At 40.5% G+C, this 60948-nt stretch overlaps 6 protein-coding genes across 13 annotated transcripts; 2 read left to right on the top strand and 4 right to left on the bottom strand.

Annotated features, from left to right (window-relative positions):
* Positions 1-9605: 9605 nt before the first annotated feature.
* Positions 9606-13513, bottom strand: socs9 (suppressor of cytokine signaling 9). The gene is made up of 2 exons (XM_029517491.1): positions 13397-13513; positions 9606-12745 (listed from the first exon to the last, which is right to left on the bottom strand). Exon 2 carries the CDS (start codon positions 12585-12587, stop codon positions 10950-10952), a length of 1638 nt encoding a protein of 545 aa, XP_029373351.1. The 5' UTR covers positions 12588-12745; positions 13397-13513; the 3' UTR covers positions 9606-10949.
* A 150-nt stretch (positions 13514-13663) lies between these two features.
* samd4b (sterile alpha motif domain containing 4B) lies at positions 13664-27090 on the bottom strand. 2 transcript variants are annotated; one of them, XM_029517804.1, is made up of 13 exons: positions 26765-27090; positions 25025-25561; positions 24400-24870; positions 23953-24195; positions 23718-23827; positions 23330-23416; positions 22717-22984; positions 22217-22302; positions 21802-21917; positions 21384-21582; positions 20896-21022; positions 18229-18312; positions 13664-16583 (listed from the first exon to the last, which is right to left on the bottom strand). In XM_029517804.1, the coding sequence occupies exons 2-13, from the start codon at positions 25218-25220 to the stop codon at positions 16555-16557; spliced, it is 2016 nt and encodes a 671-aa protein (XP_029373664.1). In that variant the 5' UTR covers positions 25221-25561; positions 26765-27090; the 3' UTR covers positions 13664-16554. The 2 variants fall into 2 exon arrangements, with proteins under 2 accessions (XP_029373664.1, XP_029373665.1); XM_029517805.1 differs by having other exon boundaries at positions 24436-24870.
* Positions 27091-27857: 767 nt separating this feature from the next.
* gmfg (glia maturation factor, gamma) lies at positions 27858-29983 on the top strand. The gene is made up of 7 exons (XM_029517808.1): positions 27858-28168; positions 28569-28665; positions 28788-28837; positions 28914-28963; positions 29080-29162; positions 29319-29392; positions 29635-29983. Exons 1-7 carry the CDS (start codon positions 28166-28168, stop codon positions 29704-29706), a joined length of 429 nt encoding a protein of 142 aa, XP_029373668.1. The 5' UTR covers positions 27858-28165; the 3' UTR covers positions 29707-29983.
* paf1 (PAF1 homolog, Paf1/RNA polymerase II complex component) lies at positions 29905-37560 on the bottom strand. 2 transcript variants are annotated; one of them, XM_029517806.1, is made up of 18 exons: positions 37432-37560; positions 36616-36734; positions 36293-36331; positions 35011-36186; positions 34843-34931; positions 33881-33910; positions 33687-33779; positions 33465-33586; positions 33306-33372; positions 33124-33225; positions 32927-33032; positions 32620-32688; positions 32298-32401; positions 32094-32210; positions 31839-31967; positions 31574-31679; positions 31046-31130; positions 29905-30906 (listed from the first exon to the last, which is right to left on the bottom strand). In XM_029517806.1, the coding sequence occupies exons 4-18, from the start codon at positions 35161-35163 to the stop codon at positions 30476-30478; spliced, it is 1803 nt and encodes a 600-aa protein (XP_029373666.1). In that variant the 5' UTR covers positions 35164-36186; positions 36293-36331; positions 36616-36734; positions 37432-37560; the 3' UTR covers positions 29905-30475. The 2 variants fall into 2 exon arrangements, with proteins under 2 accessions (XP_029373666.1, XP_029373667.1); XM_029517807.1 differs by having other exon boundaries at positions 30476-30906; positions 36271-36331.
* A 1094-nt stretch (positions 37561-38654) lies between these two features.
* taok1a (TAO kinase 1a) lies at positions 38655-50793 on the bottom strand. 3 transcript variants are annotated; one of them, XM_029517802.1, is made up of 20 exons: positions 50385-50793; positions 47464-47710; positions 46667-46738; positions 46457-46558; positions 46320-46365; positions 46104-46200; positions 45886-45999; positions 45699-45790; positions 45509-45602; positions 45340-45421; positions 45066-45233; positions 44737-44937; positions 44487-44612; positions 43986-44222; positions 43769-43897; positions 43431-43634; positions 43055-43294; positions 42532-42744; positions 42187-42369; positions 38655-41754 (listed from the first exon to the last, which is right to left on the bottom strand). In XM_029517802.1, the coding sequence occupies exons 2-20, from the start codon at positions 47593-47595 to the stop codon at positions 41215-41217; spliced, it is 3072 nt and encodes a 1023-aa protein (XP_029373662.1). In that variant the 5' UTR covers positions 47596-47710; positions 50385-50793; the 3' UTR covers positions 38655-41214. The 3 variants fall into 3 exon arrangements, with proteins under 3 accessions (XP_029373662.1, XP_029373663.1, XP_029373661.1); XM_029517803.1 differs by having other exon boundaries at positions 44487-44615; positions 44737-44934; XM_029517801.1 differs by having other exon boundaries at positions 44487-44615; positions 50385-50792.
* Positions 50794-52120: 1327 nt separating this feature from the next.
* On the top strand, positions 52121-59922 carry tsr1 (TSR1 ribosome maturation factor). Of its 4 annotated transcripts, none has more exons than XM_029517842.1 (15): positions 52121-52261; positions 53308-53411; positions 53501-53729; positions 54139-54273; positions 54413-54864; positions 55880-56021; positions 56237-56421; positions 57851-58065; positions 58184-58343; positions 58427-58537; positions 58649-58781; positions 58983-59099; positions 59265-59405; positions 59505-59579; positions 59668-59922. In XM_029517842.1, the coding sequence occupies exons 1-15, from the start codon at positions 52144-52146 to the stop codon at positions 59844-59846; spliced, it is 2496 nt and encodes an 831-aa protein (XP_029373702.1). In that variant the 5' UTR covers positions 52121-52143; the 3' UTR covers positions 59847-59922. The 4 variants fall into 4 exon arrangements, 3 of the variants coding, with proteins under 3 accessions (XP_029373702.1, XP_029373703.1, XP_029373701.1); XM_029517843.1 differs by having other exon boundaries at positions 55877-56021; positions 57881-58065; XM_029517841.1 differs by having other exon boundaries at positions 55877-56021.
* The last annotated feature ends 1026 nt before the right edge of the window (positions 59923-60948 follow it).

Here is a 60948-nt window from a genome sequence, read left to right as displayed (position 1 = left end):
GCAGTACCCCAGTAAACCAGCATGTACTCTAAGGTCCCACATTCATGATCCATTTAATCTGAAATTGTTTTCTGTCTACTCCTCAGAGTCTGTGTTGAATATTATACTGCAGGCATCATGTTACCAGTTTGCCCACACACACTTAAAACAATGTGATGCTGCAGGCAGCAATTCAGAGGGGCGTTTTAAGTTACAAGTTTAATAATGCAGTATACAAGATACACCACTGTAAATGCTTTAATTGTCAAGCAGAGCACAAATAACTGAGAAACATACAGGTCCATCACACTCGGGTTCGGGCAATGCCCATCTGATTCTCAATGTGTTTAGAAGAGGGAGAGGAAGCAGTTGCAGGATAGAGGGAGGTGAACATCACTTCCTAATTTGGCAGTGGTTGTGTAAAAGTTTATGTATTAGTAACCTGCACTTTTTACAATAATTTAACCAATATAACGCCAAGCTTTGCTTTACCCAGATATAATAATATAATATGCACAGAACTTGTAAATCTGGTTCTGCTTCTGGTTTACTGTGGAAGCACAAGGTCTCCAAAACAATTTCACCTCTATCTGCACAAAGTTCGTCTTTTGCTGATGTTACTCGTGACCCCTCCTCGCTCTGGTATCCTAAAAGGGTTTATACAGGGTTGTATAAATGGCATCAATGATTTTTAACAAACTTGGAGCATCTAGCTTTTCCCGCACCCAGTAAAACTTGATCCCCCTGTACTCTCACCACATACATACATACACTGATTATTCTGATAGGATTCTCCCCGCTTCTGCTCATACATACCCACCATCAACACATTTCCATTGATATTGAATGATTATGAATGATTTTACATGACATAATTCTCAAAATACCTTCTGAGTGAGAGGTTTATTCAGTCACAGTTACTGAAAAACACCTCTGTGGGCTTTTGCACAACAAGCTTCTCACTTTTACATGACAGCAATGGCTAAGACCCCTTCTTCTTACCCCTCCTCTGCAACAGACTTTTTCACAGCAGAAATTTTGACTTGTCGTATAAGGAAAGTAACAAATATCAGCTTTTCAATACAATCCAATGCAAAAGTCAGCAGGGTCTCAAGTTGGGCTGGGTGATACAGCCAAAATGTATATTGCAATATATTTCTTAATGTCTGTAGATACACTATAAGCAAGAATTGAAATAGTGTCATTTTACAGACAGACTAGCTTTAACTCTTATGATGACTCATCTTCAGACTTTCAGATTATTCACTAAAAAGATGAGCTGCTTCAGATGGTGGACAGATTAGATTTTTTTTCAGTTGCTACACCAAATTACAAATTATTATGATAATTGGATCTAAATGTCATAAACATAAAATTTTTTGTTTTTCAATTAAACTTGTGGATGATATTGTGTCACAGGGCTCTTTGGATTACAGAAATAAACCTCAGACAGCTGTGATTATTAGTTTGCCAGGTCAGCCCAATTAAAGGAGAACTATAAGAAGTACTTTCCACATTATTAAGCAGGTGGCGGCTTTCAAGCAATATGAGAAAGAAAAAGGATCTCTCTGCTGCCGAAAACTGCCAAAAAAAAAAAAAAAAAGTGTCACTAATTTTCAAACAGTCTTGTTTACTGATGAGTGCCGTTTAATCCCTGAAGGGGTGAAAGTGACCTCGGCAAAGTATACAGTTTCTGACTGACCACTTTCTGCCATGGTACAAACTGAAAAGAAGTGTGCCTTCCTTAATACCTGTGTGTGACTGGCTGCTGTGGGCATAAAAGGGGAGACACTCATGCTGTGGCCCCCATCCTGTCCTGACCTCAACCCTATGAAAAACCTTTTGCGCATCCTCAAGCAAAAGATGTATTGGGGGGGGGGGAGTACTGAACACATCAGAACAGCAGCTCTGGGATATTCTATTCTGCAAAGAAATTCAAGCAGAAACTCTGCAAAAACTCACAAGTTCAATAGATGCAAGAATTGTGATGGCGATATCAAAGGAGGAGTCCTATTTTCACAATGAAACATGGTCTGTTAAGATGTTTTTGATTGGAATAGCTTTTGATTCAAGTAAATATGACCTTCTAATGCTACAAATTCAACAAATGACCACTTTCATTTCTTCATAACCTATAAAATGTTTGGAAACTCTGTTGTGCATAGTAATTTGGAATTGCCCATTTCTAGTTTTTTCTTTTTGAATAAAAATACAGTTATCATCATGAGGTTTGTTTGATAAAATCCAAATCATACTCTAAACGGTTGATGACCTGAATGTTATACTGACTGTTATTTGCATCAACTATTTAGGAAAATCAGAGAAATATGTAATTTGGATAACAAATTAGAGCGCGATGTAGTCAGCTCCTTTCCATCACATTGAAACCTGATCTTTGACACTGAAAACTCCTCCACACCGCTAAATTAATCTATTCTCTCCAGTTAACTACGACATCTGCTTCATTGTGACTTGTGGAAACTCATTCAGTCAGAGGTTCACATTTAGGAGCTAAAGCTGAGCCAAGCTTACTACAGCCTGTGGTGACGACATTACGCACCAGCGTGGCAGCTGAATACAATGAGGTGATGGCAGTGCCTTCTAATGAACGTCAGTCAGTGACAGATCCTGTAAATTATGTCAATCAAAACACTGGAAATGTGTTTAAAAACCATATCACCATTATTCAAACATTTTCTATGACAATACATACTGATATTTAATTCTTTTCCAGCCCTAGTCTCAACTGTGTATGCCTTCTTAATAAGCTCACTGTAACATCTAGGAGGCCTTTCTATGTTTACTTTGCATAATTTAATGTGACAATTCACATTTTCTTCATGACATTTATGCACTACTTGACCTCAACAAAAAGTCCAGCAATGGAAAAAAATAAGTAGTATTCAATGCATGTACACTACATTTTGCTAAAATACAAAAGCAGGGCTAAAGCTTCACATTTGATGGATGTGAAAACTCAGTCAGGCAGACTGGTCAGTGATGAATCAAAATAATGATTAATTAGTGACTGAAATCTGCAATTACTGCCCACTAAAGGACTATTCAGTATTGAATATGAAGGCAGCAGTGAATGAGTGATTTCAGACAAAATGCCAAATTCCCACTGGTTTTCACTGTAGACATAATTAGTCACTATTTCACACCTGCTATGCCCAGAGTATGGAATTAATTAGACATGCTCTGATCTACATATTCATGTCATCAAAGAGTACAAAAGAAATCTGTTTGGGGTGACTAACCCTGTGTTGCTGTAGTTAGTAAACATCGTTGAGACAAACAAAACTATGAAGACGATGCCGTGCCATTATTATAATCGTGCTGTCATTCATCCTAAGCCAAACTGGGCCTATGTATGGAGTAGTAGTATGGAAGATAAGACTGACCACATTTACGTTAAATTTTGTCCAAGATCATTTATTAATTATTTCACCATCTCAAAAAAAGAAAATTACGTATTCTGTTGGTAGTTGATGAGTTTATCTCTAGCTTGAGAAAACAAAAAAGTCTCTAGATTATTTATTACAATTTCTTAGCAAATTACAGAGTACTTGAAAATGGGTGTCTTGATCATTCGATCACCTGATTATAGCCTTCAAGATCACTATGACTGACTGTTAGGGAAGAGTCTACAGTCAACAGCAAGTCAATGCATAAATGTGTGGGGTTGGTTGCTGCAGCTATGAGTACTCCTTTGGCTGACCTTTTCATCTAAAATCAGCTACACTTGTCAAGTCGCCAAGACATGTATGTGTGGTGGCATGGCAGTCCTTATCGCTCATATATGATCATTAACAAGAGGAAACTGATTATCTTGTTGTGTCAAAATTAGAAAACTCACTTTAAGATTATGAAATAAATTAACACAATAAAACCAATTCTCTTATTATCTTAAAAATGAGGTGATAATTAACTCTCAATGATCTCGAGATGACAACCTAAATAATATTAAAAAGCTGAAGTTTGGTAGTTAAAAAATATATATATATATATATATAAAGAATAGCAGTTCTCTGAGCCATACAGCTGAGTTAAATGAGTCTTTTCCATTGTTTGATCGGTGTGCTGGGATGTGGCACAGTTTTCTCTTGGGCTGATTTAGTGAACCTCAGAAATATATTAACTGGACCACAGGGGTGTAAAATACTCTCTCTGGTACCAAGTGACATGTGTGATACGTAAATACATCAATCACTGAAGAGGGGGAAAAAAACAGCTTGACATGCAAGGCACATCAGTCATTAGGCTGTAGTGTGCTTGAGGCCAGTATGAGCACTTTATGCTTTGAAAGGGGGAAGTGTATATTTAGATCCTCCCTTCCAACCGTCCTTCTAGCTCATTTCACAACATGCGTTGCCCATGTTGATGAAGTGTCTAATAGAATAAAACCAATTTTGCCTCAAGCTTTGCAGAACTATGTCAAACACCACCACAGCCACTGAAGAAGCAGATAAGATATACTTATCCATAAGGAAACTTCTTCTGGACTCTGTCTGCAGATACATCAGGAAGATAGGCATATAGGTAAACCAAATCTGGTGGATGTCACTGCAGCTTCCTCTGACATGTGTAGTCTTCACAGATGGTCTTGTGTGGACAGTGCTGATTTTCCTTATTTAGTTAGTGCAGCTTAATTTACATTATACCAGTCAACCTCACAAAAGCTAATCATACAAATACTGCAGTCAGATCAACTTACTGGCAGGCACACATGGCTCGGGAATAATGCAGTTTTATCAAGATCTAATTCCAAACAACAACCCACAGCCCAGACAAAGTGAGCGCAATCCAAAATGCAGCTGAACTTCAACAATCAATCATTAACTAGAGTCATAATGCTGATCAACAAATCAAACCACGCAGCTGCAAATCCCACATTCTGTACAGTTCTTAAAGAACGAGAGCATAAAGACGGCACGATCCATCCATCCATCCATCCACCCATCCATCCATCCATCCATCCATCCATCCACCCATCCATCCACCCATCCACCCATCCATCCACCCATCCATCCATCCATCCATCCATCCATCCATCCACCCATCCACCCACCCATCCACCCATCCATCCACCCATCCACCCATCCATCCACCCATCCATCCATCCACCCATCCATCCATCCATCCATCCCCAGCATGGGGAATTTCACAACAAACCACCTTTAAAGCTGGCGCCTGCAGGAAAGTTAAGAGTCCTACCACCATTTTGTGTTTCAACTGTGAGAGTCAACCCGCACAAAAGGAGGTCAAGGTCTGGGGTTCGAACCCAGAACCCTCTTAATGTGAGACTGGGCTGTTGTTGATCTCCTCACATCTTCAGAGTCCCAACAATTCAGCTATTACTTCTGTGCGCTAAATGGCAGGAACGGTGTGTGTTTACCTGAAGATGGAGTCTGTGACGTGTCAGCGCCGTTAGCGCCGTTAGCGCCGTTAGCACCGTTAGCACAGGTGAAGCCGGTCGGCCGTTTGTGTCCCTTCGTCACGTGTCTGATAATGATTGACAGAAAATGAACCACAAAACTAAATTACAGGCAAATCTGAACAGCCCAGCAGGGTGTCTCACAGCACCCACCGCTTTGAGAAGGCTTCTCCACACGGCACAGACCGGCCCCGTCACCCCGGGGTGCACAGCACCTTCATCAGGCTCCTTCCACCTGCCACCCCCAAAAAAGGCCAACCGGAAGTTACATCCTAACTTTGGGAATTTCTTCCTCTTGTGTAGCTAATGCGACATTTTGCTTTTTCAGTTATTTTAGGATATAATTAAAATACTTTATCTGGATCTTTTTGATGTGCACATTTTTGTGAGTCATTTGTTGTATGTATAGTAATCCCAAAAGAGTGTTTTGTAAGTACATAGTAAGAGTTTTTTACAGAATGAAAAGAGGAATGATGGAACTGCGAGGAATTCTTACTCAAATGTATCAAATTCATGTGATTTTTTTTATTCTATTTTATAATATATATTAGGTTATCAAGACAAAGCACCATCCATTCAGGATGGATGCATTTCACCCATGTATCCCTTTTAAAACAACAAATAAATGATATCCTTCATTCACATTTACCAGTTATGGAAAAATTATGAGGAATATAATAGGTTTAATTACCATGTGCATTCTGGTTCACAGGCTTACGTATAAACGACATATTGTTAATATTAATATTAACATCTGTGTATTTCCTACTGACAGGTCAAATTTGTCTGCTATGTAAAAAATAGTTTCCTCAAATAGTATTGTTTCTGAAAACACAGTGTGTAATTAAAGCTTTGTGTAAATTGTCCATCAACTCAATGACGGTGTTATCCTGATAATAAATTGTCACCATATGGTCAACAAAATGTACCTATCGAATACATAGAAAATGAAAAATATTGCGATAATGTCACTCAAAAAATATATATATATATATATATATATATATATATATATAACTCTCAGCAAGATGCATTTAATGTAATGAAGAAAAAAGTGTGTTAGTGTGTGTTATAAAAGCTGTTTTTATATGCCATGTCATTGGTAATTCTTTCACAGAGAATGTGTGCATGCTGGCAAAAGAGTGAATATGTTTTGCTTTGTGTGGCTTGCTTAGTGTCCAGATAATGCCATGCTCCATAAACATATTTCCCCACAAATTTAACTTGTCAACTGTGTGACAAAATGTTGAAAGGATGGATAATGTTTACATTGAAACACCAATGGGTCTAAAAGGTGCCTTTTTTAAGTAATGGCTCACACAAGGGTTAGCTGGCATGGTCTGCACATTTCTTTTTTTTCACTGAAACACATTGGTGCATGCACAGTACGTTTATTCACAGAGAACAAGAGTTCCACAGTCTAATTTGTCATTTGTGCAATTATAATTTTTTCCTTTCCATGTACCAACGATTCCGGGGTTCTTTAAGCAGTCACTGTGAAGGCTTTTAATAATTAACCATTCTTCTCAAAGCAAACACTGCTTATCTATAATTATATCTGTTATCTGTAGCACCATTACAGTTTATTTGTACAAACAAATCATGATACATATCATAACTACATGTGTCAAATTACAGGATATGTTAATTTACAAAGCTTCATATGTAATCAAGCATTATTATCCATCCACTCTATATTCCTTTCTATTTTCCACGCTCCTGGTTAATGAATGTGGAGACCTGCGATCTTTTCTGCTGTGTGTCACACATCATGCAATCCCATCAATCTGTGTCATGTCACTGGTTTAGCAGTAGCATGCCCAACACCTCCATTATTCCATCAACAACCTGTCAGTGCAGAGGGGCGGGGAAAACAGAGGCAGCAAGCTATTGCACACAAAGAAGACAAGCAGCTTCAAATTACAATGTTGAGGTTTTTCTGTAGAAAAAGGTTTCATGTGAGGTATTACATATCTGAGAGAAGTGGAGTTTGTTTAGATTTTAAATAGGAGGGAGAAGAAATACTGTGTTGTCAAAGTCTTGCTTCCAGGGAAGCAAACATCAAACGTGAGCATGACACTAGATGACAATGTACTTCCTGGAGGGGGAATTCCAAGACTTTTAAGAACTGAAACTTTAATCACTCAGGAATGGTTTATTTAGTTTCAACAAGAAGTGCTCTGTTTGAAAAAGTGTGGGTTGATATCGGCAAGAATGTTACCATTCATGTTCAAGTTTGAAATTCAGCTGGATTCATTTACTGACCAAAAATAACTCTCTCCCAGCTGCAGTGTTTCTTCTGTCAAAGAAATGTATTTCTCCTCTCTGGGTGGAGAAGACTCATGTCTCACTGCATGCATCTTGCAAGAACTTTAAATCCATTCAATAGGCTCTACCCGGAATTAATGGCCTAGATTCACACTACATCGCATGGTAGTCAACAAACCATAGGTCTACATGCCAAAGCCAAAAGCAAAGCCCAATTAAAAAAAAAACAAAAAAAAAAAACAAACTAAAAACTAAGTGCTAACATTTTCATTTTCAGAAGTAAGCCAAGTCAGTGCCGAGTCAAGCCCTTTTGAGGTATTTGTTAATATCATGACTGGCAGATTATTTGAGAATGTAATAGTCCCCAGGTGTTGTGAGCATCCCAAGCTCGTTCTCCACCTCCATGATGCTCAAGAGTGGAGATTAGGCTCAAAAGAAAATCTCTACCCTCGGTGGTAAAGCGGGAAAAAGGAGGTCCAAAGAGGCACAAACACACTAAGCACGTATAGCCAATCAGCTTTCTGCTTTGCCCGAGCATGCTGTCCCTCTGGGCCCGTTGATCCAGACAAAGAAAAATCCCTTTTTCCCCCCAGGACCTGTAATACCTGCATGAAGAACGCTACGGCACTGCCAGCTGCAGCAGCCGCATTCAACCCCACCATTACAAGGTACCACACACAGAGGGCAAACACGCCTGAGAGCAGCCAGTGTAAAAAAAAAATAAAAATACTGAAGCTCTTTACAGCCACCTGCTGTGCTTATGTAAAACAGCATTTTACATTCACTCTATTCAATGAACAGCTATTAATCTCTGTATGCGGTTTTGCTAAATAAATAGCTAAAGTGTGAATAATTAATTATCTATTAAACTCCAAATTTTCCTACTTTGAGACTAATAAGACACATTCTTATCTTAATTCCATATTGCATTAGTAATGCTTAATTTTAGTAATTTCCTCATAATGTTGTATGTCATAGAGCAGAAAGGTAGGGGTGTTGAGTTTATTTCATTTCCGAAGGAAATTTTAAATTATTAATCATTTTGTGCTCTATATTTGTTTGCTGAAAATAGGCTTTACATGTCATGATCAACTGATTGAGCACTGACACCCTGTATTACACTGACATTTTATTATAAATCATTGCCTTATAAGACAAGTACCAGTTAGGAAAGGTGGAATTTGTAAAAATGTAAATGAGACGCTGATCCTAAAACACTTTTTTTTTATTCTGACTTTCCAGGAACACTAGATTGCAGAGCATGACACTGTACTCGGTTACACAAGACAAAGGCCTTGAGCTGTCAAGAGACTGGAATTGCATGTGTAGAGTTCATAGTGTGGGCTACCCTTGTAGATGGATGACAGGTCAAATGCCTTCCAACACAGTAAATCTTATGTCACAGTTCAGTTTTTATGGTGGCTTAATTAGGTATACAAATGTCAAAGGTCTTGACTTTGCATTTTAAATGCAGATTTCAATGCTGGCTTGGATCTACTATTTAAATTAGAGCAGCTTCATTAGTTGGTGAGGACCTGTCAGAAAGGATTTGCATGCAGCATGTCAAATGGCCCATCTCAAGGAGAAAGTAGCGTCAGAGCGTTTCAGAAGATGAACTGGGATCCATTCTCCATGCTTTCCCATTAACATCGGGGTGGTTGTCTTTCATGATTATTACTTACTGCATACAACAATCAGCTGTGTCGTTTCTCGTGCAGCTTCATTAATAAAAAATGCTGCTCCCTCGCAGCAGGGAAATGATTTTACAGCATAGGTAGCCTAGGTTTTGTACTTCTTCTTTGGATAGGTCCTAGATAATACAGTAAATGGAAAAACATGTTTTGTTTTGTTTTTTTTTTACTTAATTTATACACTGAAACTTCCTTCTTGCCCTTTACAGTCCTACTAATTAAATATTTATCCTCATATTTATTCAGAAATCAGTGTGAAATTTGACTTCATATATAAGTTTTCGACATAGAGCAAGACGTACATCATATGCATTGTATTCTACCTTCCATTTGCTGACATTTGCCCTTTGATTTAGGTCCATACATTGCATTTTGATCCTTACCTCTTCGCTGTGCCTTTAGGTTTTCAGGTTGATTTATTTTCAACAATCATTAGCTTGTAGGTTTTCATCTATGTATGTGCAACCTAAAAATACATTAATTCTCCCATCATTTTTCCTGTTAAAAGGTGCTAATTCACCACTGTCATTTTTTCACTTCATTGCTGGAGTGAAAGACTAGTGTGTAGACGCCACACCTCAATACACATGCTCAGCAGATGGAAGAGAATGAAGATGTTTCACCACTATTATATGCTTCGAGTGAAGAAGGAATAAATTTTGATGTATGCATCAGTCAGTTCTTCAGCAAAACGTGGCCCATTAACATCTGGGCTTCATCAGTTCTATTCTGGCAATACACCCTCTTCCCCTGCAACCTCCACATGTTTTTGAAGGTCACATTTAATCCTATTCTTCAAAACTAATGAAGACTGTTGGCAAGAGCTGCGTGCAGTTTAACCGCATTGAGGAAACCTAGAATGATGATGATTAGGGGTGAAAATAAAGCAGCTGAATGATGTATGATCTGACAATATGGTGCTAATTTACTACTGCGTATTTTTACTCTTGGCATGTTTCCCTTCAATGAGACTACAATGCTGAAAAGTAATGTGAGAATGTAATTAGGTCCTCAGTGTGTGGCATATCTACTCTAGTCAGACCAGGTAGCACATACAGCTACCTCTCGACCCTTATATTCATCAACTCATTCAGTGTGGGAACCAGAGATTAATGCTGTAGATGTTCTACACTTTCATACCTAAGTAACAAAATGGAAACATTGTCTGTGTTTGTTCCACCTTCTCAGCACGTGGCTGATGAACAACTGCATTATTATAATTATCTTGATTCACACAAAGACACTCCCACCCTCAGATAATTAAGCTTAGTCACAGTTGAAAACACAGATGGATGGGGGCAGGTCTCCGAACACCACATATCTAAATAAGTTTGTTTAATTTTCGCATAAAGAACTTGGAGTGTGCAAGATCAGTCAGATTACATATTGTCTCATCAGTGTAGTTCAGTACAACAGTTAAGACATGTACAGCAGGCATAAAATAAATAAGTACAGTGTAGTGTAAGTTAATACAGCCTGATAAGAGTGAAGGGCAAGTCTCATTGTTCAGTTCAGTTAGGAGACATGGGCTAAAAATATGTTAGTAGTTTCTTTAAGTCAGTCTTTTCAATTCTTCATTCCCACCAGGTGTCCATTCGTCGTACACGTACTCTTTGCTTATAGTGGTATTCTTTTAGGTGCTTTTTCAAAGCATTTGGAATGGGGAGCATGTTAATGCCATCATAGGTGGTGCAGCTGCTTATGACTGCTCGGCATATGTGTTGAAGGCTGAAGGGCTGTGTGCGGTGGATGGGATTGGACAGCAGGGGCTCGAAGAACATGCAGGAATTCGGGTCTTTGTAGTGCTCCAGCAGTCCTGTAACTGTGGAAGCGTGGAAGACACTGGGGTCGTGCACATCAAAGCTGAAATTGTGGTTCCACTGTTCGATGCGTGCATGTAGTGAGCGGCCGTAGCGGCGGAAGCTAACAGAGAAGAGGTAGTCCTCCTGTGCAGAGTCACGCAGAAGAAAGGTGCCTTCGGGCTTTCCCTCCAGCAGAGTCTCTGCCTCGTAACGGTCCATGACTCCCCAGTAACATGGAAGGTTGGTAATCTGCAGTAGGTCTGGAACTAAACAGTGAATGTAATCTATCTGAGTGTGAATGCGGTAGCCATCATGAGATTTGTGACTCTCAGCCTGAGGAAGTATGGCTCTGGAAGGCATACTGGTCGCTGTAACCTCTGGGTCAACCAGAGGGTCGGAGATACTATCACATGTGTGGACAGTGGCTGATGCAGAGGCTGATGCTGAGGCCACCACTTCATCCAGAGTGTCCAAACAGCTCTGTAGTAGCAGCTGGTGCTGCTGCTGTCTTTGGAGAAGAAGCTGCTGTTGCTGATGAGCAGAGGCTCTGTCAGCTCCACTTAACTCATTCATACCATGAGCCAGCTTCGGGCCATGCTTGTAGAGAGGATTAATTTGAGCTGTCACCTCAAATGTGTGGATTTCTGCATTGGGTGGTGGCTCAACACCTTGTTCAATGCTAATACGCCGTCGCTCTCGCAACCTGTCATCCACATCTTCCACCACAGTAGCCATGGCTGATGTTGGGGCACTGCACACAACTGCAGAATCCAGTGTCGGAGGCTGGGTAATAGGGGCTGTGTGTTGCTTTATAAGATACCACTTCTGCGCAAGCTCTGATCCTACAGGGAAAGGGCAGTCATCCAACATCAGCTCACTGAGATGGATCTTGCGCCTTGAGGAGGCACAGGCGTTTGATGCGGAAAGAGCCTGTGGAGGTTGTGTTGCTGCACTGTGTGTCTTTATTGGGAAACACTGCCCCATTGCATCTTGGATTTTTTGCCGGAGAGTGCGACTGCTGCTTGACCCTCTGCTGTCACCTTCACTTGGTGGAGGTAACTCGCTAACAGAGTTGACTGCTCCCAGTCCTGGCCTGGGTGTTACCGGTTCTTGTCCCAGGAAAGACGCAGAAACTTCCAACCCCTGCCATCTCCAGCTCTCCTTCAGAGGAGAGGAGGAAGAGTGGTCCCGTGTCTCGAAGTCACTTAACAACTCACCATACTCAAAGCCATCACTGACTGGTCGCTCAGCTGCTGGTTCATGGCAGGCAAGGCCTTTTTTCTTCCCCTTTCCTCCTTTCCGTCCCATTCCGGCCTCTCGTCTTTCCTCTGAGCGACTTTGTCTCACCTTGGGACGAGCCCCCCTCTCTCGATCTTTCCCTCGGTTCCCTGATTCCTTTTGTAGAGACATGGTGGATTATGTGGTGAACAGTTGCTCTGCTCCAGGGAGTTGCCAAGAAAAGAACTTATAATTGCAGTTAGTTATTTTCAGGAAGTCCTGCATCCACATCCCTTCTTTGTGATGTTATTATACCTGCCCAAGCGTTGTAGCCATTGACTGTAAAGAACCTGAAAAACAAAACGAAAGTTTTCTTAAAACCTGGAGTGAATATTTAGAAATGATGGTGAATCAAATAGTGCCATAGTGTGATGCGCTCGGTTTACTGGAAACCATTATGACCATCCTGTCACGTAAAGTCAGGTTCGTCCCATCATTTCGACAAGACCAACTCTGTCACCAGAAAATAGTTAGCTCTTTGTAAAGCCGATGTAGGTCGGGGGGGTGTACTGTGTTTTAAATTAATAGAAGTTGACAGAAGTACAACTGTTTACAAGCTGAGCCAACACAGCCTACTTTTGACTTGAAAAAATCCTGACAAATCCTAACCTCTGTATCGGGAAAAAGTAGCTGGCCTGTTAAAACAGACATCTGAACCTCTTTTCTCGACAAGTGCTGCTAAATAACGTTTAACGCGATATATGTCAAATTATTCGGGTAAACCGGCCATCTTTACAGTAAGACACACCAAACGACAATATGAGCGTTAGCTTTCGAGCTAATGGTGCAAGCAGACAAGCTGTTTACGGCCGGCAGGCTGTTAGCTTGTCAACTAGCTAACTGCTAACTTGGGTACTTTTCCGTGTAGGAAGAACGGTTAAGTTGTACTTGTGGCTACTTATATCGAGCTTTCTCAGTATAGAAACAAACTGTGAACATACCTTAGCACTTGGAGTCAAGTTTCCCTCCGAAAGTGTCTGTGTTTCCTCTTATATGGAACTAATGTCGGAAACAACAAGGCGGCTAGCTCATATTAGCTTGATAAATGAACAGCTGAGCTCGAACAACCCGGATGTAGAAATTAATTGGGGGTAATTTTTTCAGTAACGTCGGAGCAGACGGAGGCGGCATCGTCTCAAATGAGAGGCATAGATATGACATCTGCTGAACAGTAACGAAGAAAACAAGACACAAACACAAATCACATGTGAAGTTGCAAAAGAACTGAACCTCTTTATTTGGACTGTCTGATCCGACGGATGCTGCACTTCAGACCATTCACACATGAGTGACAGTAAAAAAAGAGTATAAGCACGGGATGCAAAAGGTTCATAAAATATTAGAAAATGTCTGGAGAGCCATCGGAATTAAATAGAAGTTGTACAAGACACGTATACGCAATGTAGCCTACGGCTGGCTCCATGAATTATTCAATAATTAAGCCTGGCAGGGACATTGACATAATCTCAGGACCACTTGGTGGAAGTCTCAATATCACACAGGCTCTGTACCTCCTAGTGGATGCCTGGTATGTAAAAAATACACCGGGCTAAAAACTATGAAGTGCATTTCCCAACTCATTTCATGCATCACTGGAATGTAAACATGGAGTAAACATATTCCTTGGCCTGTTATTAGTGTTCAGTTTACTCATAATCACATCATTTGTGGCTCAGACAAGCATTGTCATCCCCTGCTGCATCTTCATTACACACAGACACTTGCAGAAATCTGCTGCATTGTACCTCTGTGTCTATTTGCAATGTGTAGGCTGTCTGAAGCTGCAGAGGATAAGAAAAAGATCATCTGAGCCATTTGTAACATAACACAATTGATATACAGTATAGTGAATAGCTAAAAATAAGATCTTTTAATTGCCAGCATTGCAAACTCACTAAAGTCCTTTGTGGCATGAGTGTGATGCTTTTAGTAAGTCAGATCTATCCAAGAGCCTGCTCTGAAGAAATCCACGACTAGAATACTACTCAAAACCATTAAATCAACTTATTGAGGAGCTGTGCATTTCAGGCGCCACTTGAACAGTTTATCAGGACATGACAGCTAATAGTTCAATCACAATATCAGGAAAGCTATTCTCTCTCATCACTGCATTATCAGAAAAGCAGGCGTTAGAGGCCTCATATAGTTATCACTTGAAAAATCTACCAAGACTCATATGGAGTCCATGGATTAAGGGGTAGAAGGCAACTGTTTTCAGGCTCTACCCAGCCAGCTCATGTGCGAGAAGGCTTCAGTTCTTTAATGTATTAGATAGTGAGACAATGGAGTATTCATGACATCACATAACATGAATTGGGCATTATCCCAGAGAGATGTAAACAGTGACATTAGGGCGATATAAACATACATTAGTTGCAAGATTTCTGCTCTCTAGCTGTTGGTGACACTGGCCACCGTCAACCACCATGTCCTCTATCTACAACAGTGCTGTATTAGTGTGGCAAAACATGCAATTATAGAAAATAAGCATAAGTTATCAATATCAAGGGAGAGTAAAAAATACAATTGGAAAAGATATCTGTAAATTACCATCTTTACTAGACAGACCTCCTATGGCTCTGCTTAAATAAAATGTGAATGGTTATCCCTGCCTTATGATGCAACCAAAAGTGATCCAAAAGTTAAGACCATATTACACATACATGCACCTCCGCTCTGCCACATTCAAAGACAGAGGCTGTATAAGACTGTTTTTGATTCAACACTGATACCACATGATAATGTTAGGGTTCTGAGACTGAAACACATTGAGACACAAACAGAAAACATGGACATAGTCAAGCACCTTGAAAAGTATGATTCATCAAATCATCATATTGGCCATTTGAGGAAGAGGGCACTGTGAAGGTGCCGTGCTCCAGAGCATTTATTACAAGATCAAGTTTCATTTTCCAGAGCCAATCATTAGGGGGCCAGAGGGATGAAATAGGTTTCATTTAGTTTTCTCACCCAGCATTAGTGTAAATTGAAAACACTCTACCCTCCTTACTTTTGTCATTGCAATATCAAATCAGCTCGTGTACAGTACCAACCACACCAGCCCTTATTCACCCCTCAGGGGATTCCTCGGCACAAAATGAGATTCATCATCATTTGTAGTCGGGCATAAAATAACAGAAACAAATTGCAGCTGGCATAAACTCTTCAAACTGCTGTTATTTTTACAAAAGTATACCATTCTGTTGCATGTCACTACAAATATCCTTCTCAAATTAACAATCCTATAACCCTTCTCTTTGGCTTTGTAGAAGTTCAGAGGAGGACAGCCATCACTTCTACTTTAACTATGTGTTCAGGGAGACCAACCAAGACAACAGGTATGCCTGCAGTTGAATCACAAACACAAACTTTTTTCACTGTTTTGGTCCTCTCTTTTGTGCCTCTGCCACAAAAACATCCCGAGAGAGGATTAAAAGAACCAAGGAAAGGAGTCTAAGTTTCAACCAACACAAGCCGTCACTAGCGCTGGTTACTAAACAATTCAGGTTGCTAGGAAATTTTTTGTGTCAGTATATCAACATCTGTCTGTGAGTGGAACCTTTCACTGAATGTGTCTTTGGGGAAATTACAGTTTAGTGCCCAATATTAGACATCACTTAATAGAAGTGCCTCACTATAGGCTGGATTTTTTTGGGAGGGGGTGGGGTCTACAGATTATGTGGTGCAGGGGTTGTGGCTGGCATTGTGTTCTGGATAGAAAGCTTTGCTCCATGGCAGGAGGAAAAGAAGAGTAACTCATAGGGCAGAACCAATTTAAGACAGCACCATTCTACCATTTTCTCTCAGACCACAGCAAACTAAGCCCCTGCATGTCACAGTCCTGCAGGTGACATGGAGCAGTTTGCACAGTTAACCTTTTTTTCCTCTGTCCTGCAATATAATAATCATCTGTATTCCATTTTTAATAAACTTAGTTGTATATAATAAAGTACAAAAATATTAGAGAACATATACACAGTTTTTTTGTCATTTTGTAGTGACTGCTTTGCCTGGTTTTCTTAAGCGTACGTATATCTTTGTGCTGGGTGAAGAGGAACTGAACAGGCCTCAATTGAAGTGTACTTTTCCTTTCTTCTGCTCATATTGTTGATGTCCGATCTGTTCCATCTGTGGAGGAGGGGGGAGAGAAGGGCATTTTAAATCATAAAATATATAGCACCATGAACATTGCATCCTTAAAAGGATAGCTCACTCCTCCAGGGTGCTACTACTTTCCCTTCTTTCCCATGGGCAGAAAAGTCATTTGAAGCATTCCTCTGTCTCCATTAATTTTTTCATTGAAAACCTCTCATGCATTGTATGCTATATTTTGCCAGTGAACTGAACACATCCTATATTTATTAGATGCATTTCTGTATAAGTAGCAGCTCCTTCCAGGAGCATGAAAAATACACTTTGCAAGTCTTTATAATTTGGCATTTGTCCATATGCCTTGACTATGTACAAAAACAAAGCCAATGATCCCTGCTATCATGTAATTTTAACAGTGAGGTGAATTGTGTAAATACTGTTAACATTTTATAGGGAGTTTAATGGTAGTTTATACTTTCTTCCACGTCCAGAAAGTCAGACAAACTGTAAACACATAACACTAGATCAGGGTTTTAGAGCATCTCAATTCTTACACCTGTTGTTTAAATGTAAAGAAATTAAAGAAATAGAGCAAATATATAACTGGAGATTTTAAAAACAAGAAATCATTGAATTTTCCTAGTGAACTGGCGACATTCGTTCACCAATCAAATATTGTCAGAAAGTTCATCCCAAATCAGCTTTATGCCTTTGAAATTGGGAGACTGCTGCTCGTCCATGATTTGAAACCAGTTTTGTTTTGTTTTTTTTACTTTGAAGCCCAACTGGTGTATCATTCATTCCAACCTGTCTATCTTCCATTGTCACTGGCAGTAACATAAGGCACTTCCAACAGTACTCTGCTGTCCTAATAACCCTTTATAGGGTGTAGTAACTGCTTGTTTCTATCCAGCCTTTGTACAGACGGGGGTTGTAAATCAGAAACAGAAGTTGAGGCATCTGTAGGAAACGTTTGCATTGGCTTTCAAGATTTCCTTCACTTTAACTGCTCCAGTTCTCTTCAAAATCCACATGATTTTTGAGTAACCTAAACTTTTTTTAACCAGCTTACCTTTGTATCATTCAGGGTTATTCATGTGTGTTTTTAAGCTTTTTATCAAGATTTTCAGACTTTACACATGGACACAAAAATATTTCAGTACCCTTATCTGTCTTTGGCAAAGGAAGAAAATTGTTAAAATCCCCCAAATTCTATCAAGCTCACATAAAATTCTTGCATCATGGATCGGTTTCTATGGCAGCCAAAGGGGGTAAAAAAAAAAAAACATCTCAGGAAAAGTAATAGAGCGCATTCAATGCAATTGTCATTCAAATGCAACATACAGCACGAAGCACCAAGACATGTCTGCATCTTTCTCTCTTGACAAGGAGAATATGATTGTGACTTGACTAATGATATTGCATAGGTTCAATGTTATTGAAAATAATTTACAAATATAAAATGTCAAATTTAAAATTCATCAGACTAGTTCACCTCTGTTAAGAGTAGAAATCAAATGAGCTTTGCTTTGCTTTCCCTGCTGGATACACTCTGTTCCTATAAACCTTTCTCCCTTTGCCTTCATATGATACATAATGATGTGTTGTTGCATGGTTGTCAGTTGTGTGAGGTCTACCAGTCATTTGTCTATTTTGTAATTGCCTGCTGAGGGACACTTACCCCCTAAGGCGTGCTCTGTCATACTGAGGCACAGTGATTCCAGCGTGGGGTTGATCTCCAGGTCAGCACCTGGAACTTGGCATTCTGAGGGAATGAGTAAAAGTGTTTTAGTCCAAAGGAAGATGAAGGTTTAAATTACAGAGGATTGCCATTAGGTCTGTTTTTCAAGTTCTAAGTTAGCAAAGCAACAGTGTATTTTACTCACAGCAGATAATGTCCAAAGAGGATTAATATGCCAATTTCACTTGGAAAAGAACAGTTTCCATTATCAAGACATGAGTATCCTTTATCTGCTTTATGGGCAAAATATTCAATCTATGTCTGCTAAAGAATAGCTATCATTACGGTAATGTGACATTCAGATAATTTGTTGGCCTGATAATAAGTACAATGTGACTCATACCAAATGTACTGAGTTTTACTATTAGCGAAACAAAAAACAAAATTTAACATGATGAAGCTGATAAAGATCAATCACTGGGCTGACTTTGAAATGCTCAGCCAACCTTATCCTGTGCATACGACGTTATGTCAGTAGAAATTTCCACGGTTACTGTCTGTTTTCAGTTGCACCATGGTTACGCATGCACAGTTTTTACAATACATTTGCTAAATGATTTTAGTATGAAACTGTTTCCTCTCTTGGTCACTTGTTACTTAATATGATGGGATCAATTATGGCACTGGTGTGCCAGGATTGATGGGACTTAAAAAACAGCCACCAAAATCTTGGTCACTATAAAAAAAAAAAAAATAAATAATAATAATAATAATAATTAAGACAGAGCCAGATGTCAAAATCTGGCTGTCAAAAACAAAATGCCCTCATCCAATAAACAGCTTTGGTTGTTTGATTCAATTTAAGCTAAATTAAATAAAACAAAAGGACAAAACAAATGTTAACATGTGACATTAAAATAATAAGAAACAAATTAAAGTTAATTTTAATGTAGCTGGTCTGTACATATTAGTGGTTGAGGTTGAGGATAGACAATTTACTGAGATTCATTGTATTAGACTGTCTTTGGCATCCTCTTCCCGAGTTCTATGGTTTAAGCCAAGGGTGATTTCTTTTGTCTAGCATGAGTCATCTCTGATATGTCACTTGTTTACAAACCAAAACGTGACCACTCCAGACACACTTCAGATGTATTTTGATGTCAGGTGTAAATTGCCATCTGTCTCAAGTGGAAGCAGATATATGATATTGGTCTGAGGAGGAACAAAGTGTGAGTGAGCAGTGTTAAGTGAAACCTTGACCAGCAATGACCTTTCAGCATGAAATGTGACCCTTGACTGATCCTTATATTAAGCTGCTGGACTGTGCAGATGAGTGATGTATAGATGGCTTTAAACTGTCTTCCTTGGAGTAGCCAGAAGTATAAACTGTTATGAATTTTATTTCTTCATTGAGCTACACAACTTTTAATGCTGACCTTCTGCTATTTTTCCTATTTGTTATATATGGTCTCGTACAGGTATGTCTGATTCCTCAATTTGCTGTGATTTGTTAGAGAAAGCCTAAAAAAGGTGAGATATTTCTGTGATCCATATCTCTATTAGAAGATGTAATACCTGAAACATAACTTTTGGTGAAGGGTTGTGATTGTCTCTATATGTCACTGTGACATATCTGTCTGAATATAAAAAAATTGTTTTAACAATGCCATTATATGTGTGACTAAATGAAGTACATATCAAGTCAGGAGTACAACAATAAATTTTGCAGTGAAGACAAACTGCGAAATTATCCACTTGACAAAGTGTAACATAGCACACTGTGTGGGTACTCGGGATTCAGCAACCAAAACAACTTAATGGTGCAAGGTACGAAAAACTATTACATCAGAGGCAGTCCTGCTGGTAAAGTGAGTGTGTTTCCTCACCATTCCTCATCCATTTTTGTATTAACTTTCAGAATGAAACAGCATACAGCAAATAGTACAAGCCAACACCTATGTGATGCTGTTTATGTAATTATAAGTACATGTATAATGATTTCAGAGAAAAGTATGGTCTCCATACCTTCTTGAAGGTTTTAAATTAAGAACATTAGTATGAATTAGATACAGCACGTTTATAAACTCTTAAAACTCAGTGTTGGCCAATCAGTCATGTATTTTTAACAATTGCATATAATTTGGTTATTAAAAGCTTCCTTAACCCTAATCATTAAAAAAGGAGAAAATACTAACAAAACAAATGACTTCGTAATCACATGTAGTGTCTGGAACATGAGACAAGGCAGCTAAAAGGTTTGGTATATTGTACGCGTTTACTGCAACAAGCCGCTAAGCTGTCTTGTTATTTTGACCTTGGCACAGAGGGAGGACAACTCTGGCACCTGACCGGTATGCTTTTTCTTCCCAAAAGTTGTGCAGCTTATATAGCTTGCACATATCCAAAAAAACTATTTCATTAATCATTTCCAGCTTAGCCTAACAGAGTAATTAAATATGAAAGGAGTTTTAAATAAGCAATTTGTAGACAATACTAGTGCGTTAAAAAGTAAGCATTCAATTAAAGAAGTCAAGACTGACACTGACGAATAAATTTGTCCAAACAGAAATGATATAAAATAGTAAACAAGGACAGAGATAGGATGTAGGTGAGAACATGCATCCATTCTCGTGAAAAATCAAAGAGGCTTGGTGCCTCACACAATACCTTGCTGCTGGAACAGGAGCATAGTTTGTGGGGAAGTGTGGACAGGGAGTGAGTGAGTCCGTTGCACAGAGCTGCGACTCTGACTTGGCATGCTGTTACTGCCCCCAGGGTTGGCAAACCACAAGTTCTATTGGAGAAAACGCAAGTTCTAATTACACAAGTACCACTCTTCTGGTTGGCATGGTTTGTTTTTCTTTCAGCTAAGTAATTAAACAAAAGCAATAATAATGTTTTTGAATGTTTATTGTGACTCTTTGGCAATGACATTATCAGTGCATTCAGGCACAGTTAAACAGAGGTAATTGATACAAATAAAGAGTTGTGTTCAATTGTGCTAAATAACCATTGTCTGATGTACAGTGAGCTTTTAGTTCAAAAAATTAATTTAAAGCAAAACTCTAAGAAACGCATAACAAATATGGCACTTTGTCTAAAAGCTTCATGCTACCAAGTGGCTTTATTGGCCATTTAAGGACAGGAATACTAACTTGTCTACCCTGGCCTGCCAGCACAGGATTAGTGAGTGTGTGACGTGGAGATGCTCCACCGATACCACCAGGACTCAGAAGACTTATACGCCCAGCGGGAAGTCCACGAGGGGTCAACTGGAACTGCCTTTGCCCTCGTCGCCCTACACCTCCACTCACAGAGCCTGCTGTGGGGAGGGAATTGGAACCATACGTCCAGCTGGAGTATTAGAGGGGGAGGAAAAAAAAAAAAAAAAAAAAACACACCCAAAAAGAAACCCCCCATCAGATATCATTAGTAGTCTGTTCAATTGCTGAAGCTATTTCATGTTAACATTCATTATACTAATAGGGAAGATAAAGGGAGACATTCATATGCTGTCACATCCTCCTTCCTAAAAGAGAGATCAAAAATAAAGGAAGTCCAGCAGAGTCTCACCCTTTCTGTCGGTACACTGGCATGTCCAGCATAGCTTTCCGAGGGAACATGCGGAGCAGTTTGAGAACCTGCTGCTTCCAGGATACCAGCCTTTTTTTGTGAGTTTCTGTGAAAGCCTGACAAAGACAGAATGAGACAGCAGATAAAAAGGGCATCAGTATTTCAAAGAGCATTAGTAAAGTTTTGAAATATGCTTTTGAAATCTGCTTTTCCTTAAAAGGAAAAGACAAGTTTTATTCTCTATTTCAACAGACATTTCAAGACCAAGAATTTGGCTGGAGCAGGTTGTATGCTTTTAGCCGGGTGCCAGGTGGTTTCAGCCCTTCATCTATTTGCCCATCTCTTACGGTGTCCCCACACAAATTCAGCCAAATTCCAAATGAAGATGTTCCAATTTTGATGTGCAGGTTCTCACCTCATGAGTCAGACACTTTTCAATAAGCTGAAGATAACAGCTGATATTCTCCTCATCTGGCCTGGACACCAGCAGCTGGGTACACACTGTAAAAAAAGCCAGGGTTTATAGATTCAGTCCACTATGACTGTTTCCATCTGAGGGATATATGTAGATCATTTGTTAAGTACTTATGTTTCATAGATATATATATTGATGACTGACATAAAATGTGTTAATTATTTTTATCATGGCATTATGCTATACTGTTCTAAGATAAAGCGTCAACCTACAACCTTTTGGTTGAAATTGTAATTTTAATATTGTAATTTTTTTCTCACGTGCACTTAGTTGGAAAAATGACCAACATTAACTTCTACCACTACTATTACTGTTCACTGGATTTTATGCATCTGTTAAAACAAAACTAAACATATAAGAACACTTAAAGTTGGAGAAAATTATATAACCATCAGGTCTGATCAGGAATACATCCTTACTAAAGGCTAATTCTTTCTTACCTTTGCCCATGACACGGGTGAACTGTCCAGCAATGTCGCCGTCTGAGATGGGTGTGGCTGAGGAATCTCCATCACAGGGAGGTGGGTTGTGGGACTGAAAGCCCTCTGAGGCTGATTCTTTATCTGTTTTTGTGGCTTCTGAAGGGGAGGAGGCTGTGTCCAAGGTAGGCTGTGATGTACTGGATGGACTGTAGGCCTTAATGGGTGTGATGATGATCTGCTGCAGCTCCTGGAGGGCATTACGAAGGTTTCCCCCTTCCAAAATATCCTGACAAGTGACAACATCACACACTGTATTAGCTATTCAGAGTGGTCTCTAAGTAATTACTTGTTCGTACAGTGAAAAATATCAAAACTTAATGAGAGGTAAAATTTGCTTCCCAAAAACATTTTTAGGAAAGCCGCTCTGCTCCCTGTATCTTTTTGTGGCAACAAAAGAATGGGAACTTCCCAATGGAAAAGTGCCAACATGGTCCTCTACAAATGCATACTCTGCATTATTTAATCAGTAAGAGTGAAAAAAAAACCCAAACAAACAAAGTGAAACATCAGAGCAAAACAGTATTGCTCCTATTTTAGTAGAAGGCTAATATCATCATTCCATTTCAATTACCTTTTCTAAAGACTTCAGCACACTCTGCCTCTCTCGCAGTTTCTGGATACTCAAGGCAATCTTATGTCGTGCTCCTTTAGTGACATTCTAAGAAGGAGAAATAGGATATAACAAGATGGAATCAGTCAAAGGCAAGTCATTTTTTGCGGGAACACTGGGCAATTTATACAGTTACTAAATAACAAAGCTAATCACCATCTGTTTCATTAAAGCCAAGGGGCATGGGCAAAATCATGCTGTTTGAATGTGTGACTGGCTTGATATAACTGTAGGGTGCAGTGCTTAATTTCATGCCTCATTGAGAGTTGATGTATCATCAGGTCTGAGGACAGTAATGTTGACAACTGATAAGGATGTTGCATTGTGTGTAAAAGGGAGGCTTGAAAACCTGTGACTCCAGGTGCTGCTCTGTGAGAATCATCATCTCCTCATAGGTCATCTGGGAGAAAAGCGATGCATATTTATGAAGGCGGAGACTTTTTAGCCATGCAGGAACATCTAGAACAAACATACCAAGCAGTGTTAAATTTGGATTGTATTCCCACAGCTGTTGGCTGTGCATGGCTTTTATGAAAGCCGAATGCGATGAGTGCCCTCAGCTCAGATGGGTAATGAACTCTGACCTTTCATGCCGCTGCCATCTTCCTGGAAAGTGTTGCGGGTGGAGCCCTGCTCTTCTGTCTGCTCACTGCCCGAGGAGGCTACGCTGCTTTGGGGCGAGAGGGGTGCATGATCTGTTGGAATGAAGTTCTGCCTGCCCCCTGTATCATCCTGGCTCACCCAATCAGAGCCACAAGCTTGGGGACTGGAAGGAATAACGGACATGGACTTCTTCAGAGGGCTTGGTTGCATCTGCCCACCCAAACCTGGAAAGAAAGACAATCAAACTATGAGGAAGAATAGAAACTACGTTCATACATGATACATAGAGTCCAGCACCTGATCTAACGAAATGCTGTTTGCATAATATTGGTACCATGCTCAAAGGGGTCTCATGTATACAGCCACACCTATCTTTTTTCTTACTATGCTTCTTTATTTTCAAAATAAAAGGTGAATAGAAGCATCACCTGTGTTATTGCTATTGATGGGAGATGACATCCCACCTGGGAATGGCATGTGTCCATTCTGGCCTGCTGGAGATGTGCTGGATGATGGTGACTTGTCATGCCAGCCAAGGCCAGGATCCAGAGCCTCAGCAGAGCTGGGCCATTCGTCTGAGCCTTGGCGTGGGTGGTAGGGACTGGATGGGGCCCGGGGTGCGTAGCCACTGGAGAGGTGCTCCTCCAGGTGGTTTAACCACATGGCCAGAGAGGTGCGGTCATCCAGTGTAGTGGCAGGGTGGATGAGAGCATAGGACAGCAGCTGTCTGCTTTCTTCTACAAACAGGCTACTCTCGATAGTGTGACTTAGCACCTTCTGCAGCAGCTTCATATACTCACATTTGGCCTCACTGTTGCGTGGCTGCAGCAGAGGCAGATGTGACAGCAGCAAGGACACCACTTTTTCCTTTGGCTCTTGATGCCACTGGCTGACAATTGCTAATGACAATGGGGGAACAGAGAATTTCACCAACAATTAATCTCTTGCTACTAATTTAAACTTTGTCAATGGTTGAAAAAATGAACCAACAGGGTTTCATACAAAGAGATAGCTGACAGCAGAGTACAAAAGGCAGATAAAACTCTCAGCTACCTGCATTGTTGGCCTCAGCTTCAAGGATGTGGATCTCTGTGCAGTCTGCCAGCCAGTGTTCAAGGCAGATGTGTAAGAAGCGGGCTTGGGTGCGGGACACCCTCTTCAGGAGGGACAACAGTGCCACCGTCTGTTCACACTCATTCCAGCCTTTGAACCAATCTGTGAGGATACCTACCTGATCACGGAACATCATGGCGCGTCTCCTCAGTAAGGAGAACAGATATATATTGACAGGGAGGGGACTATTAGAAAGACTTCTCTCTCAAACACAGAAAGGATCAGTCTCACCCCGCACAGCGGGGGTTTTTTTTTTTTTTTTTTTTTGCTAGAGTCCTGGGATCCCCTCAGACTGGACCGAGGGGCCCTCACATGGTTCAGGTGCAGAAAGAACTGCCGACGGGGATGCTGCGTGGATTTTCGATGCGTTGTCTTATGAAGTGAGGCTGAAAGTCTGTGTCAATTGTAGCTGGTAACGACACAACCAGGAAAAACTTAATTCACTCGTCTCTTGTTCAGGATCACATCATCCACGTCCTATTGAATCAACAAGGAGAAATTTTAGGTCTAAGTTAGGAAAATTTGTTTTTCCATTGTAAAACAATTTTGCCTTGCTTAGCTTTTAGAATTATTAATCTTTCGCAACAACACATTCAAATCTGGATATATGAGGATGAGTGCTTTGAAAGATTAAGACGTTCCAAACCAATATTTACAATTCACACTTATTTTAAGTGTTCTGTTAATATTTGGAGACATTGAGTTGTTTGCCACATAGCTGTAAGCAAAAGAGGTGTGATTTGATGGTGGTGATGGATCATCAGCTTAGGTGAATATAAAACTGAACAGTACCAGCCATTTTGTCATAAGGCTGCATGGATGACACAGGAATATGTCATAATAGCATACACAGCTAAGGCAGGACAAACAGGCTAGGGTACGTAATATTAAACTCTAGTTTTATAACTTTCCCATATTTACAAGAGTCCTCTCATAGGCTAACAATTAAGTTTGATATGAGAATGTATAGATAGGTAATTCGAGCATGCAATTGAGATCATGTTTTATTTTATCACTTCACAGCAAATACAACCAATCTTGCCCACGATGCTTGAACCATACTATGATAAAGGTGCAAGACATTGGCAAAAAGGTGTGCGAAACATGTTAAAGACAGAATAAGAGCCCAGGCCAATAATACAGAGTAATGCCTGACGCATAACACAAACACAGGCTGCCATCTGAAGACCAACTGTCAGACGTATTTTCAACAGCCTCCAATGATTCACAGTTCATATGCTACATATCTTGGGAAGCGTTGCATGTCAAAACTAATGCTTGCCAATATAGCAGCTGGTAGCACCTGTAACATTTGCGGCTGTATTTTTTCATGAAAGGACAAGCTTTCGTGTCCGACTAAGAACTAAGAACTGGTCAGCAGAGAGAGGCTATGATGCTTAACTTGAAATAAGCCAACATTAAAACCGGGAGCCTAGCATTAGATAGCGGTTAGCCAGAGTTAGCTCGGTCGGCCTATCCGTGATGGGGGACTCGGGATTTGTATTGTTTTTCGTTGACGCTGTTGCTGCCCCTTTTCTCCGCTTCGTACTTCAATCTCAGCGGTGCGAACTGGGGCGTTAAAATGCGGTTTTACTCGACCGCAAGATGCAGCTCGTTTACAACATAAAGTTAGAAGAATGGAGACTTACAATATATGCACTCAAAAGGTTTGTTGTTTACCTTTGTCAGTTGTCACAGGCTAGCGTGCTAGGCTAAAGTGCTAACGCATAGCTAGCTCGACGATAGTGCAGCAGAGCTAGCTGCGAGTGCTAGCTTCCTAGCTAGCGAGTTTTGCTAATAGACGCAATAACGTTAGCTTAGCTGAGAGAAGCGTAGATTTTTATCCCGTGCGTGGTTTTCCTTAAGCGTATTCCTTCACAGTGCAGGGATCCTGTGATTTTTAACATCCCACGTTAAAGTATGTACGTACAAAAATGTTTATAGCAATACAGAAAATAAAGAGTGTACGCCTGGAGACATCTACTTCGAGTTTGAGTTGACGTACGACGTGGTCACGTCATCATACGTCTGGACAGGACGTAACCCTGGGCTCCGCCCACAAGAGGCAAAGGTCCTGACTGACAGATAAACACGTCTTTATGGAGCAGACACAGACCGTGACTCCAATGTGTAGCAGTAAGTAGGAAATTAGTAAAAGAAGAGGACATCGTGACAGTGAACAGAGCAATGTTCACAAATTAGTGATTATTCAAAACATCAATCTAGTCTGTTTATATTTACTATTTTTTGAGCATTTGAGAAGCCACAACAGCTGAATGTCAGCCCTTTGCCCCACTGAAGGGACAAAGGGCCTGCTGTGACATCACTGACTGGCATGTGGCAGGAGCAGCAACTTGCCTCAAGTTTCCATCAGTAGTGCACAGTGAACTAACAATTGTTTTTTTTTGTTTGTTTGTTTGTTTTTTTTTTGCTTCTCATGGTGTGGTGAAGGTCATTGATCAATCATTGTGGTTCAGTCCACTGCTCCACCTGTCTATGTGTCCCTGAGAAACACGATGTAATGCAGTGCAGCATACTCACACGGAGAACAAACAACAAACCTGTCCCTCCACTCACAGATTCCTGTTGTGCACGACAGTCCTGGAATGTGTTTAAATGTTTATTGACATATTGTTTAAATGATTTTGGTGCTTTTCTATTTGATTTTTTTCTTTGCAAGATAAGAGGGAAGGAAGTAACCCTAACCAACGCTGAAAGAATCATACAGTTAAGTAATAGTGATACATAAACTATGGTTACATTGATGTTTCAGGTTCAGACAACATCTCAGTCTTTTACTTTTTTTGTTGGACTAACATTTCCAGGTTGGGTATATGTATTTTCCTCGTGATGTATTTAGCTGGAAATGAAAATTTCAAAGCTCACATGGACTTTCACATTGGCAGCATGTTGTGCTGTTAAAAAGAGGAAGCAGCTCAGATGTTTATTCCGGTTGTGTCCTCCTGGTGCCGTCTTTGGGAGGATCTCTTGACAGTAAGAGAGTGGCTGTCAGTCTGTCACAAAATTTCTTTCAGGCAGTGTCAGCATTAAGACAGGAAGGCAGAAAAGAGTCCTTTGAGAATGGTAAGTGAAACTGATGCAATTGTTAGAAACATTTTATTTATTCTTTTGTTGAAATATATTTGGTTTGATAAACTATCATCCAAATGTATTTGTGTTTCGTACTATAGGATTTGAATTTTTTCACAAGTTCCCTGCACCCTCTCATACAGGAAACTACAGTTGCTTGCTTGTACCAGAACAAACATTTCCTGTCCTCAATGTGTCACAATAGCATTATAAATGTTTTATGCATCCATGCAAGGTAGACGGACTTTTTACATGTGCTCAAGTAGATATCTCTTATCCCCTTTCTTTGTTGCTATTTTGCCCTGTAGATGAAGCCATTTAGCGTTATCAGAAGCACAGGAACGTCATGTCTGCATATCTCTTAGAATGACACGGTTTTTCTGTTATTTTGCAGTCAAGCTCTCTGGTTGTGTGTGAAGTGGACGAAAGTTTGAAAGAAAAACTGAGAAAGTTTAGGTTTCGAAAAGAGACCAACAATGCTGCCATACTAAGTAGGTATTATCCATCCACTCTCATGCATTTGCAACTTGATCACATGTTGTCTATTTCATACAATTATTGCTGTCAACAAATATAAATGAGCTACACCCCTAAATATTCTGTGATGTCTCAGTTAAAATAGACATGGAGAAACAACTTGTTATTCTGGAGGAGGAATATGAGGCAAGTCAGTTTTATAATTTTTTCTACTTATTCTATTCACAATTGAAAGTCAACTACACTCAACTTTGTCTTTCAGAACATCTCACTGGATGAGCTGAGAGATGAACTTCCAGAGCGGCAACCTCGATATCCTTACTGAATGTCCTTTGAAAATAGAAAATAATACATAATAGAAGATGCTATATTCATGTACTAAACAACACCAATTTGATTACATTTGTAGTTCCTTGACAACAATACACATTCATAGTCTACAGCTACAAATATGTCCATGCTGATGGTCGGGTGTCTTACCCTCTGTGTTTCATATTCTCCAGTCCAATGGGTGAGTAACAACCTTTTTATTAGCCTAACTCATCTATTTCAACAAGGTGAAGTACTGTTTGGAGGATAGCTTTCAATTTATGATTTTGGCATCATCTGGGTTTGAAGATGCTTTACGACGTAATCCTGAGGGAAACTTTTGTTGATGTTTTAACAGGATGCAAGCCAGAGCAACAGATGATGTATGCAGGCAGCAAAAATCGACTGGTCCAAGCTGCGGAGCTCACAAAGGTAATAACGAATATCTAAATTTCAGCTATATCACTTTAAATTTGTTAGTCATCATTTAAAAAAATATGCCACCAAGCTCTTGCAAAAAAAGTATGATCCACAAACATCTTTTAAGTTTAATTGCAAATCCCATTGACCCTTATTATAATTATATAATAGATAAATGTATTTTTGTGCAATTTATTTATACCTTTAATTTAGTGATATCTGTACTTTAGATCTGACATTTTTTTTACTCTTAGGTCTTTGAAACAAGAAACGCAGATGACTTGACAGAAGAGTGGCTGAAGAGCCAACTGTCGTTTTTCCGCTGAGTGGGCATCTCCTGGTCGCTTCAGTGATTGAGTGGTTAGATTGCATGTCACATAAACGCAGCACCCTGGGTTTAAATCCAATAAGGCACCTTTGATGCATGTCATTCCCTCCTTCTTCTCTTCCTGTTGGCCTCTCTGCCAAATACTAACTAAAATGAAAGGTGTAAAAAGCCCAAAAAATATCATTTAAAAAAATGATTCTTTGTGGAATGCCCCTCAGTCAACATTTTCAAATTACTGCACATATCATTGCTATTAAATGATTTACTGTACACAATTATGTTCTGTCAGTTTTTTTTTAGACCACATTTATAGAGCTTTCTGACAACTGTTTGAACTCAATGTCATATGCTTTCATATCAAATATTGGATTGTTTTAATAAGCACAAACAGTCCAAGCCTTCTTTGATTACACCAGTAAGGTCTGGCTTACAGCTTACAAGGTTACAGAAGGACAAGAAACGTTTTTTGACCACCAAGTTTCTTACAAAACACCACCTGTGATTTGCTTCAAAGCTGTAACATAATGACATGTCAAAAGCAAACAAAGACATTTTTACATGATACAGTTTCAGACAGCGCAGTTGAGTACAAATATCTACAGGTGCTTAAGCTAAATCTAAAAAGTAGAATGGAGAAACATGTCCCCCATTCCAAAAACAATGAGCTATCTCATTTAGAAATTCATTGGATATTTGCAATCATCAGTGTGCAGCTGAACATAAAAATTCGATAGGTGGCTATTGCCAAGCTGTCCAGACCAGAGGTCTCATTCACTGTCACTGGCATCGCTGGAGTCTGAGCCTCTGTCACTGCCACTTCCACTCTGGGCCCTGGTCTCTGAACGGTCACTGCTGCGGTCACTGTGTGCTGGAGACGCACTACCACTTCTGCTGCCTCCTCTGTTCCCGCCTTCGTCATCACTACCGCTGCCCTCGTCTCCGCTGCTCCTGGCAGAGTTCTTGGGCTCGTTGTCATCACTGTCATCATCACTGCCAAAGATTTCTTCCTCATCACGCATTTCTCTGGTCCTTTCCTCGCCACTTTCACTTCCACTGCCGCTTACTTTCCTCCTTCTCTTCACTCTGTCCTCCTCCTCTTCATCATCGTCTCCTCTTTGATCACGATCGTCATCATCCCTTTCAGATTCACTACCAGAGTTCTCTGCCTCACTGCCACTGCCTTTCTCTTTCTCATCACCTGGAGAAAACAATTGAAGGTTCACACAGGGCAGACAGTGAATGATTTAGCAGGCACACTAAAATCTGTCAGCAGGTGGCGAACTGAATAAGAATGAAGCAATGAGAGCTGGCCTGGCGGAGGATAAAAGAAAACTGACCAGAGTCCTGCATGTCTTTATCCATGTCCATGTCTTCCTCTTCATCTTCTGGTTCATGGTTCTCCAGCTGAGCTTTACGCGCTTCCTAAGAGTCACAATGAAAGGAATCATCGTCACTAGACAACAAGGTGTTTTATATTTCATAGCCATCTGTTGCTACACATATAATCATTTCCGTCGATTTAGCTGTTAAATATGAGGATTCAAAACACAATAAACATGAGAGCACCTAACACAGACCATATTATACACATGCTGTTCAAACATCACCCCCATACCAGTTCTCTTGTGCAGCACCTACTCTTTTGATTCATTAATATGAATTTAAAATAAATACTATAAAAACTATTAATTTAAATTATTAGTACTCTTTAGTTAGAGAAAAATAGCTATGATCTTTTGTAGTAAACTAGTTATACAGTAAAGCCTAATATAGATGATTGCTGAACACCTTTCCAATAAACAGCAAAGCAATTCAAGTTTAAAAACAAACATGGTTCTTGTGGTAAAAGTGAGAAACACACTCACCTGAGCTTCAAGCTCTTTCTCGTTCATTTCTCTGTGTTTACACACCAGCACAGCATTGGTGGTGGACTGTGCTCCCGCCTTGGCTCTTCTCTTGCTCAGACGCACTCTGCAGGAGAGAAGAAAGGCTGTGAGACGACAATGCCAAGAAGCTTCCCATGAAGCCCTGTGTATCATTGGTGGTGGTGCCATTTGCTTATGCGTGTTAAAACTGGGACCAAACTCTCTAAAGCACAGCTATCTGCACTTTCTCTGATCAACGATTTACCTTGTCTCAAGCTCATTGTAATAAACACCATCTCCATCTCTGAAGATAAAGAAGTAGTTCTCCTCGTAACCCTTGCTGGCTTTGTTCTTCACATTCCAGTTGTACTCTCTGGCTATCTTGTAATCATACCTGGAAGAGAAAACAACATGCATGGTTACTTCCTAATATGTAAAATAAAGAATGCAAGTTCACAATATTTGTTTAAATGCATCAAATAAATATCTTGGAGTTTCTTATTGTAATATTGTGACTCACAGGTCTTCAGGCATGTAATCCACACCCTCCTCAAAGTCTCGTTTGCGCTTGCGAAGTGTGTCTTCATTGGGAAGGAAGTAGGCCACAAACTGATTTCCTTCCTCATCCATCATTCCCCTGTATTCAAGAGAAAAGAAATAGAAATTAATATTTATTAAAAATAGCTTTTTTGATACACATACAGTGGATGAAATTCGTAGACACCTGATCATGGCCTGAGACATCATTTCCACTCCTGCTGGTCCTGATATGTCTTTAGGTGCAGGATCAGAGTCAAAGATGACCTGAGCACACGGGTTGATCCACATCTGAGGAAAGAGAAAGTGCATGAAGATTAATTATCATAGCTCATAAAGTGTGAGTGTGTCATCTTAAGTACCATAAAAAGAAAAACAACAAAAATAAATAAATAAATAAAAATAATAATAATAATAATAAAATTGTGCAACAGCTTTTAACTTTTATAGTATTGCCATATTTGCTGCTGCCAAAAGAGTAACATTATTTCTGTTCATAACCAGCTCACCTTGAAGTCAGGGAAAACTGGGAGAATCTCCACAGGAGTAACTCTGGGTTTACTGTAGTGCTGTGAAATCTGAAGAGAAGCAAAAATAAATAAAACAATTTTTCAATGGATCATTGAGAAACCGAGTTAATGCATGTTGGCCATTTTGGGCAATGTGCTGATGTGCATCTGAGAACTGAGTAAGAACAAATAGTATTTCAGTCTGTAGGTGCAACCCCATGAGGTTTTTCAGCTTCAAACTACTGTTTGATATGTAGAGGTCGATAAACAACAGAGATTTGGCAAGCCTAATAATGTGTTTACTCACCGATTTCTGTGCATCCTCAAATGTCTTCTCAATCGCAGAAATCTGGCTGTCTCTGTCTTTGTAGATCTCTTCTTCAGTGAATTGTTGTTTGACAGATACACCAATCCTAAACACAAGGCATACCCAGTAAGAGACACACTATAACATATGTCTCTCCTCTGTTGGGGAGGAAGAAGTAGAAGCATCTAACAACTTACTTGACTTCGACTTTCTCATTGGAAACGCCATATCTGTTGAACTCTGTAGAAATATATTCTGTCTTTCTCATCCATGGGACTACTTTAGCATGCTGCTGTGACCTTGGAGACAGGAGTAAAAGAAAGGTAATGCAAAGATATATTCAGAAATATACAATAGGCTTCCTGTGTGGTAGACTTACCTCTTTGAACTGGATGGAGCCTGGATGTCCTCTTCCAACAGTTTTTCATCAGCAGGATCCAGCAATACTGACAAAATAAATAAATAGCTCACTTTACACAGATGTTCTCTGAAAAAACTAACATTTAAATGTAGCTTGTGATCAGAAGTGAAGACTTACTGTTGGGGTCTATGCGGTAGGTGTCTGGGTTGATGAGATCAATGGTGACTCCGAGGTCTGGCTCAGTCAGGAGTTCATGTTTGTGCTGCTTCTCTAGAGAAGTGGCTTTATACTGTACAAACCTGCCACGATAAAAAGAAAAATAGCAAGACATGTCAGTTTTTAGAGAATTACTTACTTTGTTGTTCATGAATATAGAAGCAGATGGGTGACTACATTTACCTGTGCTGATCAAAAGGATATGTGATGAATTTTGGATCAAAGGGAATGTCAGGAAGGCTGTTGCAGTACTTCACACGACAGACTACTCCTGACCTGTCAACGGCACAAACGTCTTTAATCAGTCATTTTCATGAGCCTCACATAGGAGGTATATTTCAAAGATACCAAGCAGAGATTATGTTAAATCCACTTACCTCTCTGGGACAGTTCTATGGGAGGACGGCCTGTTTAAACAGAATAGAGACATCAGTCAAATCATGAACACTCTTCATGAGCTACGACTCCAGAGTGGTGTATAAATGTCCTGGCAGTTTCAGCCCTCTTGTGATAGGCTTTGTGGACTGATCTGAATGAGATGTGACACCTCAACTTCTTACAAAAAAGTAAATCTGTCAAATGTGCATCTTCCCAATCGTGGACATATTTCATTGCTGTTAATGTCAGACACATATTGGCCAAGTGTTAAAAATAGCCAAAGTAAGTAAAAGATATTGGAAGAAATGAAGCACGTAAATCAATCATTCCTACGCAGACTAACACAGCCATTTACAAATGCATTTTCATTATTTATATAGTGTTCCCATTTTGTTAACATCACAGAGAAGTGACACTGCAGTTGTGTTTCTTCTCGTGTGCAATTGTTCAATATGTCGTCAAACCCAGCAAAAAGAAAAATGTTGAATGTTTATTAAAGTCGGTGTCAACAAACCTGGACTTTAACCTGACATCTGTCGGATCAGTGAACTATCCTGACACTGACAGCGTTGTTCTCCTGATAATTGAACTTTTACTTCCGGGTGCCCGTCCCCTGCTCATTACCGATTCTGTTAGCACACAGGCTAATCTGGGTTAGTTTACACGATATTTTCCTTCTGCCAACTCAAAAGATATTTTATTTACTCCATCGAAACTTAGAACTGACTGAGAAGGCCGAGTTTATGGAGGTCCGGGACCTGAAGCTAAACAATGAGGCAAATCATTTAGCTTAAGTAGCTTAAACCGCTTGTTAAAGAAGCCGCTCGTTTCTTCGCTAATGTCACAGAACCTAAATCTGTTCGACATATTTAAGTTACAGAGTCACATCTAAGCCGGACATCAACACTTTGGGTCGAATGCAGACGTGCAGCGAGGGGGTGAACGGGCGGCTTTTCATCACCTGTGTCCGTCCTCCCGCTGAGTTTGTGTCTGGATGGTCGGAGCCATGTTGGCCACAAACTGCTCACAGCTGGAGGAGCTCTTCAAAGTCTGCACAAACACCCCGATGTCACGTTAACAATCAGCCGGAGAGAGAGCACGTAAAACGGTCAAATTCAACTTCACCGACATCCACAAGGCATCTTTCTTTTGTCCCGGCAGGACAAGACGAGGACCCGGCGGTGGAACTGCGGGGGCCGGACAGCAGCTTCACCGTGAGCGACCCCTGCTGTCCCGGCGGGAGAGCTAGAGTCACCACAAAGTTAGACTGAAAATACTGCATTTATTTAGAACAGACAAAGAACAAAACATTCAACCAGTTTGTCTCTGCTACAGAACTATCTGCTGGTTTTGTTCAATTACAAACCCTTTAATTGACAACATGTCTGGCCCACCAATTTCCTCACAGATATACATTTGGTATGTTTTGTGTTTCATTTAACTGATATGTTATGAGAAGGGATTGTTACTGTGGCTATCACCCTCATAATGATGATTTTTCTCTTTTGAAACACAGGAGAATAAAATTGGATGCTTCTCCATATGATCTTTATCAGCACACAGCTCAATTATCATGTGACCTCAATGTGAAAGATCATGTGATAATGGCTGCTTCTATATAAAGGCCAAAAGATTTTACTGAAAGCTCTGGAAAATTTCTTTAAGTGGACTAAAGGCGAATGTTTGCATTCAATTCTTGTTCAAATTATAAAGACTTTATCAGTTGTGTAAAGAGCTTAGAGCTGCCCTGCCAACTCCAATATTCAAAATGACCTCCTTCTACCATCATGTACACATGCATATGCCAACACAGCAGATAGCCGTTAACAGCATCCATTCGCCCATTAACCTAAAATAGAGTAACTGCAGACAGCAAGGGATGACTGCATAGAATGGTGAAATGATCAAACAAGGTATCAAATGTGATTTTGAAGGAAAAAAAAAAAAAGAAGATGCATGTAACTCATCCTTTGTTTTGCATTTTCTGCTACATTCAATCTGCCTGCCAAAATTCTGAAAATGTAAATGTTACATCAGTGGAAGAGACAATCAATACAAGATTAATTATCGAAGAACAACTTAGTTGTGCCTTCACTCATGCTGCATCTTTCCACCACCTATTATTAATAGTGGGCTGATGTTTATCTATGTTGACGAGGGCTGTGCAAAACAGCGTGCAAAACAGCAGTGCAAAGGAAAAAGAGTTAATGCTTTTCATCAAATGTTCCTCTGTCACATAACTGCAACAGCCCCCCACTGACGTCCAGATCAGGTCTGCATCTCTGTTTCCATGCTGGTGTCAACTCTGAAGAGAGAGTCAAACAATTAGAGCTGGCCTACAGATACGGATAACTCATATTTCAAAATAAAATGGTATAAATTCAATTACACAGTGAAGTCTAACTTCATACCGGCTCAATATCATCTGTCCGGGATCATCTGTAAACACCCTGTAAGGTCAAAGAGTGGATTCAATAAAACTTATGCTCACTAACCCATGAAACCAGTAAGCACAACACTGACTCCAGTAATGGACTGTGCCCATTAGGTCTGAAGTCATTTTCCATCTATTGGTTAAGGACAGGACTTAAGGACTCTTAAGATGTAATTGTGACTTATCATCAACAGTGATTTGCTGTTCACAGCTTGTAATTCAATGGCCTCTTCCCCACTGTTGCTTTGCAAATAGTTAGAAAACCTTGAATATGTGATGCGTTTAACAAAGATGTCTTACCCATCTCCCCAGTGGTAGAACATGGACAGAAACAGCCACACACTTATCGTCTCAACCCAGAAAATCACAAACAGGAACCAGAGTGATGACAACAGGACTTCACACAACATCCTGGAGCTCTGTGAGGACAGCAGACATACAGCAGCAGCAGTTATTAGGGTGATATATTTAATCAATACTTATTACATTGTTATTTAAATACATCTTTCTCTCTAAATCAGGGAGCTTAATATCACTGTTTATACTGCTGTCCTATGGTGAGTACTGTGCTTGTTTATAGTATTGTTTCTGGTCTATATGTACAGCAGATTGTGGCTCAGTAATTTCATAACATAGCTGAGCCAAAAGCCAAACCTACGTGCTGTCTGGGAGAATATTAATAGTTGATTAACAGATCCTAAAATAATCGATAGCGAGTTGTCTACCTTTTCAAAAAGAAACACCCAGGTACCAAAACAAATGTTCTAGCAACTATTGAACCTGGATCTAGCAACCATGTTGTAAACGATATAAATCCCACATTTGGTCGGTGCTGTCGATGGAATGAGATAAAGAAGCTAACTCAGCTGTCTGAGCTAACCGGCTAACCGGCTAACTAACCAGCAGCTGGACTGAGCAGTCCCTCCAAACAATGAAGACATTTTGTCTGTAACACTAACAGACACTCACACAGCAGCTAAATACAATTCATTCATCTCTTCTGCGCTAAAAAGAGGCGATTACAAGAGAGGAATTCACATTTTACAGCTAACTTTAAACATCCGCTTTATTACCAAAACAGACAGACACATTAACACGTTGAGTTTGTGTACTTACTCAGGTCAGACACACCGCAGACAACATCCCCTTCACTTTCCAGCCGGATTGTGCCAAAACTCACGTTTGTTTACAAACCGCGTCATTTATCACATTGCCTCAATTTCCGCTTTTGGTTGGTCTCACTTCCAAGCTGTGGTCCGCGATCCTTCAGCGGTCCGGCTCCAGAGTCAGAGGCCTTTCCACTAAATCACACGAGGATCAGCGGCACCACAAAGACAGACACACACAGACAGACACAGATACATATACACACACACACACAGACAGAGAGAGACACACACACACACACACACACAGACAGACAGACAGAGACACACACACAGACACACAGACACACACACAGACAGAGACACACACACAGACACACAGACACACACAACAATTGTACTAAAATTACTTTATTACAGCTGATTTCTGTTCAATATCTCTCTGTCAACACAATGGTAAATACAATTCAAACAAAATAGTAAATTTGATCCTATTTTATCATTTTGTTAATCTTTTTACAATTTAGATTGGCTTTTAGTACTTTATCATCTCATGTGTTTCATCTTCGTAATCTTTGACATTTAGTAACAAGCTCCACCGTTTATACATTTCATTACAGGCTATGGTTGTAGTGGTAATGTACCAAAGAAGAATACTGACATCCTCAAAGAAATGCAATCACTCTTCACGCTTTGCCTGTCACCGCGTCATCTTTTGAAGCCTTTTGATTTTGGACACCCTGATATAATTTCATACATTTCATACCAAACATCACAAATGACAGGTCAAACATGGAGATGAGACAACGTGGTGGCATCTGGGCCTGGCAACTGCGGTATGGCACAGATTTTGACCAAAGAATCGCCATTCTGTTTCCAACTCCCATATGCTTTCAGTCAAGAGGACACAATTTGACAGAAAAGTTAGAGGGGGGGGGGCTTTTGACAGTGATTGACAAAAAAAAAAAAAAAAAAAAAAAAATTGTACATACAAACTTAAGGTTGGCATGTATGTGAGGTTTGATCTGTCCAACATTCAAGTCTTGTCCTTGGGTTAGGGTCCTTTTGACTTTAGATAAAACTCCAATGCATACCCCTTTATCAAATGTCAACAAGTCAGAAAAGAAAGGATCAATGTAAGCTGTTCTATTACACAAATCTGAACTCATGTGTTGGCATAAAAAAAAAAAAAACAAAAACAAAAAAAAAAACCAAACCAAAAAAAAAAAAAAAAAAAAAAAACACATGGCAACAAACCATTAATGACTTTTTATAATTGATACTTTCTAATTAGGATATGGAAATCCACCGACTTCAGAAAAGACCCCAGCATTTTGTGTCCTTCAATGTGACGCATATATCACAGTAACAATCAGAGTGGCACGGGGACAAAAGGGCAATCATTTACTGAGCAGGAGAACAAAGGAGCAGTGATGAAGCTCAGAGATGACAGAGTGACTCAATAAGTAGCATTTATAAGAGGCGATTGAAGACATGAGCATATGGTGCATTTTTTTTCTGTACACAAAACCTAACCCATTTTCAGTGAGCTATGTCCAGACATCTCAACGCCACTTTGACTTGGAGAGCGGGAAATTTGCTAATATCAACGCATTCTGTCAGTTAAATAAAGTTAGTTTCAGAAATTATTTTCTTAAAATGCAAGTTTAGTTTTTAAATGTTTTCTTTAATAAAATATACACATATGAACATTTAACTCCAGCTTTGTGATTCAAGGGAGCATATATGACCTGTGGATAATTATCCTAAAAGGCCTTTTCATTAAAGTGTTTTTAAATTCTCTAAAGAAATGGAACGTCACATGAACAGAGTTGAAAGTTTAAAGGGGTAACAGCTTCTCCAGTGATAATTTACGAAGCAGAAAAGTGAGTAAGCAGAAAGATATTACTCAGATAGGAACTGCTATGGCAATCAAAGCAATACTCAAGTGCTTTTGAGACACTGATTTTGGATTTGGCCATTTTTCCAGCACGTTTCTTGACCCAACTTTACATTTATTTATGTATGTACTATGATGTCATCATGAGATAGTGTGCTTGATTCAGTTACCCTTGTTTTTGGGTTTTACTGAGATGATACAAAATTGACATCTTGGCACTGAAACTTTAGTGTTAATGATCTGGGCACCAAAACATTTCTTCTAAAAACAGTGCTGTATACTTTCTTTTAGTCGTGCTAAGCCTGTTGTCATGGTCATGACAATTACCTTCCACTGCCGGCCTGCACACTATGCACTCAGTAGAGTTAGTTTTGTGAAAACCGAGGCCAAAACACATCTTAAAGTCTGCAGCATCCTCACATCCTCTATTCAATGTTCAGCATAAATGCACAGAGGACATAACCCACGACAGCTACAGTGAAACCCACTTTAAACCAGTTAAAGCTGCAGAAAGAGGTAAATGCTTTCCCTACCTAATATATGATGTCATTAACAAGGCCTTGTTTGTGTTCGAGAAATTACTCCTTTAAAAAAAAAAAAAAAAAAAAATCACAGCACAGGTTAACCCGACTCCTCAACTTAACAACATGCGTACCGACAAAACACTCATCCACTATGTGCTTTGTGAAAAGTCAGAGATTAATTTTAAACATATTTAGCTGTATAAAGTGCTTTGAAAAAGGCAGCAGTTAAAAAAAAGGCACTAATAAAACTCAACAGATCAATAGTAAGATTGTTTCCAAGGCAATGAGTGTCTCCTCCCCCTCCCCAACACAATTCCTCCTCGCCACATGTACAATGACATTCTCTGTAATGCAGAGGTTTTCTAAATCACCCCTGGAGTGCCACCACTCTAGGGGCCAAAAACCTTAGTTGCTGATATGCACAAATAATCTTCTATTATACTTAACCTAACTTTACTCTATACACAGTGAATATCATATAAATCTGGGAAAAGTATTTGGGATCTCTGGAACTAAAATTGTTAAAACAGACTGAGCTAAATCCACACTGGCACTGATTAGAAGTGGTTGATGAAATGTAAATTATTAATCTACAAACATGCAAGACTGATCACAGGTAACAAGGCACTGTAATAATAAAGTAACAATCGCCTGACACAGCTAAACTTCGTTCATCTGGTTCTGGATAGTACAAGTCTCATTTTGGCTGATGACCAGAAAATCAGGTGAAAGCAAACTACAACGAAAGGCCTCTAACTGAACACAATGACCATTACAGCAGGCTGATATCACAACAACGGGCAAATACAAACATCTTAAGTCTGCTGTACTTCAACCATCAGAGAATAGGTCAGTGTATGAATTTGGTGATTCATGGCAGTGGCAGGGGGCAAAAAAAAAAAAAAAACCCAACAACAAAACAAAGCAAAGAAAAGTGATTGGCTTGCGATCACATTTCTAAGGACAGAGTTAACACATGTCAAAAGATATTTAACAGTGTTTCATGTGCAAAATGAGAGCAATGGCTGTAAATAGCACAAAATATATTTCTAAGAGTTCCACATGAGTGTTGTAAATGAAAACAAATGGTATGTATTATGCCTGGACACTCAAACTGCTTATACAACATGAATTTAAGATGCGTCTAAGTATGTGTGCCGATAAACTGCTGTGAGGACGGGCTGTGCCTTTTTCAGCCCTCTGACCTGAGCAACATTTATTTTATCACGCCTCCAAATGTGTACAATAGAGAAACAGTGGGGGTGTGGAGGGGTCACAGAGGGGGACAGAGCAGCAGAGCTCAGCCAGCGCTCATCCTGCTGTGTTGGTTAGATTCTACGTCTAAAGGTGTAAAACTCTCACAGGGGATCTATGTGTAGGAGAGGTGCGACCCATTAGATAGTTGAGAGGTGACACTGGTACTTCTACTCATGGCCTGCTCACTGCGCCCTCCTGAAGGTGTCCTCCCCATTGCTTGGGGGCTGTTCTGTACACCTCCACTGCTGCGGGAGACCAGGGCTCCTGATGAAGGATGGCCCCATGATGGTGGACTCCCAACTCCCTGCATGCCCTGCCCCCAACCCTGCAGCATAGATGCGCCTCCAGGACTGGAGTGATAGTGGTGACGACTGCCTTGGTGGCTTGACCCTAAGCTTGAATTCCCACTGCCCCAGTGTGGCCCATGAGAGCTCCCAGATGGGTGATGCTGCTGATGGTGACTCCAACTCCCTGATGCCCCAGGGAAGTTATTGCTAAGAGCCTCTGGGGAGATGTTTGATAGCACCATGTTGCTGAAGCCCAGACGCATACTCTCTGAGTCAAAAGCCTCAGTTTCTCTGGCCTGCCGTTCCAGCAGGCTCCGGATCCGTTCTGTGCGCTCGGTCTCCAAGGACCCCATCTCCTCCTCTATCTATAGGATTAAATAGTAGCAATAATTATATACTGTCTTTGTTTATACACAGACATGAAGATAAAACATTTATTCTTAGACTTCATTGGAGTTTTCTTTTTAGCCTTGTGGACTTGAAAATCAGAGAGGAGTACTGTTTGGGTGAATTTGTCACAAGTTGAACTTCATTAGTTATTTAAATAGAGAGAATTCCCATCCATGATAAAATCACAAGTGTAGAGAACATAAATAATGATCCAGTGAGCGCCCTCAGTTTCAGGGTCCTAATATTGTGGATAGTAGTTCACTTCAGTCACTCAGGTTATGCAAATTTAAGTATAAAATATATATTTTTTTGCCCTTAATCTGAAAAGGCCATATTTCATATATTTTGGAAAAAGTTATCTAAAATTATTCTAAATGTCCACAGATGAATCATTTATAGAGGGCAACCTTTTGTTCGAGCAGGGCCCTCCGGAGCGACACCCTCTGCTCCAGGTCCTTCTTCTCACGGTCATGTTGGGCATCTGTCTGCATCTTAATCTTGCTCTGGTAGGCATTGAGAAGCTCTAGCTCCTGCTGTAGCTGCATACGTAGGGCTTGGCACTGCGCCTCCTGAGTCTCATCCAGACGGAGCTAAAGACAAATGGATGATCAAAATCAGGGTACACACATTAGTGATTTAGGAACGTGGTCTAAATAAAAAGGTATCTAAATCTAATATGCATGATGCTTTCATGGATAGAGCCTTCATAATCTTTCCTCCCATGTTTCTACATCACTAGCAGTCAGACTCACCGCCTGAGTGGAAAGCATTTCATTGATGGAGTGGTCATACTGCTCCGCCAAAATGGCAAGTTTACGGTGCTGCTCTTGCTTTAGCTGTTTCAGGACAGCTTTGTGCTCCGACTTTGGTGTGGTTTCCAGCCGATGGTTCCTCAGTGCTTTGTACTGCCTGGTCTGTATCTTACACGTGTCCTGAAACTGCTTCTTGATCTGTAGCTCTTTGGACTATGTAGTGGAGAAAGGTGACACACTCATACATTTCTTTCTATTTAAGATTGCACATTGAAAAACAGAAGGTTTGTTAAGTGCCTCAGCAAAACAGGGAAGGTGAAAGTCCCACACTTATGACCCAGACACAATGTTTGTATTAAATCAATGTATAAATACTTCATATCTTCACTTGAATAAAATTATTAATATTATAAAAATAGATAAGTTACTTATTAGTCACATCATAGAGACTCATTATTAACATGAATTTATTAAAACTCAACTAAAATTCAATTCATATACCGTCTCACAATCTTATTCTAACCTTGAGGCTCTTGGGTTGCTGGCGAACCTCCATAACATGTTTACGTCGAAGTTCCCTCTCCCTCCTCTTGTTGTACTCCTGCTGATTGGTGAGCTCCGTCTGGTGCTGCAGACGGATCAGCTCAGCTCTCGTTTTTTGGATGGTGTTGAGCTGGCGGAACTCCAGCTCTTGCATGGACTCATGATGCCGGAGAAGCATGGCATGTTCCAAGTCTTTCTGGGTCTGACACTTGTTTAGCTCCTAATTTTTTGGACGTGCATGGACAAACAAAGACAGAGTGTCACACAAGGAAGATAGCTAAAATTGTATTTTTAGAGTAGTTAATAAATGTTCAGAACATTTGAAACTACAATTAGATGTAGGGGAGAAAACTGACCTCTCGCACTAAGTCCTGTTCAACATTGTGGCGGGCAATCAGGATCCTGCGTTTAAACCTGCGACACTCCAGCTCAAGATACTGCCTCTGCCTGCGCTGTAAATTCGCCTCCTCTTCTGCTTGGAAGTGCTGAAAGTTCTCTTTCTGCTTTGACAACCACTCTTGCTTTTCTTTCTTAGGTGTTGACTGGTTTTCATTTAGCTCCTGAGAGGAAAATTATTACACATCGATGGGAAAACTGACTTCATAGTATTTGCCAACAATAAAGTTAAGCTGTGAGACATACTTAAGGAGGACATGCATACATATGGAGCAAGAGTTCAAATGGATCTCCTCACCTCTTTCAGCTGTTCCTTACGAAGTTTGTACTCCCGTTTTTGGGATTCAAGGAAGCTGTTGAGCTCCTTCTTTTGCTGACTCTGAATATGCTGTTGGAACTTCTTTTCATCATTGCTAACAGTTTTTGCCTGATGGAGAAATTAAAATAGTTTCAGTTTGATCTAAATATGTTAAGATTAGCCATATTAACATGAAGACAAATGAGGTGAAAAATACATCTTTCTCCATTGACGCCTGATGCTTCTTGATCAGTTTCTCCATCTCTTGGGCAAAGCTATTCCTCTGGTTCTCCAGCTCCTTGTCCAGACGGAGCCTGTGCTCATCCATCTCAGCCTTCAGCTTGTTTTCCAGAGCCATCAGTTGTTTCTGGTGCTGCCGTCTCATGCGCTTGTAGCCCAATATCTGCTCCCTTAACTCAGAATCCTGTTCATGCTCCTTAATTTGGCGAGTGAGCTGACAACACAAGACAGACAATCTGTCTATATTGCTGACTGGAAAAAACAATGTTTGTGAGGCAAGCGGATACATTTTAAAGTACATCCAAGTCCTTGGGAGTCTCGAGCCACATTGCATGCAAATTTGCTATGTTCTAGTTTTACAGCAACCACGTTCATTGACCATAACAGTGGTTCAAAAGCAATTTGTCTTTTAAGAGACATTTGATGTTGATTTGAGCTCTTTTCACATTCAACCTGAAAATATATTAGCTGTCATTACCACTGAGGCTGTGCGGATTGTGGCAAAGTGTTCACGGTTTCGTTTTGGCCTTGGAGTTTGTGCAGGTGGTGACTGTGGCTCAGTTGGCCGATTGTGAGGTTCTGACTCTTGAATATAGGTTTCTTCCTCCTGAAGGTCACACATAACACAGATGAACAACACATTAACAATGTAACAACGCAATTCCTGTATCCATATTAGACTACAATAAGACCTGGTTTCATAACAGATCAGAATCTTGACTTCTTACCGGTTTAAGGTGTATGACAGAGCTGTTGGACATAACTGTGTTGTCTCCCTCCATGTCCACCTCACTCTTGTCATCACCTGCATCTGTCAGACTATTGACAGAGCTGCTCTGGGAACTGGCACTGATTGACATACTGGGGATAGACTGGTTGCTCCCCACGCTGTTCACTGTTCCTGTCCTACCCACATTGTGTTCTGGCTCCTGAAAAAAAAAAACAAAACGCAACAAACAGTCATAAGAAGGCTGTCTAATAGTATGGGTTGACCCAATCCATGTACTGCAGCCTTGCTGTATTTTATAGAAGCAGTTGAAACAGTCAAATGGCAGACCTCCTCTTCATCTTGTGCCTCAGTTGTGGGCTCATTGCGGGCTTCCTGAAACAAGATCTTCTTCATTTTACGATATTGCAGATTGTCCAGCTCTCGCACTGCATCCTTTGTCCGATTTATCAGATCTATTAGAACTGAGTCTGGTCGTTCACGCTGGACGAATGCATGCTGCAGGAAGAACACGGACATAATTACTCACAGTAAAAACATCAATTCTATGCGGCTGTAAAGATTCACAAAACACAAGTTTGTAACAGCCTTTTCTTTTTTGTACCTTTAACAGTTCTTCAGAATTTGGTCGGTCCTGGGGAAATTTCTGAAGGCAAGAATCTACAAAGTTTCGGAAATAATCCGTCCTATAGTTGGGAAATTAAATGTGGAAAAAGTAGTTAATTTTACAAGAGACAATGCACCAATGCTTAAATGTTTATTCCTAAACTCACCATTCACTAGACTGCAGTGTGGGGCTATCATTTTGTGCTATATGGTATAAGGCACTCATTGCGTTCATGTTGAACAGTGGAGGCTTCCTCTCAGCTACAAAAAACAAACAAACATAATGAAAAATTTCAACACTTAAAATGAGCATTATCAATGCTGGCTACAAGAAAAGACGTGCACAAAAGACTGTACCTAATTCAATGCAGGTTATCCCCATTGACCAAATGTCCACCTTCCCATCATACTGACCCTCATCCATAGCTAAAATTACTTCCGGGGCCATCCTGAGAAAACAAACACATTAGGCTCAATAATATGTGAATGGTAATTCAACTAAAAATGTACACAAGGGTCTTAAATTTAATCTTTTGTGGCTTACCAATATGGAGTCCCAACAAAAGAGTTGGCAGGACAGGCAATGGAAGCGGAACCAAAGTCTGCTAGTTTTACTTGTCCTGGCTCTGTCAGTAAGATATTTCCTGCTTTGATATCTCTGTCAAATGAAGAAAAAACAGCTTGTAACTCCAAAGAGACAACAGAACACCTGAGGGCATGAGCACTCTGCCCTACATGCTCCTGAGGAACTGAGGCACTCACCGGTGAATCATTTTGTGGGAGTGAAGATAAGCCAACCCTTGAAGAGCACCATGGGTTATTGCAGCAATTTCGATTTCTTGCAGAGGTTTCTTGTGAACTGGAAGGGATGAAGTCACCAACAGCAATGGGGTTAATCAAAATATAAGTAAGGGAGTGAGAATACCCTCCATTTGTACTCATGCGAGCCCATGCAATGACCAAAGGTTTTCAACTCACCTTCTAACAAATCTGAGGCAGAGCCTAAACAATACTCCATAACCAGCTGCAATAAAAACACGTGTTATTTGTGACATTTTTTCCCCTCTTTATTCATCAGTGAGTTCAAAGCCACTGTTGGTCATACTGAAGCTCACCCAGGCAGTGTGCTCTCGCAGGTAGCATCCTTTGTACTCTATGCTGTTTGGGTGTTGTATCCGCTGCAGGAATTTCACTTCCTTGATTATGTCTTGCCATTTCTGTGAAAACAGAGAAAGCAGAGGACTAATACTATGGTCCTAAACCCATTAATGAGTAAACACAGTGACAAATGTTAACATGGTGTAGATCAGTAAAAGCTCTTATACCTCACTAGACTGTTTTCCACTGTAGGACATCTTCTTGATGGCCACCACCTCATTCGTCCGCACATCCCGTGCCTGAATGATAAGCACATTACATTTTAGTGTGATTGGCTACAGTTCTTAAGAGTACCATTGATTAATTTTCTTCTGAAGTGTTTCTGCAATGTTAAATCATGACCGTATTTCCCACACCACAGTGAAAACACAAGCTGAATTTAAGTCCCAAGTAAATGATCCACATGAGAATTTGGACAATGTAGAATCCAAGTCGCTGTTTGGGTAACATGGCATAATATACACAGAGACCTACTCCCCAATTAGACAACCACTGGTATATCATCCAACTGGGACTTGCAATACAATTCTTTATAAGCTAATTGACAAACAATAAATGCTTCTGACTACTTGACCATAACATCAACATTACTGCCATAATTCTTTAGCTAATTGGTTTGACAAATAATAAAAATAAAACTTTTAAAAGACATTAAGATAAAGGCCATTAAAATCACAAATTGTCCCAATATTTGACTTTGCCGTCTCCATAAATTAGCTTGAAGTCAATTGTTGACTATGTTATGATAATAGACCAGCATTTCTAGAAGTACAAGAAGTACAATCAGGTCCAAAAATCTGAGACCACACACATTCGCTAGAATGAAAAGGTGGCCTCACCCCACCAACAAGTATTTGTGTTTCACATAAATGAGTTCACAAAATTAAAAATTTTTCTGCTCTGACACCTTTAAATGTTTTTTGTCCTTATCAGGAAATTTGTCTAATACATTTGATATACTCACAAAATATACAGCACCAAAGCTGCCATGTCCGATCTCACGCAGATCCGTAAAGAGCTTTTCTGGGTCCTCCTTGAAGAAAAGTTTTGCAATTTCGGGGTCCTTGAGGCTCCCCGCCCGACTGCTGTTGGACATAATGGGGAGCTGGGGGCAATGCCGCTGCCGCCAGTAACTATCTGGGACTGCGACAGCGACTAGAAAGCCCCCACCAATGGCTCATCTGCAGGACTGTGGTCTCATGTGTTCAGACCTAAACAAAAAAAACAAAAAACAAAAAAAGTACATTCATGAGTATAATGAAAAAAATATAGCGGGTTAACTCAGTGCATTCAAGTATCCCCAACAATTTCTGTGTGTTTTCAGTTCAACGCATTAATTAATTGATCTTCTACCATATATGCCATTGCAGGTCACAGGGGAAGGGTGGGGGTTAGAGCCAACTGAAACTGACAAATGCCAAGGGTGGGGCGCACCCTGGACAGGCTGCCAGTCCATCACAGTGACAACACAGAGACGTACAGAGATGGGCAACCCATACTCAGACCTACAGACTATTTAGAGTCATAAATTAACCTAAACATGATGTCTTTGGACATTGGAAGAAAACCGAAGTACCCAGGAGAAACCTGTGGAAGCACAGGAAGAACATGCAAACTGCACAGAAAGGACCCAGGCCTGGGAACTGAACCCACAACTTTCTTGTTGTGGGGCAACAGCACTAACCACTATTCCACCATGCTGCCCCAGTTACACATATGTTCTATGTTATTATGTTACAGTCAGTCTCTTAAGCTCAGCAACAGAAGGGAAAGTTAGCCAAATGTGGAGAATGGCCAATTGGTAATCCTGAGGTAGCAAGAGCTCAATCTCTCCATCATTACGCCAACTAAGCAAGGAAATCAAGGACCTTGTCCTGAAAATCTCCTCTCACACCAACAGTAACTGGTATGTAAGACAGTTATGATGAGGAGACAAAGAACCAGCTGAAACAAAGAAACTGAGGTAACAAAACACTGCTTTACAGTCAGATAGATGCCTGAAATATAGCATTCTCGTAATTGGATTGCTCGTAAAACCTGTACATGGTTAACACACATTCCCAAACGTACCAAATATTTGTCTAGTCTTCCTTTAAGTGACTTTAAGGTATCCATAACATTAAAGTTCATCATTTAATAATGCAGAAATTAATAACACATAGCTTCGGTCTACAACTTTAACAGTGAGCTGCCTATTAAAACAGCCATTATACAGCTTGATTGCTGTAATACAGATTTAACTGTAAAAGATCAGTGAGGAAAGTTTACAAAGTACATGCAGCTCAGAAGATCAGTTGCAAACAGATGCAGAACTGATGCTCAAGTCACAAGACTTCTTTGCCAGCCTGAGAGAAAGAGCCCCTAGTTCAAGCAGACATCTTTTGTATCACAACAGCACTGAACAACTCACTATTCCACAGATGCAGCCACGGCCCTGAAATAAAGCCCCATTACCATGTGGCACTGTGCCTCTTTATTGCCATTGTTCTTGACTACATTGTTGCTCTTGAATGAGCTTTGCTGTCATATCTCATGATGGCATTTTCAATTGTGTATATGCGAGTACAAAAGTGAGTGATGATAACTGATACCTTCATAAAATACCTTTGCGTTCTAACTAGCACACACACATGCACAAGAATGCAGCAGGACAGGACAACAAAGCTGGAGGGCTGGAATTCCCAACGTATGCCCTGAATGAGCTGCATTTCTCAGCATTTCCTGTCCACATAGCATTAGGGAGTTACGGCCAGGCACTGGTGAACATTTTGACTCGTGCTTAACTGTCTTTCTCAATTTAACAACAATGGCATTCTCACAGATTCATTGAATTGACCACAATCAAAGACTTAAATGCACCCAACTCATCAAGATTATTCACATTTACAAAAGCCTACGGTCACAGATGCTTCAAAATCAGTACACAGCTTAAACTTATCAGTTATGTAGGTCAGTGAAGTCATTTCCTTTTGGCTTTCCAATCCATACCATAAAAAGAAGACAGTCACATTGTGTCAGTGCTTTCTTTATCTTTACCTCCCAATCCCCATGCCATTGATGAAAAGTCTAAGACTACAACCTCTAACCAACAAATGTTAACAGGCCTACACTACACAACATTAATGAACTACAGTCTAGTCAGAATGTAGGACAGGTAGATACTTGTGTGGTAGTGTTGTGACTTTGGGGAAGCTTAACCCACTATGATGTAATCAAAAGCAGCACTAAAACAAGCCCACAGATATCCTTTCTGGGTTAGTCAGCCTGCCATACCTGCATCCTTTCGCCTGTTACCTGTAGCTTCATTAACACGTCAGTGGAGCTACATTATGAGAGTATTCGGACAGAGGGCTTAGTGGGATTTTCTCCACTGGTTCCCAGTTTTAGGAGCTCCTTCACTGACCACACAACACAGCCAAAGTTAGCCAACACGCAAGAGTGCGTAATAAACCGAGTCTGGCCAAAGCTGAGTGTAATGCTAACTACACACTACGCTTACCCATGGCTAAGCTACGCGTTATAGACTGAAACGATCCCAGAAACACCGATCGGTGTGATTACTGGGTGAATATTTTAATAACTGGGCGAATCAACAACTCCGGGAGCCGTTTGGGATAAAGTGCTAAATTAGCGAGCTAACCTGTGTGATGTTTGCTAAGTTAGCTTAGCCAGTGAGCCGCAGCTCGTCGTCCTCTGACAGGCCAGCTCTGTGCGCTACACATAATGTCGTGTGGCGTTAATTCAAAACACCTTGGGGATACTGAAGGATTACTCTGGTTCTCTATCGGGTGCGGCCATTTGTTCCGCTAAGTTCTCGAGGTTCTCAACGCTGTCAGTCGATTACAACGGAAGGGTTAGTTAAAGAGTATGTGTTAAAATCCCCACCCTTGAAGTAACTGGGGCGCCAGAACAGCAGAGTCCCACTCCAAGGCAGCTCCAAAGATGGCTGCTCCACCGCCGCCTCCCTTCGTGGAAATGCGCTGGGGAGAGTGTGAGGGAAGTTCAGACCGGGCCGAAACACCCATACACAAGCCGCGACGGGGTCCGCGTTGCCACCGGGAAGACGGGAGAGTTTACCTAGCTGGCTGGCATGTTAACTGCTCCGCTGCTGAGATGTGCCGCTGGGCTCCGCTCGGCCGTCCGGGCTCCCTCCGAACACAGCGAACAGCAGTTCCGCCCTGCCGGCAGTAAACTCTCTCTGACCCAACATCCAGAGGCGGAGACACCGGAGCACGGTTAAAAACAGAAAAACAAAAACACTAACAACACTGTGCAACACAAGCTTCAAGCTTAACTGACAACACCCTGGAACGAATAATGGAAAAACACACGACACTAGCGTTGAGGGAAAAAATGCCTGCCTGAAAAGTGGAATAAAATGTAGTGTTTTTTTTGTGGTGGACAACTGAGCCGAGTCTTTTGGAAGTGGCTTAAAAGTTCAGTGTTCAAAAAGGAAAACTGGTCTTTGTTTGTGTAGCAATCAAATTTTATTATTTCATTTATTTCAGTGGTTATTTGTTTTGTCCGTAGAATTTTTTTTTTTATTATTGGAACCCGCCATATGTCTTCTCATGTCACACCGACCACAGATAACAGACATTCAGACCAGAGGAACAGATCATATCACTCTTCCAGGAACATGAGCACATGGAGAGAAACTTCATTTGACCTTTTTAAGCATTTCCGTGTAATCAATATTAATGTTGTTGAAAACATGCATGTTCATTGGCATTGAATCATTCTGCCCCGGCTCGGGGCACAATTCAAACACACACCAGGGAGCAACCGGGGACAAACAAGTATTTCTACCCCTGGCCACTGAGCAGCTCTACTGGCCCTGGGGAGGCCTGAAAGTACACTTTGGTGTTGAGAAGCCAGAGTTAATCTCAAAGTAATACTGTATTCTTCTGAGATTTTAATCTCATTGCAAGTATCTCAAACGAAACTATTTGAATAACGGAGATAGAGAAATATCTAAATTAAATATGCATTTGTTTCCAATTTCTGCAAAAAGGAAAGGTTTGCGATTTTCTGCGGCACAACAGCTGAGTTTTGAGTGCACCAACATTAAAAATGAGACCCAGAGCATATTTATAGAATCCTTCATCAGCAGACAGAGATGATGCATTTTTTCCCTACAGGCAATGTGTGATAGTCAGCAAGTTCAATATCTATCTCTCCAGCCATCATAATCTGCCTGCTACCTCAGCCTGTACTACAATCTATCCATTGTCCACCCAACAAACAGAAAAGTTCAACTGGCTATTACATCTGTTTAATGTCTTCAGATGCTGCCACATGTGACTGTTGCTGCATGGGTGTTACACAACACATGGAGTTAAAAGATTACTGCTTTTCGGAATATCTGAAGAAGAAGTCCATCAAGTACCCTTAAACTTCCACTTAAGTGCCTATAATTTACTTTTGCAAGTATGTTTATGTAGAGGAACTGATCACATACAGCAGAGTATAGGCTTTAATTTTTACTGAAGTGTTGTTAACTAGATGTAATAAACGCGTTATTACATTACAACAATCTGACCGAAAAGCTATCCACATATTATTACTCCGGCTTTTATTTTGAAGGAAACGTCGGAAACTGCAGAAGACGGAAGTAAAAAGCTCGTTTCCCCACGTGGTGAAAATGGTCGCTAACGGGGAAAAACAACAGGGCCACAGACCCGGCATATACAAACAGAAAAATAAAGGACACAAACATGGCAAGCACCGGACGAAAGGTGAAATTGAAAGGGAAAACAAAGGTGAGCCTTGTTCGGTGAGAAAGTTTTTTTTAAGGTGAGTGTCTGCTGCGAGGTGCGAGCTCGGAGCTGCAGCCGCGTGTTTGGTTTCCCGGAGGATCGGAGAAGGGATCAGGAGGCTGGCTGCTCCTTCACAAAGCCCTGCCGAGTCTCACTCAAATCAGAGACCAATCAGCTGTCCCTCAGATAGATAGACAGACAGACAGACGCCTTCCGATTAATTTCAAACTCTGTTGTATTGTCTCACAACTTTGTGTGCTTGTGTTTTAATCATCTTATAAGTAAGCTCCTAATGATAATGCATATTCACTCTCGCTGGATAAATTAACATTGGAGCCGATTGTACATCATTTACTCATCTATCTTCTTCGGCGGGTCATCATCACCTGTTAAACTGAACTTTAATGTATGCTTGGGAGAAATTAAAAGCATCGACATCGTTTCACCTTGCACAACTTAATTACTGACGATCCTAATGAATAGTCTGCTGTTATGAACAGCAGTCAGTGGGAAATGAACAGAAACTATGCAGCACCCTAAGGTCCTCTGACTCTTCAAGGCCACCCATGACTGTGTCAGACCTCCTGTTGGTTTAATGATACATCTGTGGCCGCTAATTGTACTAACTCTAAATATCAGTCATTCAGGAACAAGTCAGGTTATTGTCCTGTCTAAAATAATACTAATAATAATACAAACAACATATTTTGTTGTTCTTTACATTCATGGGGACAAAGAAATGTGTAAACATAGGTTGTAATGAAATCAATTACAGCAATGACAAATCACCAGAAAGCCTCCTTAAAGCAGCAGAGATCTGGTTTGTTTTACAGCACAGTCTGTGTATTAAGCTGTTACATGCAATCGTAGCGTTTCAGAAAAGAGCAGGAACGCTTGTGGGAAAGTTAGTGCAGTAATACTATGAGGTGTTTTTACCACTCTTGTGCAGTTAGTGGTTTGCAAATGAAAATGCACACCTACATACATATTACCTATTTAGATTTGGGATTTTGAATGACAGTAAATACTTGTGTTGAACTGACACACAGGGAGAGTGTCTGTGACAGCCCTTACAAAAAAGCAGAGAAAGGAGCAAAAGAGGATGGACAGAAGGCACAAAGCTAACCAGCTACGCAGGAATAAGAAAGACATGGTAATATTTATATTATTCCCACATCAAGAAAACTCATCTTTGAATTTCTGATGAGTGCTGTTGAGTTTCCACATACCTTATGTGTCTAGGTCCTGACAGAGAAGCGGCGTCTAGGCAGCAGGGATGGTCCACCTCATTTGGTTGCTGTGGTGCCTCTCCATGCTGGAGTCGATGCTGGTGCCATTACCAAACTGCTCCGTGGAGAGGGAGCTGGTGGTGTCGTGCATCAGGAGCAGTGTATCGGTGGTGTCAGTGACAGTTTTGGGCTGATTCTGCCTCGTTTTAAACAGAGGTTCACCTTTCTTAACCACAGCACAGGTATGGGAATGATATGAACAGTTGTTTCTCCAAAAACATTCTACTGAAATCAACCAAAGCAAATGCAGTTAATTATTACATAAAGTGGCAGACCTGTTGTTTTACCAACGTATTGACATTTCAGAAATGAAACTGTGCAAATCCTAAATAGATACATCAACAAAACAAAAATGGCACTCAAGGACAATCTGACAGCCCTTACATGGAGTCAGCAATGTTGTTTTCAACTTGCCAAAGGAACTAATATGAGCCGTCTTTGGTCTTAATTCATGCAGACAGCTTTACACTTAGATATTATGTCACAAGTAAAGTGGCACAGTGGTTAGATTTAAAAACAAATATTTCTGGATTGTTTTTATTCAGTTTTAATCTTTGTTAATTTTTTTGTGTTTTTTTTGGGGGGGGGCAGCTGATATGCACTCCCTACTGGATGTGGCAAAGATTGCAGACAGTCTTGTTTTTGTGCTGGACTCCACTGAAGGTTGGGACAGCTATGGAGACTACTGTCTGTCCTGCCTCTTTGCCCAGGGCCTCCCCAGCCATGGTGAGTGCATTACTTAACACAGTGCTCACCATCAATGGGATAGACTAACATTGTATTAGATGTTTATGTTTGTTTGTTTTTTTTCCAAGGTATACGCTCTCAGACCTTTTCATTATTGCCTTTTATGTATCCCCCATAGCACTGGTGTGCCAGGGTGTGTCTGATCTTCCTGTGAAGAAGAGAGTTGAATCCAGAAGAGCCCTGTCAAAGATCACAGAGAGCCGTTTCCCTGATGCCCATCTCTTCTCTCTGGATTCAGAGCAAGGTGCCACTCTTCTTCTCAGACACTTGGGCAGTCAGAGACAGAGAAAGCTTGGTTTTCGCTCCAGACGTGCTCATCTTTTGGGTCAGCATATCACTTTCATGCCAAACAGCCCTGTTGAGGGGACAGGTGGTGGTCCCACCGGCCTTGGTACACTCTGTGTCTCTGGGTATGTCCGTGGCCGCCCTCTACAGGTCAACAGTCTAGTGCACATCAGTGGACATGGAGACTTTCAACTCAGTCAGATTGATGCACCATCAGACCCTCTTCCCATCAACTTAACCACCAGAGCAGTAAAGCATGGCAAGGGAGGAGACGTTGACATGGTGGTAGGTGTTCAACATTTCCTCACTTGTATTTGTTTATATTATTTATTGAGTTAAAAAAAGACAAATAGTAATTAAGCTATCAGTTTTATTCTGTGCTGTTAAGTTTCATGAGTGAGTTATTTCAGGGGTTTCTAGTTATAGTTACTTTGCATACTGGTAAAGGGGACATTTCCTCACGTTTACACACAGCATGCTTCACAACTTATAATAAATAAGGGAGCTGCTTTCATGATTTACCCTAACAGCTTTTTGGTATTCGTGTTGCTGTGCTTACGTAAATGAGCACATGTGCATCTGTGAAGGAATGATTTTGATCAACTTACCGTGTGCAAACAAAAAATGTCACATTTCCATCTGAGAAATTAAACATTCAAATTTTAAGCATACGTTTAATCTTCTCATTAACATCCAAATATCTCCACAGTGGTGACTCATTTTTATGTCGAACTTACGTCATTCGTACAAGCAATATTAATAATTAATTTTTATGAGCATTACACATTGGACAAATTGTGATGATTTCTAAATAATGACATAAATAATACTTATGTTTTGCTTAAGCAAATTTTGACATATATGGACTCTTGCCGAAGTGTTTGCTGATTTTCAGGTAGTGTGAGGAAAATGAGGACCACTGGGTGTCAACACCGAGTACTGGTTTTATGGAAGAAAAATATCTTTTCCACTTATAAACACCATACTCTCAATGAAATATATAAATTATTCACAGCTCAGGGCTCTATGGCAGGTAAAGTCTTCTAAACCTGCTCTAAGAGACAAATGTGACACATGTGAGCCATTAATGGGGAGCTGACAAACTATGCCTCATATTGTAATACTAAGTCCCCAAAAAGGGTTGGATCCCAAGTCTCCACTCTGTACACTCTTACTTTACAATAGACATTTTGAAACCTCCCTTTGTTGGTGTCTTACTAAACATCAAGATGGCAAAAACTATTCAAAATGTAAGCTTGTTTGAGCGTATTTACCCAGTCACCTGTGTTTCCCAAAGGAGGGCGATGAAGATGAGATTCCTGTGCGGGTGCTCATGAAAGCAGACCCATCGTGCAGGGAGAGTTTGCAGACTGAGGCTGAGGTGGATCCCATGGATGGCGAGCAGACATGGCCGACTGAATCAGAGCTGCTGGAAGCTGAAGGTGCCAAACCAAAAGTTACACAAATCACATTTTAACATCTCGCATGCTTTGATTTAATCCAACGTGTATTATGTTGGTGTCTCCCTTTTTTTGGTACATAGCTGCAGTGCTTCAGCCAGTAAAATGTGGACAATAATATTATATTGCTCACACTTCTGAAACAATTCATTTAGTAATCTAAATGTGTCTTTGGTTTGTTTGTCTTTGCTGTTCAGAGGCCAGGAAGCACAAGCGCGTAATGAAGGTTCCCAAAGGAACATCGGATTACCAGGCCACATGGATAGTTGATGATGAAGAGGACAATGGAGAGATGGATGAAGAGAGCAGTGATGATGATGATGATGACGATGACATGATGGACGAGGCCATGGATGGAGAAGATGAGGAGATTAACTCTCAGGTAAACATGCATATAATTTTAGATTTCGGGCCTAAGGTCCTGACAATGGAGTCTGAATGTGAGGGGAGCTTTAAGCGGCAGTTAACTGTTGTAAATTTCAATTACAGAAAGAAGGACAATTACTTGCAATTTTTTAAAATTCATAATTTTCTTGTCATTTTCACGGCATAACTATTAATTGGTTTTATCACAATTCAAATTGTGGGTAATTTAGTTATTTTTTTATTTTTTGGATTAACGCACAACAATTTGGACTGAACACAGTTTTAAGATTAGTTTGTATAGCCTGTTGTCACAGCAACAGTTTGATAGTGTAATCTCACAGAACGTGATGGTAATCTTTAGTTGTGAAGTCTGGGTGGAAGTACTTCCGGGGGCGCTGAGGTGCATACGTGACCCACGATCAGTGCACCTTGTGGCTGAGCGGCATTGTTTGTTTTCTCGGTGTCTGTCTCTGGGCTGCAGTGCCAGGCTGTTCACCACAACAATAGTGTTTGGAGAAAGAGTCCCGAGAGAAGCCTCCTGTCTTCCTGTCCCTGTGAAAAGACCTTCCTGTCTGGACGAAGGGAGGGGCAGAGCATTTATTTATTTCCATTGCTGCTTGAAAAGAACTCTCCTTATGCAATGGTTTTATTACGATCTGTAATTGTTATTAGCACTTGTTTGATGTCAAGGTTGGAGTACAGGAATGCATATTACGTGGAGCAGTAACAATAGGGAAAAGGGTACTTCAAATGATAATGATTATTATTACTGCAGCAGGGATGTTGGGTAGGCTGTGAATCAACCCCATGCTGATTGCTTCCCCATGATGCATCTGACTCCTCCTTTAATTTGCAATGAAGGGAGCACTGCACTGCATGTCTTTGATGATTCACATCCTTATACAAATTCATTTCCCATAGAAGCTGAATTTATAGATATTTTGATCATGGATGTCTGGGGATGATGGAAGCAGTGGTTTACAACACTGGCAACAGCCCAGGATTTAAATATATGCAAACTAAGAATTCCCACAATTAGCATGTAGGCCGTTCCTTATTATGTTTGGCTTTGATACAATTTGTGTTTCTATACTTAGTATCTCTCTAATTGGAATATGTTCCCAATGTGTTTAAAATCTACATTGTGGACAGAGAGAACCTATCTGTGAGGCCAGAAACCCCTGCAGGTAGGGAGGAAATTATTAAGGTATTGAAATTCTTGACAACATGAACCATTGGCCAAACTGAGAGTTTACTGTTAATTTTGTGCTCCTTAAAGAAAATCTTTCAAGAATATTAATACTTAGCTACTTATAATTTCCTGGTATGGACACTTAAAACATAAGACTCTGCAGTGATGAATTATTTTTCCTTTTGAGGCCTCTTCGGTCCAAAGGCACCAAAACTACAGTATATTAAAAAAGATTTGTGGCGTCCCTCTTCAGGACCTTGGTTCATGTTGTGGTGAAGAGGAGGAAGATGAGAAAGAGGAGGAAGAAGAGGTGTGCTGTACAGAGCGAGCTGGTGCAGATCAGCGCTATGATGAATGCATGGATGAAGCTGCAGAAGAAGAAGGCCTAAAACGCTATCGTGAGGCTCGAGCCAATGAAATGTTTCCAGATGAGGTGGACACCCCGCTCGATGCGGCAGCGAGAATGAGGTGAGTTCTGCTTCTTCTACAGAATTTGAGTAATACATTCACAAGCATTGGGAGTTCTAGTTTGAGGGAAAATAAATTCCAAGTTAACATTTTGCTACATTTAATCCTCTGCGCCTAGGTTTCAACGCTATAGAGGCCTCAAAAGCTTTCGCTCGTCACCCTGGGACCCCATGGAGAACTTGCCACTCAACTACTCGCGCATCTTCCAGTTTCAGAGCTATGAACGCACTCGCCACCGTGTACTAGCTGAGGCTGCAGCTGAGGAAGAAGGAGCCATGGTAAAAAAGTGACTTTCTTCATATTGAATCCATTTTTGTCAGATTTTTAGATTTAACTGACTCTGCTGCTGCTCTGATTTCAGGTGGGCTGGTATGTCACACTGCACATCATTGACGTGCCTTTTTCTGTGATGGAGAGTGTTCATTCAGGCAAACCTTTGGTGTTGGTGTCCCTCTTGCCCCATGAGCAGAAGGTATGAATTACAGCTCTGACAGCTGAAAGCCTTTGTTGTCAGGTTTTGTAATTGCCCATTTGAAACAAAGTCACACTGACAGTTTCACTGTGATTGACTTCATGGCCACAGATGTCAGTGATGCATGTCTTGGTGAGGAGACATCCCAGCAACACAGAGCCAATCAAGTCGAAAGAGGAGCTGATATTCCACTGTGGATTTAGGAGGTTCAGGGCCTCACCTATTTTCTCCCAGCACACCTCAGGTAGAATTTGTAATCTGAGCAAACACAACCTAACCATAAACCTTCAATTCTGACTCATCATCAGTGCATTAAAAGGCCTGGTCTTCGGTTAAATATATTAGCAGAATTATAGTGGATGTGAAGGTCTGAAACTGATTTAGCTGCTAGATATACATTTGTAAATGAATACCTGATCACTGAAGTCAGCTCTGCTTTCTTCAGCTGACAAGCATAAGATGGAGCGCTTCCTCCAGCCAGATGCCCCCACTGTGGTGTCCGTGTACGCTCCTATCACCTTCTCCCCTGCAGGAGTCCTGCTTTTCAAACAAAGGAATAATGGTAAGATAAAAAGTCTTGCTTATACATGAAATTAAGTACTAGAGTAATTTCATTCGTGATCTGGCTGCCTTGCTTTTAAACATCGAGACTTCAAATCAAATTACTTGCTAAATTTAAATCTGTTCTGGTATTTAAGCTTGCATTGTTGTTGCAATTTCTCTCGAGGCATCCAGGACCTGGTTGCGATAGGCAGCTTGCTCAGCTGTGACCCTCAGCGTGTTGTACTGAAGAGGATCGTACTGAGCGGACACCCGTTCAAAATTAACAGGCGCTCTGCGGTTGTCCGTTACATGTTCTTTAACAGGGGTGAGAGGATGTTGTCAAGTAATGACTGCATAATATTGCATCATGGATGATGTCTGTGGCTTTAATTCATGCTTTACTGCTCCTTTGACTCTGTGGCAGAGGATATCATGTGGTTTAAACCAGTGGAGCTGCGAACAAAGTGGGGTCGTAGAGGCCACATCAAAGAGGCCTTAGGTAAAAAAAATTTTGCTGTCAATCGCTTCTTTCCATCTGATTCCTATTTTATACTGAATTCTGACCACCTTGTTTTCATTTTTTTCAGGAACACATGGTCACATGAAGTGTGTATTTGACAATCAGCTGCGCTCTCAAGACACTGTCCTGATGAATTTGTACAAGAGAGTGTATCCTCGTTGGACGTACGACCCCTATGTGCCCTTGCCTTTGCCTTGGGTCAAGAGAGACAGCACCTTGGAGCTAGATGACTTGGAGATGGAATAATGGATGGATGATATGATCATGCAAGAACACCACTTGTCATTTTCAGTGTGAATTAATTATCTATTAATTAAAAATATTTTGATCCAAAGTGTTCCCTGGTTTAAGCCTGCATGCAGAGCATGTTTTAGCCACTAGATGGCAGACATGAATCAGTATTAACAATGTTCCTTCACGGCTGAGAAACCCCCACTTTTGTTTGAGAAAAGTCAAAAATATTTGAGTGTCTACCAGTGAACAAATAGGTCTGTAAAGTACATATGTTCAAACAAACATCAAGGGCTGTTGTCACAACAGCTGGCAGGTTAATAATAGTTTTTACATTAGTCATGTTAAGCCCATTACACTGCCAACTCTTTGAAGTTGTGCAGATGTGGCTTAAGGTCTGTAGTCACGTTACAATGTTCAAACTAAGGCAGATCATGATATAGATAATGTTTGTGATATTTGAGGGACTTTAATCACACAAAAAGAACTCCCATGTTGTACTATTAACTGAACATTCTTGTCCATAATTGCTCAATGAACAACTTGTAGCCTTTAAAATTTGACTAATAGCAGCTGTCAGGTTTATTTAATTGCTCAATGTTTGATCAAAAACATTCTGCAGTGGACTTAAAAAAAGGCAACCAAGACCTAATTAATAAGCAGTCTCATAATGAACATGATACTTAAAAAAACAAACAAACAACATTTTAAGCTGCATGGCATTGCCAACATTGTATTAGTCCGAGGGGAAGAGAAGAAAAACCACAGCTGAAAATAACCATCTAGTCTGTACCAAAGCTATAAGCGGTCTACCTATAATTGTATGAACATCTAAAAATAGAAGCACAGATCGTACTTAACCTCCTCCTAGCAGAGCTCATCCATTCGACACACACACAGCTCATTCTCTCTCCTTGGTGGTCTCACCCTGACCTGAGGCCTCCTCTTTAGCTCTAGTCAACACACACACTCAGATCATGACCCTTCTGTTGTTTTCAAAGTGACGCTGAAATGCTGTACAGCTCTGCATCCTCCCTGGCCCCATACTTTCTTACTTAGGAAAACACTGATTTATGAATTGCAGTATTTATCATAAAACTGAGGGCTTGCATGCTTG

The sequence above is a fragment of the Echeneis naucrates genome, chromosome 13 (genome assembly GCF_900963305.1).
Source record: "Echeneis naucrates chromosome 13, fEcheNa1.1, whole genome shotgun sequence".
Lineage (NCBI taxonomy): Eukaryota > Metazoa > Chordata > Actinopteri > Carangiformes > Echeneidae > Echeneis > Echeneis naucrates.
Note: the sequence above shows the minus strand (reverse complement) of the source record. Positions and strands in the feature narration are given on the sequence as shown.

Coding starts and splice junctions, on each gene's coding strand:
- socs9 (XM_029517491.1), bottom strand. CDS start 12,587: ATGTCTCTACAAAAGGAATCAGGGAACCGAGGGAAAGATCGAGAGAGG.
- samd4b (XM_029517804.1), bottom strand. CDS start 25,220: ATGATGTTCCGTGATCAGGTAGGTATCCTCACAGATTGGTTCAAAGGC. Junction 24,196..24,399: donor CATCAATAGCAATAACACAG/GTGATGCTTCTA, acceptor CTTTCTTTCCAG/GTTTGGGTGGGCAGATGCAA. Junction 21,023..21,383: donor TGGCAGGCCAGGGTAGACAA/GTTAGTATTCCT, acceptor TTTCTCCAATAG/AACTTGTGGTTTGCCAACCC.
- gmfg (XM_029517808.1), top strand. Junction 28,666..28,787: donor CAACAATGCTGCCATACTAA/GTAGGTATTATC, acceptor GTGATGTCTCAG/TTAAAATAGACATGGAGAAA. Junction 29,393..29,634: donor AAGCTGCGGAGCTCACAAAG/GTAATAACGAAT, acceptor TTTTACTCTTAG/GTCTTTGAAACAAGAAACGC.
- paf1 (XM_029517806.1), bottom strand. CDS start 35,163: ATGCAGTATTTTCAGTCTAACTTTGTGGTGACTCTAGCTCTCCCGCCG. Junction 31,968..32,093: donor GATTACATGCCTGAAGACCT/GTGAGTCACAAT, acceptor TTTCTCTTCCAG/GTATGATTACAAGATAGCCA. Junction 31,680..31,838: donor TACAATGAGCTTGAGACAAG/GTAAATCGTTGA, acceptor TCTCTCCTGCAG/AGTGCGTCTGAGCAAGAGAA.
- taok1a (XM_029517801.1), bottom strand. CDS start 47,595: ATGTCCAACAGCAGTCGGGCGGGGAGCCTCAAGGACCCCGAAATTGCA. Junction 45,603..45,698: donor GATAACCTGCATTGAATTAG/GTACAGTCTTTT, acceptor TGTTTTTTGTAG/CTGAGAGGAAGCCTCCACTG. Junction 44,616..44,736: donor CTGTCATACACCTTAAACCG/GTAAGAAGTCAA, acceptor TGTGACCTTCAG/GAGGAAGAAACCTATATTCA.
- tsr1 (XM_029517841.1), top strand. CDS start 52,144: ATGGTCGCTAACGGGGAAAAACAACAGGGCCACAGACCCGGCATATAC. Junction 53,730..54,138: donor CTTTCTTAACCACAGCACAG/GTATGGGAATGA, acceptor GGGGGGGGGCAG/CTGATATGCACTCCCTACTG. Junction 58,782..58,982: donor TTTCTCCCAGCACACCTCAG/GTAGAATTTGTA, acceptor TGCTTTCTTCAG/CTGACAAGCATAAGATGGAG.